This window comes from Mchenga conophoros, linkage group LG2, assembly GCF_057382185.1.
Source record: "Mchenga conophoros isolate Kocher_MC1m ecotype Shallow Benthic linkage group LG2, M_conophoros_male_GT1.1, whole genome shotgun sequence".
NCBI classification, from domain to species: domain Eukaryota; kingdom Metazoa; phylum Chordata; class Actinopteri; order Cichliformes; family Cichlidae; genus Mchenga; species Mchenga conophoros.
In genome coordinates, this window is record NC_140527.1 from 10,938,384 (window position 1) to 10,993,370 (window position 54,987).

Genomic DNA, 54,987 nt, shown 5'->3' on the forward strand with positions numbered 1-54,987 from the left:
CGCGCTTGTTTCTGCTCCTCTCATTAAAGTTTATTCAAACTTTAATAAATCTATCATATCTTCTGAATATCCCCTGTATTTGGAGTTACGAGGGGTCAGATAGGCTATATAAGTGAAAAGCGGCAGGTTTGGACCCCCACCATACTTCCTGTGTGATCGTGCAAAGCAGCTGATGCTGAGCAGGTCAGGCGGGTTTGTCTCGTTATTATTTTAGTGATTCTCTGTGACTCACGCCTTGGCCGTCTCTCCTCTCTCAGATCTTCATAAAGAAAGCCGAGTAAAGCTCCGCCCCCTCGAAGTTACCTCAGCGGCGTTCAGACGAGCTGACCGGAAGCTCCTCTGCTCCCGTCCTGCCTCGTCCCGCTCACCAGATCCCCACCGCGGTGCCACAGCGCCGCCGCCTGGCAGGACCTCGGCGCTGCAGGACTGAACAGATCAGAGACTGAGACACAGCGACAGGTGGGCTCACCTGTCTCCACCCAGAGGAGTGATGTCATTACTCCTCATCCTGTATTTATGTGTACATACAGTAAGCTCAATGTTGAAACACTGGTAATCACGGAGGCTGTGGCAAGAGCGGCGAGCCACCTCTGATGATTGATCTGCTGCTTTGGGACTTCCTGTCTGCAGACGGGACCTTCCTGCCCCGCCCACAGTACCCGTGTATGTGCATCCACTCGCTGCGTGTGGTGATGTGTGTGCTCCAGGCGTTTCCCCTCCTTCAATTTGCCTTAACAAAGAGCAGAGTCACTTCAAACAGGCCCCGCCTCCCAACATGTAGCGTCCACAAATACCCAGAATCCTCTGCTGCAGCCTCGGACCTTCTTCCCATTATCGTGGTTTCAAACTACTGACGAAGACGCCGACGAGTTTCTGTTCATGACCACATCTTTAAGTTACCGAGGCCTTCACACTGACTGCTCTGTGTCCTGATTACTCTGATTACTCTGCAGTACACCACTGTACCCTGAGGCATTCCTCAGTACCATGTAGTACTCTGATTACTCTGCTGTACTCCACTGTGCTCTGAGGTATTCCTCAGTACCATGCAGTACTCTGATTACTGTGTAATACTCTGATTACTCTGACATACTCCAGTGTACTCTGAGGTATTCCTCTGTGTTTTGCAGTACTCTGATTACTCTGCAATACTCCATTGTATTCTGAGAGTCTTTGGTACTCTGTGGTTCCTCATTAGTACTCTGAAATACGCCACTGTATCCTGAGATATTCCACATCACTTTGACTGTTATTCAGTACTCTAATTACATTAAAATAGTCTAGAGTACTCAAAAATATTCCACAGTACTCTGAATTCCTCAGAAGACTGTAAAATGCTTTGAGGTATTCCACAGTCTCCTGAGGTACCATGGAGTACTTTGAGGGTTTGTTTTTTTTTAATACTTTGAGGTAAACTCCACAGTACTTTGAAGTACTCAACAGTCCCCTGATTACCCTGCATTGGTCTTACTCTGCAGTACTCTTAAATACTTCGCAGTACTGTGAGGTATTCCACAGTACTATGCAGTACTACTACAGTGTGCCTCAGAACACTGGGGTAATCAGGGTACTGCAGAGAGTATTGAAAAATAATCAGAGAACCGTCCCTCAGAGGGACTCTGAGATATTATGGACTAATCTGAGATACTTTGCAGTACTCTGATGTATTTTGTAGTACTCTGATGTACTCTGTTGTACCACTTGGGTACTTTTCCTTCTTGTGTCTTCTCCACAGGTCGATTTTTAGTTTTTCTGAGCAGACGCCGTCGTCCTTCGGCTCTTTGTCTCGCGCTGAGCGACGGTGTCAGTGTCGTCTTACAGGAGAGAAGTTTGTGATAAATTGTTCCCTCGTTTGCAGATTTTAATCTGTTCCCCGAACAGCTGCCTTAAAGTGACGTAATTCATGACATTATCATTGTTTCTTTTGTGCGTCTAACTTTGGACCGACTGAATTTAATTGACTTCATGTTGGATCGACTGATTTATGAGCACATTTGTCAGATTTAGGGGCCACATTACCTCTCTGAAAGACCGAGAGCGAAATGAACATCCTGTCAAAGTTTATTAAAACTCCAGAATCACTTTTAAGGACTTACGTTCTTGGGTTTTCGAGGTGGATAATGGCCAGGGCTCTGATTAATCTCCTGGGTTCTGGACATTTTGAGGTCTTGAACTGGACTAAAGTGAAGAGCGAGGGGCCGTCCGGAGGCTCTCTCCTTCTCTAGTGGTTCTGTGGTTTAACAATGAGTAAATATGTGGTGTTCTAAGTGCTGTCATCTGCCTTTAAAACACAAATGTAGGACAAAAGAGTGTTTTAGTGTGTTGTTCCTTCTGTAACATTTAATGCTGTTTTAACTTAATTTCACCCGTTATTTCTGCACTTCTGGGAGCTTTAAACCATGTTATGAAGTGCGAGTGTGGCTCGAAGGTTATTGCTTTGATGCCTGTCACGCTGCGGTTATACTGGGCAGCTTCCAGTGGATGTGTTGAAGTGCACTGCCTTTGCACTCAGTGCAGTCGCTCATAAGAAACAACAAAACATACCCAGTAATTCTAATTTGTTTCCATTATTATTGTATGCTTGTATGTCTTCAAATACACACAACAACAGTGAAGTGAAGCTGAAACATGAAACCGTATTTTATTCACAGTAAAACACAGAAAACGCGGTAACACGTCTCTAAAAAGGGCCACATTTCCCTCTGTGCAGCATCTCCTCTTCTTTGAACAACAGTCTGTAAACATCTGGGCACTGAGGAGAGCGGCTGCTGGAATTTTTCAAGAGGAATAGCATCACATTCCTCTCTGATTCTAGCTGCTCACACAGTACAAATTGGCTTGCTAATATGCAGAAACACCACAGGATGTAGCTTTGACGTCTATAATCTGCTCACAGAAATCCACAGGAACAGGCTAAGTGAAGTAAAGGAGGTAAATGAACCACGGGAACAGTTTATCGAGACTCTCCTGCATTAAGATGTCTCTCTTTCCTGTACAAACTGTCACTAGTTCAGATTTTCAGATGTGAAGTCAGCTGATCAGTGATATTAGGCTAAATTAACTCTAGCTTCAGGAAACATCCCAGGATTTTATTTTTTTTTATTTTCTTTGAAAGATGCACTGGAATGCATTGCTATCATCTTGTATGTGTCTTTTGTATCCTTTAGATAAACTCTATTTAAATGAGCTTAAACTTCTATCCAATCTGTGAATTGTAATAAAGACAGAAATTTAAGTGGTTTCCTCGTGTCTTTTAATTTCAGCATCTCTTCTAATGCAGGAAAGTCTTTCTTTTTCCAGATTCCACCCCCCGTGAGGTTTGTTAAAACTGAGCAAAAAGCTTCCTAAATAATTAATGTTTGCTCGTTTTTGTCATTTTCTGATCAGATTAATGCATTCATACTGACGTTTCTGTAATGAGGTGAATTGACAGGCTTTATGAATGAAGAGGAATTCACATTCAAAAAATTTACTTCACACTGTCACGAAAACTAAACTTCACTTTGACATAGAGACATGAAAAAAGGAGAAGGTATGGAGGAACGTTTTGTGAAAATATTTACAGAATATATTAAAAAGGTCTTGGCTACTCTTTTCAGATGAAAGCTGACATTTTCCAGGGGTGTATCTGACATCATCTGGCTTCTCATGATGGAAAATTCATTGTATGTTTGTACGTTCAAGTGTGAGTCAAATAAGGAAACTGTAGGATTAATTAGGAAAATAAATCAGTGCATCATCTGCATGTAAACTGACATTTTCCAAGGAACTGAGCATTCTGAGCAGATTCAGTAAAAAACACAGGTCCTTATTCTGAGCCTTTTGGTACACCAGTATTTATTGTAAAGGTGAAGAAACAGATTCACAGACCAGAATGTGAAGCACAAACTGCTCGTCATCATCATCAATGTGAATTTCAGTCAGGGTGATAACTCGATCATCGTGCTGTGGTTCTGCTCTTAAATGAACTGATTGATAAATGGGATGAAGAGTAACTTCGTCAGCAGAGCTGTTTCCATCGAAACTATCCAACAACAGAAAATTTCTGCTCTGCACCGTTGTATCTGTACTACAACAGGACAAAAAAGCATACATACATATGACACAGGAGTGCTGTTATGAGGTTAAGTGTTAAAAAGCATCTTTTTCTACTTTATTTACTTTTACACTTCAGTCATAAAATAGAGTGAAAATAGGGTTTTTCATCACTTTTGAACATTTTAATACTGCAGTAATTATAAATGATTCTATGAATGAAATTAATGACATTTGGTTGTTCCAAATGTCAGTAAGGACTTGAGGTATGCGCATATTTGGCTGTAGAGTTGTCAGGTGGGTGATGTGGAAGAGGCGAGTAGTTTTCTGGAAACTTCGTTTCATCACAAAAATGATGAAATGGCAGCATCACTCATTGTTTTTTGCAGGAGCTGCTTCATCACACAGACTCTATGATCTTCATTTCAGGTGGAGAACTGAATGTTTGTCTATAGTCTTGTAGGTAAGGTCTTTACCTTACAATATGATGTGCTTTGGATTTTTTATGAGCCTAATCTAAATCAAACTGAATTGATTTGAATTTAAAAGTGTGTTTATGTCCAACTCAATCTGAAAAAAGTCAGGTGACAAGAAGTGCTGAAGACTAAAGAAATTCATCCATCCATCCATTTTCATCCGCTTTGTCCGGGGCCGGGCTCCCTCTCCCCAGCCACCTCCTCCAGCTTATCCGGGGGAATACCAAGGCGTTCCCAGGCCAGCCGAGAGATATAATCTCTCCAGCGTGTCCTGGGTCTGCCCCGGGGCCTCCTCCCGGTGGGACATGCCTAGAACACCTCACCCAGGAGGCGCCCAGGGGGCATCCTTGTCAGATGCCCGAACCACCTCAGCTGGCTCCTTTCGATGTGGAGCAGCAGCTGCTCTACTCTGAGCCCCTCCCGGATGGCCGAACTTCTCACCCTATCTCTAAGGGAGAGGCCAGCCACCCTTCGGAGGAAGCTCATTTCTGCCGCTTGTATCCGCAATCTCGTTCTTTCGGTCACTACCCACAGCTCGTGGCCATAGGTGAGGGTAGGGACGTAGATCGACCGGTAAATTGAGAGCTTCGCTTTTACACTCAGCTCCCTCTTCACCACGACGGACCGGTGCAGCGTCCGCATTACTGCAGCTGCAGCCCCAATCCGTCTGTCGATCTCCGGCTCCCTTCTCCCATCACTCGCGAACAAGACCCCGAGATACTTGAACTCCTCCACTTGGGGCAGGAACTCATCCCCGACCCGGAGTGGGCACTCCACCCTTTTCCGGCTGAGAACCATGGCCTCAGATTTGGAGGTGCTGATCCTCATTCCCGCTGCTTCACACTCTAAAACCGCATTGTTCCTCCTGTATCCGAGGTTCGACTAACGGACGAACTCTCCTTTCCAGCACCCTGGCATAGACTTTCCCAGGGAGGCTGAGGAGTGTGATCCCCCTGTAGTTGGAACACACCCTCCGGTCCCCTTTCTTGAAGATGGGGACCACCACCCCGGTCTGCCAGTCCACAGGTACTGCCCCTGATCTCCACGCAACATTGCAGAGGCGTGTCAACCAGGACAGCCCTACAACGTCCAGAGCCTTCAGGAACTCGGGGCGGACCTCATCAACACCAGGGGCTCTGCCACCAAGGAGTTGTTTAACTGCCTCAGTGACCTCGCCCCCGGAAATTGGCGGGTCATTCCCCTCATCCCCAGACTCTGCTTCCTCCTCAGAAGACGTGTCAGTGGGATTAAGGAGGTCCTCGAAGTATTCCTTCCACCGCCTGACAATTTTCTCAGTCGACGTCAGCAGCGCTCCGCCAGCACTATACACAGTGCAGGTAGAGCACCGCTTTCCCCTCCTGAGACGTCTGACGGTTTGCCAGAATCTCTTCGAGGCAGCCCGAAAGTCTTTTTCCATGGCCTCTCCGAACTCCTCCCACACCCGAGTTTTTGCTTCAGCCACTGCCCGAGCCGCATTCCGCTTGGCCTGTCGATACCTGTCGGCTGCCTCCGGAGTCCCACAGGCTAACCAAGCCCGATAGGACTCCTTCTTTCAGCCTGGTGGCTCCCTTCACCTCTGGTGTCCACCATTTGGTTCGGGGATTACCACCACGGCAGGCACCAACCACCTTGCGGCCGCAGCTCAATGCAGCAGCTTCGGCAATGGAGACGCTGAACATGGTCCATTCGGACTCAATGTCCCCAGTCTCCCTCGGAATGCTGTTGAAGCTCTGCCGGAGGTGTGCGTTGAAGATCTCGCGGACTGGGGCCTCTGCTAGACGTTCCCAGCACACCCTCACTACGCGTTTAGGTGCACCAGGTCTGTCCAGCGTCTTCCCCCGCCACCTGATCCAACTCACCACCAGGTGGTGATCAGTTGACAGCTCAGCCCCTCTCTTTACCCGAGTGTCCAGAACATATGGTCGCAGGTCTGCTGATACGATTACAAAATCGATCATCGACCTACGGCCTAGAGCATCCTGGTGCCACGTGCACTTATGGACACTCTTATGTTCGAACAGGGTGTACGTTATGGCCAAACTGTGATTAGCACAGAAGTCCAATAACAGAGCACCGCTCGGGTTCAGATCAGGGAGGCCGTTCCTCCCAATCACGCCCCTCCAGGTCTCGCTGTCGTTACCCACGTGAGCATTGAAGTCTCCCAGCAGGACAACAGAGTCTCCAGGTGGAGCACCCTCCAGCACCCCCCCCCCTAGGGACTCTAAGAAGGCTGGGTACTCTGAACTGCCACTCGGCGCATAAGCGCAGATGACAGTCAGGACCCGTTCCCCGACCCTAAGGCGCAGGGAACAAACCCTCTCGTCCACCGGGAAAAACCCCAACGTACCGGCAGCAAGCCGAGGGGATATTAGGATACCCACCCCAGCCCGCCGCCTCTCACCAGGGGCAACTCCAGACTGAGACAGAGTCCAGCCCCTCTCCAGGAGACTGGTTCCAGAGCCCAAGCCATGTGTAGAGGTGAGCCCGACTATATCTAGCCGGTACCTCTCAACCTCACGCACTAACTCGGGCTCCTTCCCCACCAGAGAGGTGACATTCCATGTCCCTATTGCCAGTCTTGGCAGCCGGGGGTCAGTCCGCCAGGGCCTCCGCTCCTGGCCGCCACCCGGCACACAATGCACCCGACCCCTATGGCGCCTCCTGCGGGTGGTGGGCCTGCGGGAGGATGGGCCCATGTCTCCTCTTCGGGCTGTGCCCGGCCGGGCCCCATGGACTAAGGCCCGGCCACCAGACGTTCGCCCTCGGGCACCCTCCCCGGGCCTGGCTCCAGGGCGGGGCCCCGGTAACCCTATCCCGGGCAGGGTAAACTGTTCCCTCGATGTCCTTTTCATAAGGGTCTTATGAAGACACTAAAGAAATTAACTCTTTTAATTACGATCACTTTAAAAGTCACAAATAATTCAGCAGGTGGATGGGTACCTTTAACAACCAGCTCTGGAAGAGAACTGAGTTTTGGTTTAGAAGGGTAACGGCACCGGCACGGTGGTTAGCACTGTTGCCGCACAGCAAGAAGGTCCTGAGTTCAATTCCAACATCAGGCCGGTGCCTTTCTGTGTGGAGTTTGCATGTTCTCCCCATGTTTGCGTGGGTTCTCTCCGGGTACTCCGGTTTCCTCCCACCGTCCAAAGACATGCAGCTTGTGGGGATAGGTTAATTGAATAATCCAAATTGTCACTAGGTGTGAATGTGTGAATGAAAGTGAGTGCGAATGGTTGTCTGTCCCTGTGTGTTGGCCCTGCGACAGACTGGTGACCTGTCCAGGGTGTACCCCGCCTCTCGCCCTATGACAGCTGGGATAGGCTCCAGCGCCCCCCGCGACCCTGAAAAGGATAAGCGGAAGCGAATGGATGGATGGGTAACGGCACCATGTGGTGTGGCGGTCACATGCAGGAAGATCACATGATTCTTAGAGCTCTGCTCTGACACAGAGTCAAGCATCAGAACATTTTCTTCGATGATAAAGCATCACTATCTGTGGCTCCATAGTGTAGGGATTAACACCTTCAGCTAATACACAGAAGATCCCTTTTCAAGTCCAGGAGGTCACCCAAATCTCTGGGGACAGCTGGAAGGTCATCTGATCTGAAAACCTGACAAAATCAAGCATGCCGATCTATTTGCTGTGGCGACCCCTGGTGAATAAGGGAACAGCCCAAAGAAGCTTTATAAAGAATCAGTCTTATGTGATTTATGTTTATTCAGTCGCTGCTAATTAGGGCACAATAACATCCAGTTAAAATCCTGGAGTTTCACTCAGCAATACTGGAGCTCAGACCTGTTGGATGGTCTGTTTATTCAATTTACCACAAAGCAGCCATATTAGATGATTGCATTAAAAATATTCTAAAAGGCTCAAACAGTACAAACACAGTCCACGGGTCCAGTTCAGAGACTCCAATTAGCTGACTCACTACTGGAGCCTTAGGTAGATGTTAGAGGATCTTGATTGATTGATTGATATACCTTTATTAGTCCCACAAGGGGAAATTTCATAAGGCTGCCGACCTATTGCACACAATGGCGGCGCCATCTTACCCTCCGACCATACATACATTTCACAAAACATCACATGGGGAAGACAGGTCAGAGAGGTATAACAATTGAAAATGCACCACATGAGGAAAGATAAGGAGAAAAAAATAACTCCCCCCAGACTGAGCTCCAACAGGGAGATCAGTTTGAGAACAGAAAAAGACACCTCTGCACATAAGAGCACATGAAAAAAAACCTCTTAATACACCAAAGAAACACATGACAAGCAACAGGGGTGGATAAAGGGTGAGAGACAGCCAATGTAGACAGTCCATCCGGGCCTGCAGCCTGTGCGCTGGTCTCCTTGATCCACCATCAGCATCGGAAGGGAATAAGCGTCGAAGGCGTTTGGAAAGGGAGAGGGGATGAGTTAGAGCTGGGCGATAGAACGATAACGATATGTATCGCGATATAACTTTTACTCGATAGAGAAATTAAGCTATCGCGATAGACCTCGCCGCTCTTGTCCTCTAAAAGGTCAGCCAATCCAAACTAAGTAGCGCAGAGCCGAACCAATCACAGCCGCAGCGTCACGTCGCGTGACTTGTTACGTACAGCACAAGTGCCAAGCCGCACGTGTGTTTGTTTGGGAAGCAGCCAGCGGGTAATGGAGCCAGCGCGTAATGGAGGAAATGAGAGTGCCGACTAGAAAAATCAACCGAGCGTGACCGAAGAGAAAACAGATGATGGTTCCAATGCCGGAGAGATTGTCGAACGGAAGAGCCATAGAAGCTCCGTAGTGTGAAGGTATTTCGGCTATTTCAAGTCTGACAAAAAACAGAGTAGCGTGCACTGTAAATTGTGCCGAAAGCAAGTCTGGAAATACAATAAACTGGTGCATGCGTCACACTGTGCGCCACGTTATTGTTTCGGTGAAATGAATTTCTACAATACTGTTACTGTTAATTCTACTCTCTGCAGTGTTTAAATGCTTACATATACACACAGTTACTGTCCGTCCACACATACGACTCGGTTCTGCTTCTATGCCCCAGCTTTGTTTACTTTTTCCCACCGAGGCTTCTAGACTTCTGATTGGCCAACATTTCTGCACGGTTAGGAATCTAGCGCCACCTGCTGCTTTGGCATGTTCCTAGCAGCGTTTTTCTTCATTTCTGCCTTTATGTGTGGACGGGATTATTTTTTAAAACGAAAACGGAAAATCTCCGTTTTCAAAAATACCCGTGTACGTGTGGACGTAGCCTCAGTGTCTGACTGGAAGCGCTAATTCGTCATTCGGCTTTTGTCAGACTAAAGTAACTGTTAAAACTGTTTGAAAAGCTCAGCTATACAACAAGGAGAGATTGAGAATTTCCTTTTAGTTCTCAGTTTATTTGATATTGACAAAGTTTTGTCTGTTATTCTGTAAAACAAACTAAGATTTATTTTTAGAATTAATATTTTGTTTCTAAGTGGAATTGACAATTTAGTCTGTTTCGTTTGTTCTATTTTGAAACTTAAACGCTTTAGCGGCTGCCTTTTGTGTAGTTTGCAATATTTGCCTTTATTTATCTGAAAAAGTCTCATGTTCCTTAAGTACATCTACCCTGTTGAACTTATTATGGGAAATAAATATTTAAATAAAAACAAGCTGCTGATTATTTCACATTTTACTTGTGAGCAACGGCACATTTAAATCTTACAAATATAGTTATTTGGCTTATATCGTGATAGATATCGTTATCGCCTGAAATGAAAAAAACATATCGTGATATGAAAAAATCTCATATCGCCCAGCTCTAGGATGAGTGTGTGCATATCAGTGTATATGTATGTGTGTGTGTGTCCAGAGTTCAGCTGAGACAGTGTCCTTCGCCCTGCCAGGCTAAGTATACAGTCTTCCAGCCAACCCAGGTGGCCTTGCATGGAATGGGAAGGAACAGTCTAAACACAGTCGTTATCCGGGTGTTTTTTGTTCAGCTCCAGCCTTGCGACCGCAGCTGGCGCCGAGAGGGTATCCGCATTAAGTGATGGTGCTTTTTACTTTAGTGCGAACAACTCATATGAATTTCAAAGCTGTTCTAACAGTCCAACACTGGTCTCTCAATCTCCCGTTGGAGAGCCGTGAGCTTTCTATGGTGTTATCCAAACTTAGGTTCCGTGATGTTGTCATTCTTTTTGCTCAAAGAGCAGGTTCTGAGAACTCACGACCGCAGTGCACTTCCCCAAGATGTGATCGAATTTGCGCTCAAAGGTGTTATTTGAGCTAGCCCCTCCAGATGTAATCCAGTTTTTCACTCAGAGGTCTTGTTCTGAGTATTCACGGCAGCTGTGCGTTCTCCAAGATCTTCTCCTTGCTGCACTCAATGAGCCCATTTTGAGAAACTCACGCCTCGTCCCATCATTTCAATCCCAGCGGGCAGCCTTGTGGGGTTTGAAATTAGTCCAGCTCTTCAGGTGTGCATGTTTACTGTGTGCACAAAAACAGTTGAAAATTCATTTTTGTTTCTCATTAAAGTAAAGGTAACTTTTTTTTTTATCTCATATTTGTGTACCAAATGTGTATTTCAGGTGCTGTTAGATTAGAAATACATGTAATAAATACTTTTTACAATACATTTGACCTTTGTTTCTGCTCTGAATAAAACTGTTCCCCAGAGACTGTATGATTTGGTTACAGTTAGCATAAATTTTAAAAAAAGTCATAATTAAACTAAGTTATTAAATAAATAGCTTTGGAAATTCAGAATGTTTTATCCAATAAAGCAAATATGCGAAATAATGACCGGTTTCATGTCTTTAATAGGTTAGAACCGAATTAAATCAGTTTATGAATCAAAATCTACAAAAATCAGTTTCAATCTCATCCCGAATTCTTAAGCCTTTTCATAAGCATGACTGCAGCCAATGAGGGCACACTTCCCCTGGCAGCTCAGCCAATCATCGCTGTCCACGAGGTGCAGCTCCATATGGGCGGGTCGAGCGAGAGTTTCTGTTGACCAATCAGCTCCTGACAGTTGACAGGAAACGTCAAAGTTACGCGCTGGATAACCAATCGGCGACGGGGGAAGGCGGTTAGTGCCCTCCAGGACTCCACGTGATCCTCCTCAGTAGTTCCCAGGCGGCGCACGGGTGAGCTTGAGGTGAGCGAAAACGCCAATAAATGAGAATTTTAAAGGGTAGCTCAGCCGAATACAACTGTTTTCTGACAGGTGGTGTTCCGTTCACGTCGCCCGGGCTGTAGTTATTTACATGCTGTCGGTTTCTATCCGTTAAATCTCCTCTCCGCGGCTCCTGCGGGCAGTTAGCACCGGGCTGATGGCTAATTAACCGCAGGTGAACCCAGCTAGCCGTTAGCCCGCTGCCGTGGCCTCCGTTAGCGGTTAATAAACCTTAAACCCGAGTCTTGTCCCGGTGATCTGGTTTGATTAACATGCATTACAGTCGGGTTTTTTCTCACAGCGAAACTAAAATTGGTCCGACTGCTTCATTCAAAGTCGGGTGTTCCGTAAGGTGCTATGCTAACATTGGGCTAAGCAGGGATCTGGAGGAGGTGGGCGGTGTTTTTTAGGGTCTTTGAAGGGTTTAGGATCAGCTGTTAAACTGTCCAGAGAAGGCTTTAGGATCCGGGTAGCAAAGCCTGCAGGAGGCTGGCAAAAAAAAATGGGTGTATGAAAACAAAGTTAATCATAAGCTACGCGCTTTCATGACTGACCTCCATTCACCTGTCCGCTGTCACAGGTGTGTTAGCATCATTAGAGGTAGACACTGCAGATTCAGTGACCATTGTGGTCGAACTTGGCAGACTATCACGGTGAAAAAGTGGATGGAAATGAGCTGATCCTAGGCGGTATTAAGCACAGGTTTTTACCAGTATGACTTAGAATTACCAGTAGGGGGCGACTCCTCTCATTTTAAAGAGCTCGATACTGAGTTAAGCATGATGTTTGGTGTCATTTACACGTTTGCAAACGAAAGGTTGCTGGTTAATTTCCCGTTACCTGTGGGGTAACTGAGTAGCCAAAAGTATATTTTTTATGGTCAGAAAGAACCCTAGGAAGTTGGGGGGGACTATGGGCGGTGCTCCTTCATCATTGACAGCTTACTGTCATATCCACCCCTCTCAGATCACACCTGGGTTCAAAAAACCAAAACGGTGATGCTGTAAAGCTCAGTCTTATGTTAAAGTTGAATTGCTCCATGATTGTGAAATGATCACGATCACATTGATCAGGATTAACATCTGGATTGTTTTAAGACATTTCTTCATTAACTAAACATTTGATGCTTACCGAGCTATAATTATTTTCTCTGCTTTTTTCAGGTGTATATGTAAAGTAAGATCAGAATGTTAATATTAAAAAGGGAAACACTGGGCTGTCTGGTATAAGTTAGTAGCTGTTTTTCATTGTAACATCTGGCTCAAAGGGCCGCTGTCCGTAGCGTTTACTCCAGGATGTCTGCAGGTGGCGATATAGGCATGTTAATCTGCAGAAATCTTTGACTTTTACTTCCTGTAGATCAACATCACTGTAAGGGCAGCTGCAAAGACATCAGAGTCTCTCTGTAGATTTTTTTTTTCTTTAAACAAGACTGTGAAAAAATGAAAGGGTACAAGAATTGTCTGAGTAGTTAGTCTGTCTTAAGTTAGCAAGAACAAAGCGAACTGGCCCGAGATCTGTTAGGCGCATAATCTGCGATGGTTTCTGTTCCCACATTTAAAAGTATCATATGCATGCTTGCTTACTGAAGGAATATATGATCATCTCATCATCTCGCTTAGATTACAGGGGCAATCTTTGGTGAGAATATGAGGGCTTACACGCAGTGACTCTTTAATTGATAAAATTACCTGACAAATAAAAACCTTATCACTGATCCTTAACAGAACATAAATAATTCCATTCTCTTCTGCATATCCACTTCGTAGTGGGGCTTCTGCCTATCCCAGTGGTGTACACCCTGCACAGTGTGTCACAGGGGGGAAAAAAAATCATAAATTAGAAACAAATTGAGCCAAAACAACTTGACCACGTTTAAATTCAGACACGGCAGTAACAGGATTTGGGATTTTAATCTTATTTCTGCTCTCTGGTTTTCAAAACGCATCATAACGTTAATTCAAACTGTTTTTTGAAGTCACGACCACAGACTGAGTGAGTTGGGCTTGTTCTTGATTTATTCAGTTTTTCGGGTTCATTGTTCAGCCTAAATGCTAACCAGTCCATCCGGTTTGGGTACAATTTAACTGACACATGCTGTTTAACTGTACACAACCTGAACACCTGCATCAGTCTTGAGCTCCACCGTTTGTTCTGTTAGAGCAGCTTTGCATGATTCACAGTTCCTTATTTATGTGACACCGGGCCTCAGTGCAACTGAGATGACTGAATGCAGATGTCGCCATCTAATAACATCACAAAAACCCAAGAGTAGAAAAAGCTGACACATTTCTGTAATTCGTGGCATTATTGATGAATTATTAGAAACTGGTAGGTGTGAGGAGCAGCAGATGTCCTTCAGCTCTGAGATCAGATTAAGTTACTAATGTCAACTGGAGCCTTCAGTCTGGGTGGATAACAGCCACTTCAGCTGGTTTCACTCAGCTGATTAGGATTGTAAGCTGCTGTTTTATCAGCCAATCAGAGGCCACCTAAGAGCTTATTACTGCCCACAGGCAGCTGGAAAACTGCAGTGTGAGTTTGTGAACTCACCAGTGAAGTTCAGCATTGTTTGTGCAGCAGGGAACCGAAAGAAAGGCTTAAAGTAAAATTGTTGTCCTTTTATTTTGGAAAGTAAGGTGTATGCATATCCATTTTACACATTTAAGTGACAGCCTGGCAGATGACCCTCCCGTGCACAGAAACAAAACTAACCTGACTAGGATTAAGGACAGAAATGTTTTAAAGTTCGGGCTCCTTCAGACCCCACAAAACGCCTTTGATGCTAAGCTAACGACTAGTGCTGGCACGTATGCTAATCTGTCTGAAAGGCTAATCTGATTAGCTGACAGTCTGCTGAGTGAGATGTGCTTAACTTCAGGATCCACTTTTCTTGCCTTTCTTAATCTTAATACACTTCCTGTCATGTGACCAGATTGTTTTGTTTTTACTTGGCACCAATCAGACTGATCGGTAATTTGATTACCTTTTAGAATCAGCTCAGATGAGACAAATCTGCTGGAATAAATATTAATAGAGACACTTGAGGTCAGAAGGTTTTGCACTTCCTGTCATGTGGGGATCTGGATCATGAATCTTATCCTCCTCAGATTTAACGGAGGATGATGAATGATGGAGAACTTTGTCTTTAGATTAGTCAGCCAGTCTAAATTTTCTTTCTCATTTAAATACATCACCAGTCTTATCACTACTTGAGACTGCTCCGCCTGTGGCTGCACCTGCACTGCACCACTTCATTAATATCTATCAGATGCAAAATCAACTCCAGATCCATCATTCCCTGGTTTCCTCCAGATTTAGGTTCTCTGTTTGGGTGTCTGCACACATTCTTCTTCTGCAAATATTTGAATTACAGAGTATGTATGTATGTATACACAGAGTGTATATGTAGTGTGATTATATTTGTAGCTTTAAGAAGGCAGGCTACAGCTTCTGCTGACTGATTTCAGTGAGCTTAGTTTAGGAGACCAAGCTCGGCCGTCAGTGATTTTATCAGACGTTCCGAGTATTGGTTTTACTTTTTTCCAGTGTAAGTGGCGATGTCCCTGATTATCTTTATCACTTTCTTGTCAGGCTAAAATTCTTTTACTGTCATTAGTGGCAAGCATCAATGTAAGAACAACTGTAAACCCAAGTAGCAGTTGGGGTTGCTGAGCCCTGATGAGACAAATCTTTTTGCCAGATTTTTACCTGCTGATGTTGTAAAGTCTTAATTTTTGTTGTTTGATGTGGTTCAGGAACACAGAACCTTTTTGGGCCTGATTATTCTGATGGTCACTGAACACAGCAGCTTAACGTTAGTTGTGTAATCACGGCATTGCTGCACTGAAAGACGACAGGAAGTCAGTCATGACACACCATCTCATGTTAAATAACCCGTAAAACAGCTAAGGTAGTGTGTGTGCGTGTGCATTTCTGCTTGTACCGGGGTGCTGCTGTAATCCCTCGGGGTGTAATCTCATTGGGGTTAAAAGGAGCCGAGGAGCACGTCCTGTGGGCGCTCTGTGGTTGGTCACCATGGTGATAGATGAAACACAGGTTGGCAGTCTGTTAATGATGGGGGAACACGACTGTGTCGATTTTTGTTGTTGTTTATAAAATTTAAAATAAAAACAATAAAATGAGAGAAATCTCTGTATAACTAAGATCACTGGTTTTTGGCCCAGCCCTGCTTGCTCTCCAGATGTGACGGGTTTTCTGCTCCTCTCTGTGCAGACTATGAATCAGCGGGTCGGTTTGTTTGTTCTCCTGGCGGCGGGCCTCCTCTGCCTCAGTTTAGGCCCCGTCTCTCGGGCTGACGATCTGGTCGAAGACGGTCTGGATGGCGACGATGCCGACGTGGAGGACGAAATGGACCTGAGCTTGGCTGAGGACGAGGATCTGGAGGACGACGTGCAAGATGAAGCTCCACCTGCTCCTAAAACCCCTCCCAGTCCACAGGTAAGACAGCTTTATTTATTTTTATTTTATTATTAATTTAAAAAAATAGTTTTTTTGGAATTCTTGTTAATGATAAATTTGCAGATGGTGGAAAATCTTTTTTTTTTTTTTTTTTTTTTTTTTTAGTTTCATAAAGTCGTTAAAGTTTATTTTCAGTAGAAGCTGTAGTTACATGGGTCTGCACACTAGGGGGCACCAAACTAAATCAGCCAGAAACCATCTCCAGGTCCAGATTTTCCATCAGTTCCTAAAGTCAAATATGATGCATCAGTGACGTCTTCGTTTTTATTTACCGACGTGTTAAAAAGGTTTTTAAAAAGTTACTTGTTTCTTGTTTTTCTGAAAGCTTTTCAAATTGTTTGTCTAAGTTTTTGGTTGTATGAATAAAGTTAACTCTATTGAAGTTTTTACCTGTGAGGATTATAACTGTTGTGCTCTCAGCATTTATTTTGGCTCATTCTGAGGTTTTGAATGTTTAACCCAGAAGTGTCTGTTACCCATTAACCAATCAGGTCAGGAAGTGGGTCTGATGAGAGAGTAGTGATCTGCCCTGCTGATCTACTGACCTGCATTCTCTCTACAGACACAGACCGGACTAAGAGTCGGACCTCAGAATAATTCAGTCTAATGATTTAACGGGTGAATTTTCCTGGAGTCGGCAGGTTTTAGACAGAAACCTGCTCGTGAATCATTTCCACAGTTTTGATCATGTTTGCTTCACTTCCAGTCTGACTGGTTATTCAGAGTGGAGCTGAGGTAAAGTGAACACACCTGAAAGGCTTTGAGCTCAATCTGAGATAGGAAGACGAGGACGAACCAAACAAATGTGTTGGTTAACCTGCACATGAGGATGTTATAACTTACTTTCATTTCTTCACTCAGGTGACCTACAAAGCTCCTGAGCCGAAGGGGGAACACTTCATTGCAGAGTCTTTTGATAAGGGGACACTGGATGGGTGAGCACCACACACGCATGAATCATAACCTTCCCTTACATGTTTTCTTTTTCTTACTTTAAAGCTTATTACACGTGCTAGCATCACACTAATGCATGCCAACTGGTCAGTTAAGGATTTAAGGACACCCCCTCACTGGCGCAGAACCAGCTTGCTGTAACCTAGTGATGGTTTGTTTGTAACGTTAGCTGATTTAAACCTATCAGATCAGCCCAGAGTTTAGAACAATTAGCTGAAGTTATTCTCCCAGCAGTTATCAAGACAATCGATTAGTGAAACAGTCATATGGTTTAATTTGATCATCAGTTTCATCAAAGAAAAGCCTCGGTGTTTGATCTGTGAAAAATGCTGCCGAGGAGTCAGTGCACACGTGTACATCTACCTGTAAACCTCAGAGCTCCGGCGGAGTCGTAACCCTCTGTGTGCTGTTTCAGGTGGATTCTGTCCAACGCCAAGAAGGATGACGCAGACGAAGAGATCGCAAAGTACGACGGTGAGTGCACATCTGTAACCTCATTGTGTACATGATGACGTGCATGAGCAGTTTTTTACATTAGATATTACATCAGCTGAGCCTGGGATGTCCTAAAAAGGCCACTGTACCGAAGATTACCGCCTTGTTTTAGTGTTTGTCTCTGATGATGATGATGATGACGATGTTAACAGGTAAATGGGCTGTGGAGGAGATGAAGGACAGTAAGCTGCCTGGCGACAAAGGTCTGGTCCTGAAGTCTCGAGCCAAACATCATGCCATCTCAGCCCACCTGCTGCGACCTTTCACCTTTGAAACCATGCCCCTTGTCATCCAGTAAGGACAGCTTTGATGTCTGATTCACATTTGAAACTCTGATTGGTAGATGGGTGTGAACACCCAGGTGTTCTCAGTCTGAAAGGTACTGATCAGCAGTGTGATCTGTCTGTGTTCAGGTATGAGGTGAACTTCCAGTCGGGTATCGACTGCGGTGGCGCCTACGTAAAGCTGCTGACTGAGACGCCCGACCTCGACCTGGTCAGTGCGATTCCCACACACGTTAATTCAGTTTATTAATGATGCCGCTTCCAAAAGAAAAGCAGGACAGTGACTTAAAAAGGTTTTAAATGTTGTTCGACTCGTGATCTAACTCACTAACTCATCTTCCTGTCATGAGCCAAAGAGGCAAATCTATGATATTTCTATGAAATGTTCTTATTGATCACTCTAATAAGTGACTGATAAAAACACCTGCAGGCTACGAGGCAGGTAAGCACTGTAACATGTCCGTGTGCGTCTGCAGGACCAGTTTGTGGATAAAACTCCGTACACTATCATGTTTGGACCCGACAAATGTGGAGAAGACTACAAGCTGCACTTCATCTTCAGGCACAAAAACCCCAAAACCGGAGAGTACGAAGAGAAACACGCTAAGAAACCCGACGCCGACCTGAGGACATACTTCACCGACAAGAAGACTCACCTGTACACGCTGGGTGAGACGCACAGGCTGCAAACGTGTTTATTTCTGCTGTAAATGTTAACAAGGGATTCTGTGGACCCTGGCCTCTGCTGGACGTTAGAGGAACTGCAGACTTTGATTATTATTTTTTCTTTGAGTGCCTAACTTGTCTCTGTTGCCCCCAACAGTGGTGAACTCTGACAACAGCTTTGAGGTGTTGGTGGATCAGACGGTCGTGAACAGCGGCAACCTGCTGACGGACATGACCCCCGCTGTGAACCCCACCGCTGAGATCGAGGACCCTGATGACCACAAACCTGAGGACTGGGATGAGAGGGCCAAGATCCAGGACCCGGACTCCGTCAAACCCGAGGACTGGTCAGTACAAGGGTTTCATTTTTAGTTTGCTCAAACTTTCATCCAGGCGTTTGACCTAAAGAAAACAAACTGAGCCATGGCTGCACGACTGGAACTGAAGTAAACCTGTTTGCAGTAAAAGCGTCACGGGGTCAGTCTCGATTTATAAGTGGACAGTCCGATCTAGTTCAGAACGAGGAATACCGGCTAAAGATGGCAGAGAGACACAGCTGATTATGTTGCTCAGTTATTTCTGAGATCGTTTACTTTTCCTGAATTGAAGATCTTAAAATTTTAAGTAAGTTTTAAAAAGGGGAAAAATTATTTATTTACAATTTATTTAAAAGGGGGAAAATAAAGTAAATCCTCCGTAAGTGTGAAAAGTGTTAAAATCTGGAGATTGTGCTGCTTCTTACCGTACACTTCAGTAACAGATTCAGAATGTATTAAAAACACAATCCATGTCTATTTAAAAATCAAAGGCTTACTTCATGTTTCCCTTTAAGTACAGTGACCTCACAGCAGCTATATTATTGGTCAGATGATGTCATTAAAAATGCTCCAAAGGCACAAAAACCGTGCAGAGGTTCAGTTCAGACTCCAATTAGCTGAGGGGAACCCTAGGAGGCAGCTCCTGTGTCACAGTCCACCTGTCATTGGGACTGACTCACTGCTGGAGCCTCTGCTGGATGTTAGAGGAACTGCAGGTTTGGTGCTTCCATGTTTGCCACTCTGTGACAGCAGACTTGGGTTGTTGTGTGTTTGCAGGGATGAAGACGCTCCGGCTCAGATTCCAGATGAATCTGCAGTGAAACCCGACGGCTGGCTGGACGATGAGCCCGAGTATATCGGAGACCCTGACGCCATCAAACCTGAAGACTGGTGAGTTACACCTGCCTGTCGGCCCGGAGCAGGTGGAAGGAAAGAAATGTCTAAAGCAAACAGAGTACAGATTTTCTTTTCACTGTGAACAGCTTTCCTGACAAAGCCCGTGGATTAATCCACTGCTGAAAATAGTCCCAGTAAAACCTGTATTCCAGTATAAAGAAGATAACAGAGTACTCTTCGTGCCTGTCAGGGATGAGGACATGGATGGAGAGTGGGAGGCCCCTCAGATCCCTAACCCCGCCTGTGAGACCGCCCCCGGCTGCGGCACCTGGAAACGGCCAATGATTGACAACCCCAACTACAAGGGCAAATGGAAGCCCCCCATGATTGATAACCCCAACTATCAGGTGAGTCTGACTTCAGTGTGAGGTGATCATTAGATGGAGGGGTGGAGTCTTTTGGAGGCTCTCCTCACCTCCGACCCTTCGTGTTTTCAGGGCGTCTGGAAGCCGAGGAAGATCCCCAACCCGGCGTACTTTGAGGACCTTCACCCCTACAAGATGTCACCGTTCAGCGCCCTGGGGCTTGAACTCTGGTCCATGACCCCTGACATCTTCTTTGACAACTTCTTCATCACCAATGACCGCAACGCTGCCGAACGCTGGGCATCTGATAGCTGGGGGCTGAAGAAGGCAGCAGAGGGCGCCGCTGAGGTTGGTCCATGTTATTAGATCAGATTAAATTCAGTCTTCTGGGATAAATCAGATCTGTGATTTGTTTTGGGAGTTTTTTTTCCTTTTTTAAAATCAAGTGTGTGCCATGATTAAAGTTTAAAAAGTGAAGTGACACAGTCACCGCCTCATGTTTCAAATGCTCAGGGTGACCTCACACACCTCAGCGCAGCTTCACGGTGGAGCATCAAACACGTTAAAATTTTATTTTTGAGCAACAGAATTGAAAGAAAATTACGTTTCCTTACTAATGTTTCACAAATCAATTGAATATTAAGGACAAAATCCTTTTCCCATAATTTTATTCTGAAAGGTTAACTTGAATATATTTTTCAGTATGAAGTGAAATGTATCAAGTCTGCTTTTGTGTTAATTTGATGATTATGGCTCATGAGGAGATTTGATTCATTTTAGGAAATATTCTGATCACTTGAGAAACCGGATTACTGAGTTTCATGAGCTCTTAGCCAAAGTCATCAAAAATAAAAGGATCCCTCTAAATGTCTCCGAGCTAGTGGATATCCTTTAATAGACATGCGTTTCATACTTATTAGCGTGACTGGGAGAGATTTGGTGTTCAACTCTGATATTGTTACTGATCATTTAAGGAAAAATGTGTGAAGTGGATTTATTGAAGTCTGGGTTAACGGGAGCCCCGTGATGTTTCCTCATGTGTGTGTTTTGTTTTGTTTTTAAATCCCCCCCCCCCCTCTCCTTTGTGGTCGTGCAGCCTGGGCTGGCAGCTCAGATGCTAAGTGCTGCAGAGGAGCGTCCGTGGCTCTGGGTCGTCTACGTGCTCACCGTGGCTCTGCCGCTCATCCTTATCTTTGTCTTCTGCTGCACTGGAAAGGTAAAACACACACACAGACACACACAGGGTCTGCGCCTCTGCAGCATCAAACTGAAGTTTCCTCATTTGAAAGTCGAGTTTCTGTCTTGTTTGAAGTAAAAGTGAAGCTGTTGCCTCTTCAGAGCACGGAGAGTTCGACATTTTCCCCCACTGAGTGTTACTGTGTTACTCATTCATTTACATTCTGCTGGTAGTAACAATGCATGACTTTATGTTTATGCCTCAGTCAGCTGAGAAGCTCCTATTAACTGTCAGACTTTCTGTAGTGAAAATATGAAACTTGATATTTAAAAGTTAAAATTCAGCAGTTCAAAGAGCCACAGTTCGATGCTGCAAACCCAGCCTTGTGGGGCACAAGCGTGCATACTCCTGGTGCCGTTCTCAGGCCCGGATCAATGGAAGTCTGTGCCAAATCAACCACACAGATCCATCTGCTATGGTGACCCTGTCAGGAATAAGAGGGCAGCTCAGTGTAATGCTGTCGTGGAGGATTTCCTCACAGGTGGACTCTTGTGATTGGTGGAAATGAATCAATATAAACTGTTGTTATAATTCAAGCTGTATTTTTAACTGTTATTGATAATTGTTTTAAGGTTTTAATTGGACATGAGAAAATCTGTCCGTCCTGCAGTCTGATCCTCAGGGCATCCTCTCTTGCCTGTTGTCAAACCCACACGTTGTAAACCCAGAGGTTTCATTTAATGGTTTAAGTTGTATCGCACTGATTAATGTCCACAGAGGTCGTCAGGATCAGCTCAGGGTCACTTGAGTCTCACCAGCTTGCAGAAAGAGTTTAATGACGCTGGATGCCCTAACCGCGCTGCCACCACCTCCTCCGGCCCGGTGACTGATACTGCTGCTAGCATAGCTTCATGTCATGTTGTTGTGTTTGTGCTGCTTGTGTGCGTCTGTGGTGCTGCAGTGCAGTCTTTGTGTGTTTCATTAAACCTTGTCACTCATTGGTTGTAATTCTGACACTGATTATAACTGAGAATTCATGATTGGTTTGTTGGTGTTCTGAATATTGGAAAATCAGGTGAAATCCTTTGCAGCAGACCTGCTGGTGGCACAACTCTGTTCTCCTATTGGCCAACACATTCTGAAAATGCTCGTCTGAAAGGGCGCCCTTTATCAAACGTAGGCGAAAATCGTGAGTGAAAGGCAGTGATGTGTTTGTGAATGATGGATCTGAGAAGGCGGTGCTGCTGTTTAACTTGCACTACATGGACCAAAGTCCCAGGCCACCTTCACGTCACACCTGCAGCAGCTGCTCAGCCGTGGAAACCGAAGCTCCCGGCAACACACTGTCTGTGCTGATGTTAATGCCAGAGGAGGTTTGGACTGCCTGGCTAGGTGCTGCAGGACTAGGACTGAGAACGTTTGAGTTCAAAGGTTAAGAGGTGTGACCCAGTACTTTGGCCTATAAATCCTGTTTCCTATGAACATGTCACATATCTGGCCGTCTCAGCTGTTTCCACTGTGGCATGCTGGCTTGTTCATGGAGAAGGCAGTTTGGTAATAACAGTAAATTACTGTTGCGGGTGTGAACTGCAGTGTGACTTGACTGCAAAAGTAAAACCGTCCATTCATAAATGTGACGGTGCCTTTATGTATTTGTATCAGTCTTTGTTTGTTTAGTATGAGCATCCACCACAGGAGCGCTTTGAACTGACTCGTTTCCTTCTGCAGAAGAAGAGTTCGGCGTCGCCGGCAGAGTACAAGAAGACCGACGAACCTCAGCCTGATGTGAAGGAGGAGGAGGAGGAAGAGGAGGAGGAAGCCGAGGAGGCTCCGAAGGCTGAGAAGAGCAGCCCAGGTTACTGAGATCTTCAAATTGAATCTGTTTGTTTCTTTTGAGTTTGCAGCTGTTTCTTAATCTGATTCATCTTTGCTTTTCAGACACAGAAAAGAGTGAAGATGAAGAACCTGCAGAGGAAGAGGAGGATGAAGAAAAAGAGAACACAGCTGATGAGGTGAGGCAAAGTTTCATCACAGCAGATTCAATCGTGACTTTTCAGCTCCTTTAACTTTTGAAAAGATGTAAAAATTAATAAATAAATGAAGGTTCATTTTGTATTTTTAGTCATTTATATTTTACAAGAAAAATAAGTTTTTTGTTTTTCTAAATGTCTTCACACCGGTCTTTAAAGCTTGTTGCAAAGATAAACTTTAATTTCATTTTATTTTCTCAGATTTGTTTTGAAGGAGTCTGAAACATAAAATGTAGAAAACTTGAAAAAGCTTCAATTCAGTAAAAATGTGGGAATAGCTCAGTCTGCAGAGTGCTGTAAATGTGCTGCAGGTGTAACATCTGCTGCTTTCCAGGAGAGTTGAAACCCCTGACCAGCCTCAGCAGATGGCTGCCCCTCACGGAGTCTGGTGACTTCATATTCTGACGTGTCTTCATATTAAAAGGGAGTTTTTTCTTCCTATTGCTACCAAGTGCTTGCTCAGATGGGGTCCTCTGATTTTTGGCTTTGCTCTGCATAGTCATAGGGCAAGGATGTCAGACTGGTTTTACATTGTGGACGCCATACAACCCACTTTGACGTAGGGCTGTCCGATATAATGATATATACAGTGGGGCAAAAAAGTATTTAGTCAGCCACCGATTGTGCAAGTTCCCCCACTTAAAATGATGACAGAGGTCAGTAATTTGCACCAGAGGTACACTTCAACTGTGAGAGACAGAATGTGGAAAAAAAAATCCATGAATCCACATGGTAGGATTTGTAAAGAATTTATTCGTAAATCAGGGTGGAAAATAAGTATTTGGTCACCTCAAACAAGGAAAATCTCTGGCTCTCACAGACCTGTAACGTCTTCTGTAAGAAGCTTTTCTGTCCCCCACTCGTTACCTGTATGAATGGCACCTGTTTGAACTCATCATCTGTATAAAAGACACCTGTCCACAGCCTCAAACAGTCAGACTCCAAACTCCACCATGGCCAAGACCAAAGAGCTTTCGAAGGACACCAGGAAAAGTATTGTAGACCTGCACCAGACTGGGAAGAGTGAATCTACAATAGGCAAGCAGCTTGGTGTGAAAAAAATCAACTGTGGGAGCAATCATCAGAAAATGGAAGACATACAAGACCACTGATAATCTCCCTCGATCTGGGGCTCCACGCAAGATCTCATCCCGTGGGGTCAAAATGATCATGAGAACGGTGAGCAAAGATCCCAGAACCACACGGGGGGACCTGGTGAATGACCTGCAGAGAGCTGGGACCAAAGTAACAAAGGTCACCATCAGTAACACACTACAACGGCAGGGAATCAAATCCCGCAGTGCCAGACGTGTTCCGCTGCTGAAGCCAGTGCATGTCCAGGCCCGTCTGAAGTTTGCCAGAGAGCACATGGATGATACAGCAGAGGATTGGGAGAATGTCATGTGGTCAGATGAAACCAAAGTAGAACTTTTTGGTATAAACTCAACTCGTCGTGTTTGGAGGACGAAGAATACTGAGTTGCATCCCAAGAACACCATACCTACTGTGAAGCATGGGGGTGGAAACATCATGCTATGGGGCTGTTTTTCTGCCAAGGGGACAGGACGACTGATCCGTGTTAAGGACAGAATGAATGGGGCCATGTATCGTGAGATTTTGAGCCAAAACCTCCTTCCATCAGTGAGAACTTTGAAGATGAAACGAGGCTGGGTCTCCCAACATGACAATGATCCAAAACACACCGCCCGGGCAACAAAGGAGTGGCTCCGTAAAAAGCATTTGAAAGTCCTGGAGTGGCCTAGCCAGTCTCCAGACCTCAACCCCATAGAAAATCTGTGGCGGGAGTTGAAAGTCCGTGTTGCTCGGCGACAGCCCCAAAACATCACTGCTCTCGAGAAGATCTGCATGGAGGAATGGGCCAAAATACCAGCTACTGTGTGTGCAAACCTGGTAAAGACCTATAGTAAACGTTTGACCTCTGTTATTGCCAACAAAGGTTATGTTACAAAGTATTGAGTTGCATTTTTGTTATTGACCAAATACTTATTTTCCACCCTGATTTACGAATAAATTCTTTACAAATCCTACCATGTGGATTCATGGATTTTTTTTTTTTTTCACATTCTGTCTCTCACAGTTGAAGTGTACCTCTGGTGCAAATTACTGACCTCTGTCATCATTTTAGGTGGGGGAACTTGCACAATCGGTGGCTGACTAAATACTTTTTTGCCCCACTGTATATATATTGGATGGCGATGTGAAAATGTCTATCGTTTCATATTACACTATTGTTTGTTTCATGGTGTGGCAAAATAAACTGCTTACTGCAATATTTGTTTCATGGTTTTGAGGGTCACTGTATTGGCTATATTAATTTCATAAAGTTCTCTTATATTTAAAATAACCACACTACGGACAGACAAGCAACTGTTTTTACCTGTTGTCTTTAGCAACAATAACGATAAACCCAACGTGTGGCTCCACTGTCCGTTTGTTTATTTTCCACATAAACTTTTCACAATAAAGCTCAATATCCTGTTGAGATTTGTCCAAATAAACCTAAATGATGACAAACAGAAAGACCAGTCAAAGCAAATCCAGGACCTTATTCCTAAACGAGGGGCTACCCCTGTAGCATGGACATGGTTTGGTTATGAAAAGTCTGACACTGACCAGAAACCGTATAATGCAGTCCAGTCCCCACCACAGACTCAAACACAACAAACCTCTTCTACCACCTACACAAGAATCATGTGACGGTGTGTGGAGAGAGTTTACGGGTGAGATGCAAAAAAGTGCCGTCAGGTGCACAAAATAAACCTTAGACTCAAACGTTAGAACAGGCTTTACACGACGCCCAGCTGAAAACATTTTACGCACAAGTTGATTTGCTGCTGTAGTAAATAAATTATTTACATTTTAAATGGTGTGTAAAAAATTTTTTTTAATAAAGGGGTTCTTGTTAACAGAAAATAGCCTTTTTCTATTTTAACCTGTAGATTTTGGGGGAAAAAAACCCTGAATTTTCTACAGTAGATTGTAAACACAGCTTTTCTGTCATGTCATTGATCATCTATTACGTAATTACTTTGCTGTAGTATGAATGGTCATGGGGGGTGGAGAGAGGTCTTTATCAGTAGGTGAAGCTGCAAAACATTTAAAACCCTCATTTTTCCAAAGCTGCGCATTGCGTAGGACTGGAGTCTTTCCTGGGCTGACTGTGGCCCACAGGCCGTATGTTTGACACCCCTGTTGTAGGGTTTTTACAGTATAAAACGCCTTGAAGTGACGGTTGTTGTGATTTGGCGCTGTATGAATAAAACTGAATCGAATTTTCCGTCTGAGGCTGTGCAGTCTGTTTCAGATGATTTGATTTGAGCGAGTAACATCGAGCTTCTTCTCTGACTTAAACTGACTCGTCATCTTGCCTTCGTTTCCTCTGCAGAAGCTCGAGGACGATGTTCTGCGGAGATCTCCAAGGAGCAGGAAGCCCAGGAAGGAGTGAAATCTGACTGCAGCCCTGACCTCAACAGCTCACCCCCTTCATCCCCACTCCCCTTCCTCCTCCTCCTCATTCTTCTTCCCGTCCACTCTGAGGCGATGAGGCCTGAATGGAACCAGTGGAAGCAGCAACGGAAAACTAATCAAGACCTCCAACATGGACACCTGATGATGATGATAATAATGATTATGTGTATGAACAGTACCGAGTTAGATTCAAAGGATTTTTGTTTTTCAAAGAGATTTACTAAAACTTGCTGCGTCATTCCTTCACAACACCTGAACACTCGAACCTGCAGGACCAACATCCTGTCCACCGCCATTGCCACCCTCAGAGCCCGCTTGACGCTGTTTTTGTTGAGCTTCCAGCAGTCTCTAGCCTTCCAGCAGCCAAAACATAAGTCAGGTCAAACAGTCTCCAGGTAACCAGGGTGTTAAACAGCCAATGAGAACACTCTAAATCGGTCCCTGGACGGGCTTAGCCCAGCATCATCCTGCTTGAGCCACCGTGATCCTGCTTTGTGTCGTGGCAGTCTGGGTGAAAGCACCTGCTGACATGACACCAACAGTCAGGATGACTTTAAAATCTTTTGACCAACCGGAAGTCTTCCTCATTCCTTAAAGAGCTTATAAACAGTTGGCTAATCCAATATGTCGTCATCTAGCTAACACAATGTAACTTGCTAGCTAGACTAACCGTTACCAACAGTCAGTGAGTAAGCATCGAAAAAGCCCAATTAGCTTACCAACATGCTGCTAATTAGCTTTGGGATCAGCTTGCCATCATTGCTCGGGTTTTGTTTTTAAATTTGATCCACCAGGCTGCTAATGAATGCTACAAGAAACTTAGCAACCGTACCCGTGTTAGCAAACTTATAAGCTAACAGCTTGTTTATTACAGTAAATCAGCCTGTTGGTGGTTATCCTACTAACAACCACAGTTTCCTGCTGGCTAATCGGTCGAGCTGGGGATGTTATTCAGAAACTACTAGGCTGTTTCTTCACCCTCCTCAAACCTGGTGTTAGCTAGGTGCTAGTAAAGCTAGTGAACTGTGTGGCGCTATAACACAGTCAGCCCACCAATGCTTACAGCAGCTAGCTGCTAACAGCTTGTGGAGTTCATTGATTAGCTATCAGTCATGCTAACGTCTGAAATAATAAACTGGTAACACCTTTTCTTCCATTTTTCGTCTTTGTTTTTCTTATGTAAATGTTAGCATATGTTAGCTCGTCTATTTTTTTTTTTTAAAGGTCAAAGGTCACGTACGTGCAACAGTCAGCTGATCTCGGGTATGATCGTTGTGTGAATGAAGGTTCAGCTCATACACACACAAAAAATCTTTAAAATTAAGTTGTTTTTTTTTGTTTTTTTGTTATAACAGTGGCGCTCTCTGAACATTTGGACAACACAAAAACACTACCACAATGAGGTACTTAACACCTCAGCTGTCCACCTGTAGAGTCAACCCGCCTGGTGGTCGTTTTCAGGGTGTGGAGCATAGGCGTGGCTCAAAGGTCAGGTGGTGTGAGTAAGTGGATCTTGTGAGCTGAAGCAGTTGCCATGTGTGAACACAGGTGGGGCCAAATTCAGAACCAATACCCCTGGAAGATAATCACGTGACCTCAGCATCAGGCTGGGAAAATGCCTGGTGGCCGTCCAACCAACAGTTTTAAGTCCTGCCGTGTAGCGCAAAAAAGTTATTTATTCATAGAGTGAGACTTATTTTTCATCTGTCTGCGATAACTTACCAAAAAACAACCATCGTTCTTAAACTGGTAAAACCAGTGATCAGCATATAGACTGGTCGTGTAACGCGCTGTTACAGTGTCCCGTCTGCAGCCCTCTGGTGGGCCACAAAATCAGTAAATTTAAAAGTTGTTTTTCATTTTCTAACTTGATTCTCTTTTGAGCCTGAAGTCATCTTATATGAAGCAGGTGTCAGAGGTAATGCTGTTGGTAGAAAATCAAACTTCATAAAGAAGGAGAAACTCCATCTTTGGTTTGTGTGATTATCAGAGTTTGGGTGGATCAATGGGAATCACAGAACAACCCGGATTTATTTTCTCACTAATAATGCTTCAAATCAAATCATTTGCTGTAATTTTTGACTATTCTGATTATAAATCGTTATTGTTCATTCAGTCAAATCTGAATTTTACAGACTTTAACCTTCACTCTTTTTATATTTTCCTTTCCACTGCCAAAATAAAAGTGCCTGGCAGGTAACAATGATTTCAAATATCTGTGAAACTTATTGATGCTCTCAAACCCTTGATCACCTGTTTATGTGCTAATCTTCCTGCAGGACCTTTTGTTTTTCTTTTGTTTTTTTTCCCGTCTGAGGTGAAACTGAAGCGATCAGCAGGTGGAAAATGATTCCAGTGTGAATCCTGAGCCTGATCCTTTTTTCAGTCGGGACAGGCTGCTTGTGATTGCCTGGTGGTTTATGGCAAGTGTTGAAAGTTTGTGTCAGGCGACCATCTCCTCTTCCTCGTAGGATGATTTTGCTGGCTCTGCTGCTTGTAGTGGCCGTGAAGATGCTGTTGTTTAGGCACGATGGCGTTGTTCACGGCGTTGTTGAAGCTGCCTCGCTAACAGACTGTAGACTGAACACTGTACCTGCGGGGGAGACTCTGCCTCTGTAACTCTGCTTTTTATTTTGTTCTGTGTTTGTACTAACGGTTGGCCCGGCCGCCGTCCCCACATCCACGCTGAGTGGACCTGCTGACAGGAAGCTCCAGCTTTCAATGGAAATACTGTGATAATGGAGCCTGCTCTGTGTTTATGTGTGTGCGGACACGTGGTCAACACTCGATTTGATTAATAAAAACATCAAATGGAAACAGAAGCAGAGGCAGCAGCGTGGTTATTTACTATTGTGCTTTTCTTCTTTTAGCTCATAAATAAACATGCCATCTCTAACAGTATTTTTATCTATTTGAAATTAACTTTTTCCCCTCAAATTAACTTTCCCCCCCACTTTTTTTCATGTAAACTTAGCCCCATTTTTTCTTATGAATCTAACATTTGTCTTCTCTTAAAGCAGCCAATCATAAAGTCAGTTTGTGTCAAACTGAGGCTGAACTGCAGGGCAGTCCTGGTATGAGATGAAGGATTATTATGAACCGTAAATCATGCAAAGCTACTCTTGAATAACGCTAATTCTCGTTTCCACGGCTGCGAGCTGGGGGATACCACTTCATGAAGCTGATAGAATCACATCATGTGCAAAAAAGCAGAGATTAGATCCTATGACCACTGAACCAGACACCCTCTACAAGTATACTTACCCCTGCGTGCCATTTCTCACGGGGGCTATATATCTATATTATTCTTTCTAATTTATAGTTTAATGTATTTTTGTATGTCCAACCTTGGTTTTTTCTATTTTTTGGTTTCTTTTTCTATGTTAATTTCTATGTAACTCTTGCATAGTATTAATTAATGTATTTATTTTTGTATTTTTCCTAATCTATGATTTATTAATTAATTAATTAATTAATTTTTTTCTGAGGGGGGAGGCAGGAATACTGGCCCCAGTAGTGTCCTTCAGGGGCCGCTAATGACCCCAAATAATCTTTATTGTGGCGGTCAAACTGCTGATGAGTGTTTAACCTGCTGCCAGTAAAATTAGCTGCCAGTGGTTTTCATAATTAAAAATTTTTTTATTCATGTTAAATTAATATTCAAAAAGTGAATTTATTTGAGTTTATTTGTTTTGGGTTTCTTTTTGTTTGTTTTTTTGTGGTACAATAACCCAATAACCCTCCCTTGAACAGATTTACCGATCGTACACTCTGTGCGCGTGTGTGTTTGTTATGTATTGTTCTACAGTCATTGATTTAAACACTCAGTCTCATCTTCTGATTGGCTGTTTCTACTGTCCGTCACCGGAAAAGGCGGGGACATTCCTGTAACGCAGATGAAGGAGGGGAAAAAGAGAAAGTTTTCAAGATGGCGGCGGTGTAACTTGTTCTTTGGAAAACAATAGAAGAGGCGCAGAGGGACTCTTATCCCACTGTTTCCCAGGAATTCGCTCCCAAACAGTTCATCTCGGACGTGGGCTCAGCCGAGGGAAAGATTATCCTTGGGTGTAACTCTGGGGAGATAGTTTTAAAGTATGATGGTTCATTTAAACGTTTCAGGCTAGCTATCTTGCTAGCTAGCCGAACCCCAAACAGCGTTAGTAGCTAGCGGCTAACGGCTAGCGGGAGGATCAGCTGTTCGGAGGACAGATGCTGGGACAGATGCTGTAGGAGAGCGGACAGCAGCACTCTCACAGTAAGTGACTTTAACTCTAACTGTGCTTCAGATGTCCTGAAAGTCTGGCAGTTTGTTTTCAAGCGCGTGAAGTTTTATTTCCATTAGCTGACAAGTTGTTAGCCAGCCAGCTAATCCCATGCTACCCGAGCTAACCTCCATCAGCCGAGGAGAATAAAGTTTGAGGGGCGTTGTGGAGCCGTTAGGAGGCTGTCGGGAGCGGAGCACCGCCGGTAACGGGCAGGTGGACGAGGAGACGGAGGCTAGCTCCAGACCAGGTTCTGCTTAACTCATTTTCTGGGGGTGGGGTGGGAGGATTTTAGGCTCCTACTTTGATTTAGAGTGGAGGAATGCGCTAGCCGAAGTTAGCCCAGCGGGAGTGAGTTTGAAGGCAGCAGCCTGTCTCTCAGACTGGGGTATAAATGATCAGGAGCAAAGGGCAGGGGCAGCTCGGGGAGTAAAGGGAGGACCAGATAGGCTCTAGCAGGACTCCGGTAGCTTTACACAGCTAATTAAACGAGCTGTTGTACACAAGACCAGGTAGACGAGGAGGCTGGATGGTGCTGCCCCCAAAAACCTGACCTCTCCTCTCCGGCAGTGAGTGTGACTGAAGGCCGTTAGCAGCACAAAGGCCGCCTCCATGGAGCCAGCACCGGAGTCTTTGTAAAGAGTGAGGGGGGGTGTAGACGCCAGATTCAGCAATATATGGACGAAACCTGAGCCGGGAGTTTACTGCAAGGCTTTATTGATGATGGCGGATTTTGTTACACCGCGACGCAGCGAGGTGATGGAGCGGCTCCGCCGGAGGATCGAGCAGTTCCGGCAGCATCACAACAACTGCGAGGAGCGCTACTTGGCCGCGATGATGGAGCGGCAGGAGATGGACCGGCAACAGACCTACGCCCTGCACCAGCGCTGCCTGCAGTCCAAAGCCAAGCGGTCCAACAAGCACCGGCAGCACCAGCCCAGCGGCGATCAGGCCGGGCAGAGAGCGCCCGGAGGCGGAGGAGGAACCGGCGGGGAGCACGGGGAGAGCGGGGTGACGACGGGGGAGCAGAGCAGGAGCAGCACCCTGGTGAGTGAGCACACCCACAGGTTTCATAAAAATCAACATAAGCAGCTGGAGGGTCCAAACAAGAGACAACAGCACTGATACTGAAGAGTCTTTATTCATCCACCAGTGTCATTCCACACGTTTTTATAAGCATAGTTAGCCAGGGACTGCATCACTTCCTGACATGTTCATTAGATCCCTGCAAACATTATTTTAATTGGTGTTTAACACCAAAAACGCAGTTAAGTCCAACTCTTTTTAGTAAGATTTTTTTAAAAGAACTTGTTTCCAACATTTAATGAATGAATGATTCACTGTATTTTTTCTTTTAGAAACCTTGTTTTTTGTTACATCATGAAATCTGCCAATCAGCAGTACATAAAACAAGGACATTTATTGTGAAATGAAGTAACTGGAAGAAGCCTACAGGTGTGAAACAAATTCTTTTGGGATAACAGCTGCTTCTTCATGATGGGTGGGTGTGGCTGAAAGACAGTATACCCAGCTGATCAGTTTATTGATTAAGGCGCTGAGAATGAGCCAGTGTTTCAAGCCTCACCCCCTCTGAAATCACTCACTAGGTGTAATACCCCAGTTAATCAGTCTGTTCTAATCACCGCCATTGATAAATTCCAAATCAATAACATGAGACCACGACAAAGCTGCTGATCAGTGAAGCCGCTTGCACTCGAGTGTTTGTGTGTGTGTTGTGGCGTTGCTGTGTGGTCATGTGACGTGTTTCCCCTAAGTTTGCCTGTGGTCGCTTTGACAAACTTCTCTGTTCAGTGCCTCTGAAAATCCAGGCACCTCTCAGCTCTGACCTTTGACCATTTGCATTTTCTGCAGTAATTTCGAGCTGAATTAAAAATGCCTGTGGATGATGGAATAAATTTGTTCTTCTGAAAGATTTTTGAAGGGTTTAGATCAGATGAGCTTCCTGAGAACAAACAGCAGTGTAGTTTTTGTTTTCCTGTCAGTCAGCCATTTTCTGGTTAGATGAAATGAAGAGGAGGTTTTAGTCACTTAGAAGTTTCCTGCAGCTGATCGCTTACATGCAGGATCAATAAGGTGTGACGCTGCGGTAGAGGCTCGGGGTGTGTGTTCTCATATTTCGTCATACATTAATGTGAGGCGGGCCGAAAGCCCTGAGAGGTGACTCAGTGTGAGCAGAACCCCCCCCCCCCCCCCCCCCCCCCCAACTGCTGACTCATCACAGAGGAAACTCCTGCTGTTAGGAAATGCCTCGCTCAGCAAAGGCTGGGAGGAGGCGGGGCTACAACTGGCTCCCCCTGATGTCACCGAGTGTGCGTGTAGAAGTTTTGAGTGAAACTGAGTGTTTTCACAACACATTGGCTGATAAGAGTCTGAGTCAGAGAGGAACTGATGTTTCAGTGTAATCGCATCCTCTGAGCGTTTTTCTGTCCGTCAGTTAACGAGCAGGAGCAGTACCTGAAAGTGTTCTGTGCTCGAAGCCTTTCCTGTGGGTTCTGAGCATCGTATTCTAATTGGCTGTCACACAAACATTTAGTTGTCCTTCCCTCCTTCCTTCCTGTGTCATGTATGTGGTGTCAGAGAACATACAGTAATTGCATGTCATGTTGCTCTTTGTCATATTTAAACCAAACAATAAAACTGTGTTTATCACACAGTGATATCACCCATTTAAAAAAAGTACATTTTTCACCACTCCTGATTTAACAAAAAAAAAAAAAAAAAAAAAAAAAATTGTCAAGCATTTTTTGCCCAAAAAAGCAATTCATCTGCAATAATAACAATAATAATAACAATAATGGTAATAATGATGATGATGGAGCAGAAGCTGTAGGGCTGTCACATTGTCAGTGATCTAAAAGTAGAAAGCGAGCTGTGGATGGTTTCACCTAGAGTATGTTGGCCAGCCTGATATCAGACGTCGGGCTGGTTCCTGAACAGCTGACTGTGGACAAACCAAACTCCAGTGAACCTGTTTAAAGTGGTTACTCTGTGAAGTCAGGATTTCTCCCCTTAAAACACTTGCAGGCCGACAGAAATGGGGCCCATAGTCCGGAATTTTGTGGCAAAGGCTGAGTCAAAAAATTCCAGGATGAATCACCCCGTAAATATTTGGAAACAGTCATTTTCTCTCAGAAAAAATGCACAGAGTGGCCATGACCGTCCCAAGAGTTTCAGCAGTGTCACTGTTAGTTACGAAGGTCAGAGGGTGGGACGTAGATTTGTGTTTAAAAGAAGCAGTTTGAGTCTGTGCCCAGGAGCACAATGATGACTTTCTGTTATTTGTAATGTCAGCATGTGTTGTTATATCACTCCGTTACCTGACAGTTGAGGCTGTCTCATTGAAAGGACTCTCGTTAGTCTCACTCCAGGTCTGTAACCATAGCAACATGGGTGGAGTGGGACCTGTATTTCAGGTTTTAAAGGCGTTCACGTGGTCATCTTATTAGCATCAGAAACATAAAAACTTGTACACCTGCGGTACGACAGGTGCTTTGTTTGGTCAGCTGATCAGAGCAGAGTAACTGTAAATGAGGCAAAATGTGTCATTCAGAAGTTCAGGTATCAGTTTAGTAGATTTCAGTTTTGTTTTGTTTTACACTTTGATTGGTATGATGTCAGAGAGGGCATACGCTCTCACCCACCTGCCAAACGGAAGAAGTTTTCCCAAAGGGGGAGGGGCTAAAGCATCTTATTTTGGACTAATGAGCTTCACAGAGGCTCGTGTTAGACAAAGAAGGATTATTATGAACTGAGGGTCATGCAGAGTTACTCAGAAGAATCTAAGAATAAAAACCATTAACTGAAAATGGTTGCCTTTAAAAAAAAAAAAAAAATGTTAAGCCTGTCTGACTCGGACACCAGTGAAGGCATCATGAGTTTTATAAACAGAGGGAGTGTGTGGGCGAACGTGACTAAAGGAAACTGAAACTTATCTGTGTTCAGATTCTGATGCACACACATGCCGCTAGGGCTGCTCGATTATGGCAAAAATGATAATCACGATTATTTTCACTGAAATTGAGATCACGATTATTTGACGATATTTATTTAACCCTTTAAGACCTACTATAGAACCAAGTCCACCAGAGCTTATATTATTTTTTTACATGCTGTAGTGCCATTTGTGGGAGCATTTCAAGTTGCTATACATCAATACAACTGTTATAGCCCATATTTTAATAATATGTATGCATTAAGTCCATAGTAATTACATAAATTGCAAAAAAGTGCAATAAACTACAAAAAAAATTGAAAATCGCTTTTGTTTTGTTTACATATATTTCTACTTGGAGAAATTTAAGAGGTTTATCCCTCAAAACTTTAAATACAATAAAGTTGCAAAAAATAGTTTCCCACCACAGGAAATTTATTTTGAGTGTCTTCATAGTTTTATTTTGGAGATACAGCAATTTTTATATACTGCAGGAAAAACAAAAAACAATCCTATGATGCAAATTTGCAAAGAAAACAGCATGTGCATCATTTCACTGTGGGAAGTGTTACGAACAGCTGATAGGAACGGCAAAGCGTGTTTCTGGAATATTATGTTTTTGTTCCTGCAAGTGCTTTTTATGCAATTTTTGCAAAGCTATATGTGGAACGAAACCGTGACCGAGGACAAGCTGATGGCATCAGATGTAAGTACAACTCCTCCGGTTTCATATGCAAAACAAATTATTGCGCTAGCTTACACGGTTCAGGTTCTACAGGGATTTAACAATAGTTACGCAAAACGGAGCTTACTGCTCTGACCGGCTTTAAAGGGTTAACAATGACTTTAAAAAAATAATATAAAATAGTGTGCAACACCACTGAAGTTTTTTTTTTTTTTTAACTCTCTTTTCAACCAACGGCAGTCACTCTCCAAATAACTTCTGCTTAGCTTTCCGAGCTTCCCTCGGGTCCTCTTAATCAGCGGTCTCCAACCTTTTTTGCGCCACGGACCGGTTTATGCCCGACAATATTTTCACGGACCGGCCTTTAAGGTGTCGCGGATAAATGAGAGAGGGGCTAATAATCGGCTCAGTCATTTTTAATGATCGTTGAAAGCCCAGATCGTAATCGTGATTAAAATTAGATTAATTGAGCAGCCCTACATGCCGCCACACACCTCAAATGCCATGACCAACCGAGAGTGTTGGCATGCCCACTAGGGCTGCCACAAACGATTGTTTTGATAGTCGACTAGTCACCGATTATTTTTGCGATTAGTTGACTAATCAGATCATGCATTCATTGGACGTAAAACGTACAGCTTATTGCACCAGCATGCATCTGCTCTTATATAACTATCATTAGCTTACAGCTTTAAGTGTTTAAGGTGCTAACTAAAAATAAAGACGTGATGATAGTTTCTTAAATTTTAATCAAATTTGCAGATTGTTTCGGTGGAGTTTAATAAACTCGTTGCTATCTAAAATATAACAGGACAACGGAGTATATTCTGGAGCATCTCACACTTCTGATAATCAGTTGTCTGCTTGACGTTTATTCAGCTGTGTAAAAACTATAACTTTAATCTCAGCCAAACCGATTTACTCAGGAACAAATAAAATACTAAAAAAATCCAAAAAATAACATTTATAAGTTATCTAAGTGATTTGTATATGTTTAACCTGAGTAGCGAAAGGCGGCGGTGGGTTTGAAAACGATTTGCCGGGAGTCCGGTGTTCCCACCGGCTCTAGTGAGCCTTGCCCCCGGCTAGCTAACGAGCTAGTGGGTAACAGACGTCTCCGAAAACGTTGGAGCGCTTTTGAAAATATGTGGTGTCTTGATAAACTGAACAGATGTTTGAAGTTTACACAGATGCATTCTCGCCTGAAAATATGTTAAACATTTATTTTGTGACCCAGAAAGAATAAAAAGAGTAATATTAAAACTAACTAGCTGCCGCCATTGTTGGAAACTGAGCTGGGCTGCGCTATGAATTCTGGGACACAGCTGCTTCTTTTTCTTCGGGGTTTAACAGCAGCTGGCATCCTTGTACATGCAGTGCTGCCATCTTCTGTTTCAATCCGTTATTACACTCATAAATCCTACTACTTATTCCTGCGTCTTTTGTGATCTTACAAAGCTTCAAACGACGCCTCGACTATTAAATCAGTCGTCGACGATTTTGATAGTCGACGTAATCGTGACTAGTCGACTAATCGTGGCAGCCCTAATGCCCACACAGGTGAATGTGAGGCCTTCAGACTGTTTTCAGAGCTTCCGGGAGAAGCGTCAGGGTCGCGGGAGGAGCTGAGGAGTCAGAGATAAGCTGCTCTGAATGTTTGGATGCTGCCACTTTGGCTTCACTCTGGCTAATCAGGAAATTCTCAGCATTTTTTGGCGAGGACGTGTTTTTGGGGGGGTTTTTTTGAAAAGGAAGGCCAAAGCTGCTCATCTGAAAGCAAAGGCTGGACCAGTGGGTGCAGAGCAGGCTAAACCCTGCCTCTTTTACATCTGTGAAGTTTTGATCCAGGACTTGTTGTAGGAAGAAAATCCCCTTTAAAAGCAGTGTGATCTTTTTTTTTTTTTTTTTTTTTTTTTTTTTTAAATAAATCTGTTAGGGACGCTACTGTTGTTTGACTTTCCAGAGCAGGAGGCACTTTGGAGCTTGTGTCCACCTGCCTGCTTGTCATCACGGGTACCTCAGGTGTTCAGAGCGTTTGGCAATCGCGTAGTGTGAGGATCAGCTGACGTGCTGCGATCGGGCGAGTCGAGCTGCTGACAGAACGCAGCCGTCAGACCTGCCGACTGCCCTTTATATCCTTATGTAAGCCGGCCTGCCGGTGATTTTAGCAGCACCTGTCTCTCTGCTGCACACCCCCTGCAGCTCAGCTGCGCGTGTGCCTACTGATGGTGATGATACCAAAGTGAGAAAGAATTCAAATTACACAAAAAACAGAAGCAGTTGAACAGGGTATCAGTTTCTAATGCACCACAAAGTATCAATTTGACAATTGACAATTATTTATGTTATATCCTGTTTTTGTGCAACAAAGGTTTTGGTAACTTGGTCATTCCCAAATCACCCCTGCCCTCCTCTTTCAGCCTTGTGTTGGAATATTTTATTTAAAGCCTTTTGTTGATTTAGGTTTTATTTTCCCAAACAAAGTGGCACTTTTTTTTTTTTTTAAACTTGATTTGTCAGCCGGTCAGAATTCAGACCCTGTGTAACATGCTGGGTCTGGGTCAGACAAAATGTAGTAATGTATTTTTTACAGATATAAATAATCCTTGTTTTGTAAATTATGTTTTGTTTGTTTTTTAAACTCAGAGGTTCACTTTGAGGTTTGAACCGTCTGGGGTTTTGCTTTGAGTAACTCTTGATGCTTCTTTTTGTCGTTCCAACTGCAGGAGACTCTAAAGAGGAAGCTGGAGAGCCTCAGTCCCCCTGACCTGCGAGGACAAGTCAACAGTTATGAAAGCTTCCCGTCGAGCCAGAAAGGCTGCCAGGACAACAGCGCTACCGCCGGTTCCCCGCTTGACTCCAAGCCAGATATCAGCAACTCTAACGGGCCCATGTGCGAGTCGGGAGACGGTGGCAGAGAGCCGGGTCCAGACTTCCATCCGAAAGAGATGAAGCAGGAGCCAGACGACATCCTCCCCATCATGCCACCCCCGGTTGGCAACAACAGCCTGTTCCCTGAACTGAACGAACAGGAGTGGACAGAGCTGATGGAGGAGCTGAACTTCCCTGTGGACTACGAAGACATCCAGGAGATCCTCAACGATGGCTTTGAGGACCGCAAAGACCCTCTGGAACTGGCAGCCACTCAGGTTGGTGGTGGTGCTGTCGGGGGAGGGGCAGGAGGGGGGGGACAGTCTTCCCAGGGTTTACTTCCTCCAGATTTGGTGAGCGTGAAGGCGGAGTTTTCCCCACCCTCTGCCGTCTTCGAGCAGGATTCTCGCACTGGCTCCCCCCAAGTCAGATCCACGCCTTCCGGGACTGCTCCTCCTCATCCCACTAGCTCCCCTGTCGCCTCCTCCTCTGCCTCTTCCCCAGCTCTTTCCACCTCCCAGCCTGCTCCTCCCAGGCAAATCCAGCCTCCACCCAACCACCTCCTCCCTCAGGGGCCCAAAGACTTGTCCCCTGCCCAGCAGCTCCAGGAACTGGCTGTCCGGCAGCAGAGAGTCCAGCACCTCCACAGACATATGCAGCAGCAGCAGCCAGGAGCCAAGTTCCCCACCCACCCCACCCACCCCTCTCCATGGTCCCAGATGCCCAATACCTCTCAAAGCTCACAAGCGAGTGCATTTGGTATGGACAAATCCACAAATAACTCCCTTTACTCACAGGATTTCAATCCCAATGCCCAGAAGCAGCTGGTGATATCCAGTCAGCCCAACAAGGCCTCTCCAAAGGCGGGTGCCAGCAGCTTCATGCCGGGCTCCGCCGGACACCCCAACATGCTGGGTCACCCGACTTCAGGGCCACCTCTCAGCCACGCGCCGGCAGCAGGTGCTCAGGCCCCGGCCGTCATGCTGAACTACAACAACACCAAACCTCTGTCGCACTATGAGGCGGGGCCCGGACCACCGCGACCCACTAACCAGAACCAGAAGGTGGGCCTGCTTTCACTCATCCAGCAGCAGTGCCGCAAAGAGAAGCCCTACCGGCCTCATATGCCACACCCACAGGTGAGAAGCACCCACGAGACACAGCCATCACACGTGATCCGAACTTGATTTAGAGCCAACAGTGACAGAAAAACTTAAATCCCCCCCATATTCCTCATTGGAATGGGGGGGCGGTAAAATCGGGCAGCAGCCTTTTGTTCAGCTTGTTAGTGTTTGTTTGGGTCGAGCAGCTGGTTGCTAACCCTCCCATGGGAGCGGGGGGGGTGGACGGACAGAGGGAGGGAGGCCATGACAAAGCAGCCTTTCATACTTTATACCCCCACCCTCCCCCCCTCTGTCCTTGTCTGTGTATTTAAATTTAGCCGCTCCTGCCTGTACTTTTCCTCTCAGCAGACAGGACACACTGTTCCTGCGATGCTGTCTGTCTGCATTTTGTTCAAAGATGAACATTCCCAGCTAATTTCAATGATACGTCTTCCTGAATGGAATAACCTTTCCTGTAGCTCCCCCCTCAGGGTGCACCGTGCATTCTCAGCCATCATGAGCCTGTAGTTCCCTCCTCAGCCTCAAGGGGGCACTAGCAGGCCTTCAGGTAAATTCTGTGCAGTGAAAAATGAACAATTAGTAGTGTTGTCAAAAACTAAAATTACATTTATAGTTAGTGAGGATTTCAGAACCACTACCCTCTGATCATCACATTTGAAAGCTGTCCCACTTAATCTGTAAATGTTGTTTTAACCAAGATGAAGTTTATTTTAATTTATTTTGCTTTTATTTCATTCTTGAAAGTAAAATGTGCTGTTCAAGGACAGCTGGTCAGGAAAGAACATCATTTAAGACAAGTTCCATAATTTCAGATATAAAGATTGTTTTCAAGAGGACTTTAGGACACACCTAAATGATCCCAGCATAGAATCAGACGAATGAACACACAATATTAATCAACTGAAAAATATCCGTATAACTTCACCACTTTAAAGATCTGAAATCAGGAGCTTTACAAAGAAAAACAGTTGTCTGTTTTCATACAGACAAGACCGGTAAGTTTCTGAATGGAAGGATCACTCAACAAGTGGTTGAAGTTATTAAACGAGAACGCTGCAGCAGGTAACCTATGAGATGCTCTGGTTAAACTTTTTGCTCGACAGCAGCTCTGCGCTGGAGTCATGAAGAACTGCCTGACGCTGTTACCAAAGTCACATGAAGCTTTTTTAGAGCAGAGAAAAAAAAGTGTCGCTTCTTCTTCAGTAACAAAACACAAAACTTCATCTGCAGGATCAGAACGGCTACCCCGCTCCTCCACACGGCCCGGGGCCCACAAACGCCATGACGGCCAAGCCTGGAAACAACGCCATGCCGAGTAACCACGGTAACGCGTACATGACCAGTAAAGAGGCAGCAGCGAGGAAACAACAGCAACAACATCATCAGCAGCAGATCCTGGAGCAACAGAAACAGCAGCAGTACATTCAGAGGCAGCAGCAGATTTTAGCCGAACAGGTAAGACTCATCTGCAGGTGATTCCAACATTTCCAACCTGCTTGAACACTGAGAGGGTCAGTTTATTCCGTTATTGTCATTGCACTGCTCACCTTCAGTGGCCACGTGATAATGAGTTACACCTCGCATCTGTCCTAAATCTGAAGCCCACACAGTAACCCTCTCCATGTGTCTGTGCAGGAGAAGCAGCGGCAGCGACACCTGACCCGACCTCCTCCACAGTACCAGGACCAGTCGGGAACAACGGCCAGTCAGAACCCTTACCCACAGCAGCCGGCCAACCAGTTTACAGGTACGCCTACAGGAAGTGTTCACACAATGCATTTCTCAGGTCTCTCAGGCATGAATACCTCTGTGACAGAGCTGCAACTCAAAAAATCTGCCCACTGCTTCTTCACATGTGGAATGAGCTCATTACTGCCCCATGTGGTTGTTCAGGGAGAATACACAGAAGACAAAAAAGTGATTATTTTTTTGAAAGAAAAAGGTGGAAAAAGATGAAACGCTCCTGAGCAGGATCACAGCCTTTCCTGGGACTTTTTTTTTTATTACTTTGCTTTATTTATTTCATAATGAATGCTTTGTGATTCAGTTCAGAATCACAAAATCAAAGGCCACAAAATATAAGAAGAAGCAGACACCTTCCAATGCAGAATTATTAAGTACCAAAAAAGCACTTAAGTAATCATAACAGGAAGTAGGAGTTATTTGAATGTGTGTTCTGCATCTTTTTGGTATGGGATTGGTATGGGACTTTTTGGTTTGGTATCCTTCCTCATCCGCGGGAGGAAGGAGGATCAAAGTGCCGACACTTGGGTATAAGTTGTGCGTGTGCTTCGAAAGATCGGACCATGAAATGTTTTGAAAACATGCTTCTTCTTTTTTTTCAAGAATAATTTCAAGGTTCAAAATGCAGAGTTGATCATTGACCAATGGGAAAATTCCAGTTAAAAAAACACAGAACAAACAAATTCGGCATCAAACATAAACCATAACCAGTTAAAGACCGTAAGATTGCAGCTCGGGCGGCTGAAGCTTCCAATATGATAGAGTTTATGGAGACGCACAGCTCAGAGGTTCGTTCTGTTTTCCGGCCTTAGGATAAAGCCCGTTAAAAATGGTATGATCTGTTACTGTAGAAAGTCGTAGCACACAAAAGATTAAATATTAAAATGACATCTAAAACGTTCAGGGAGCCAACAGAGAAGCCAGAATCAGGACCTTGTAAAACCAGCAGAGTTTTTATCAAAGTTCAGGATTTCGTGACCGTCTGGTCTCCAAAGTGACGAGTTTCCTCATGGAAACAAAAACACAGCCTGCGTTCTTACAGGTTTCACCTTCATTCATATTTAACATGAGACCACAGATTTATGGTGAATATCTTTAAAAATGTGTTTGTTCTAAAAGTTTCCGAGCGGCTGTGTTTTATACCTGGACAAGTGAAACCAGAGTGAGTTTGGTTTCTGTGGGTTCAGGCTGACTGTGTAAATGCCGCTCATTTGAATGGGAAATGAAAGTAGCTGAACAGATCAGCGGTTCAGCTCCAGCAGGGTTAGAGTTACGGGGACAAACAAAATCCTTTTTATGTTTTCTATTACGAGATCTCAGGGATTAAATGTGCGACTAAGGAGCTTCACTGGGGCGACGCACTTATGTGACCCACTCTGAAAAAAGATTTTGACGCACGTTTTCCTGATTGTTGTTTTCTTCTGTTCTTCTGGTTTTGTTTAGCTTCCTCTCAGCCAATGGGCAGTGTCAGCTCCATGGGAGGCCCCGCCCCCGGGTCCCGTATGTTCCCTCAGAACCAGGGCATGATGAGCATGAACATGGGTCAGGGTGGTGGTCCAGCAGGTGGCGTAGCCCCGCCCCCGACAGTGAGTCAGGCTGACATTAGTCAGGGGGGTGGAGCCGGCGTGGACGTCCTCTACAACACCATGAGCATGCACCCCAACCACCTGGCCCAGCAAACCAGTCTGCAGCGCCAGACGTCTCTGAACACCACCATGAGCGCTCCGTACGGGCACAACCTCCTGCCTCAGCAGCAGCACCTGAAGACGCCGCCCAATGCAGCTATGTTGAAGCAGCCTCATGTGGCCGGAGCTGCCCGTCTCCCAGCCTCCATGCAGGGCAACATGGGGGGCGGCATGCCGGGCGGTCAGAGCACCGCCTGGCAGCAGCAGCTCGTCAACCAGCCGCCTTCCAGTAATGCAGGCCTGTCCTTCAGCGGCCCCCCCAATGCCTTCCACATGCCGCCGCAGCAGCAGCCTTGCATTCCCAAGATGCCATCCGGCTCCGCCCCCTTTGGCGGCAACCCAGGTGGACGTCCGATGGGTGGTCTGAATCCCGGACAACAAATGATGCAGACAAACATGGCAGCGCCCCAGCAGAGGGCACTGCCCAACCCCCAAAGACAGGGCCAGCCAATGACCAATCAGCAGCAGGGCCCCCAGAACCAGGCCGTACTCCCCAACCTGGCAGCGTTCGGACAGCCGCAAGGCAACGGTCGCCAGGGACTACAGTGTAACCAAGGATACCAGGTGAGCCAAACAGTGAGTCAGCAGCAGCATCAGGTGTCATTCGGATACAACGTGGCGTCGGGGAGTTTCCCCGCGGAGAGCGACCTGGTGGACTCGCTGCTGAAAGGACAGAACACGCAGGAGTGGATGGCCGACCTGGACGAACTGCTCGCCAACCACCACTAGTCTCACGCACGCACGCACACACACGAAGCCTGCAGAGTGAGCCGCCGACCACTTCCTGCTGCCACCACGTGTTGGCGTTAGTCGCAGAAGGCTGGCGACCGCGTCACGTTCTCACGCTGTCAGAGAGAAGCCTGTCAGCACCGCACACACACAGACTGGCCGTTGAATCATTGCAGCACGATGAAGAAACACAGTGTTCAGAGCTCCTGTAAGCGGCCACATTCCTGCTCGGAGGCGCTGCAATTCAGCTGAGTCAGCTGATCCGTGCAGCTGAGCTCCTCCGGGGTTTCCCACAGATCAGACTGAATTCACGGGTGGGAACACCACACTTTCTTCATTAGATCAATAAATATTTAAATAATAGAGTAAGAAAACCAGCTGCCTTTCCAGGAAGTTCCTCATCCCACTGTTCGGACTGCAGCTGGCTGTCCTCTTGCTCTGAAGCCGCGGTGACCTCGCTAAACCTGCTTCAGGTTCAAGGTGGAATGACCTCCCAGCTCACCGCAGCTTCAGAACATCTGCCCACATCAGCGGTGATCCGCAGGCATCCATATGAGATGAGGTGATGGAGTCTCTGGAAAGCAGCTGAGCGAGTCTGTGGGAAACACGACAGGAACGGCTGGGGCAGTGACTGACCTTTCAAAATAAGAGTGATGGGATAGTCCACTATGAAACTGATCGTATTGTCGTTTTGAGTGAAAATTGTCGTTTAACATCTCCACGCGGTCCTCGAAGGCTCCGTTCAGATAAGCAGATTAACGAAGCGCTCGGTGTGTAAAAACACTCCTGGTAGAAAAGTCCTCAAAAAAAACATTTAAAAAAAATTACTGTTGCAGTCCTGACATGAGCTTCCATTCTGGACTTGGATGCACTATACAAATAAAACCAGTTTTAAAATGCAGATTGGGGTTTTTATGGAGTAAAAAAAAAAAAAAGTGGACTTTTACATGAATATTAAGAATTGGTTCTAAAACGATTGCCACCTTCTTTTAAGCTGCTGTTGTCCCTGCAGGATGGCACTAATCAGCTTTTGTCCTCAAACTTTCTAAATTTATGGAATGAAATGAGCACACAGCAGGCGTGTTTGGGCCTAATCTGGGCTAACTTTGGCACAACAGAGACAGATGCTGATTTTCAGAGTCAGGTGTGGGCCAAACATTGGCTGCTGTGTGGTGTTCGACCTTTTATTGCACATTTGGAGGACATTACGTGATAAACATCAGAGCATATCTGCTAATGAACGGGACAAGAACTAACTGGCGCTTCGAGAGCAGCCAGACGAGATTCAGGTCAAAGCCTGAAAAACCCACCACCTGATACTGGATCAGCTGTCTTTAAAGGAAATGAAATCAGAGCGTTGAAGCTCGGTTTAATTTTTCCCCGTATAAAGACTGAAAGTGTTTGTGATCCTTTGCCTGAAGGTTTCCTGATTGTTGTGAAGTAGCCTGAACTGATTAAACTGGTTTCTGAGACTTTCTGTTCTCTTCCACCAGGAGTGTAAATCTAAACATCTGCACACGAGTCAACGGTAAACACAAACAAACTGTGTGCACGCACAAAAACAGCAGTAAGATTACTACTGAACCTCCAGTCCCTGCCTTCGACCGCCACGTTAGCATTAAGTCACATTAAAGGACCATCCCTCTGTTTTTTTGTTTGGTTTTTTTTTTAGGGGGGGGGGTTCAGCTGGTTGTCTGTTTTGTTTTTTTTATTTTTAGGACTGAATCAACATGTGTTTGTTTCTGGTTTTACAGCTTGAGCCGGGTGATTTTCATACTGTAGGGAAATTATTTTCTCCATAAACATTTAAATAACTTAACAATAGCGCATTCTTTGTTTAGGTAAATGAGATGCTGGTATATCGAGCCTTTTTTCCCCCTATGAAATGTCATGTTTTAAATTTGAGGCCAGCTGGTTGTTGGAGGCTCACAGATATTCCAGCAGATTTCATAAATCGAGGGGAAAAAAACAGAGAAATGGTCCTTTAAAAACATAACAAGCCGCCGGGAAATGAGCAGCAGGAATCGGAAAGTTTCTGTCGCGGAGTCCAGTACTTGAACCTCCAGGTGAATACGCAGAGTCCAAACAAACAGGCGCACTGAACCGCGATGCCTTTAAGTCACTCATAATGTTATTCTGTGATTCAGCCTGGTGAGAACCTGCAGAGAAATCATCCATCACCACCTCTAAAGCTGCGTTTCTGAGCGGAAAAACATGGAAAACACAGGAAACTTGTGCCCTTTAATGAGGACATTTTGCCCTGTGTGTGGTCTGACAGACAGTGGTCTGAAGGCTGATAGAGTAAAATGCCCTGCCAGTCTGAAGAATTTCAGTCCTTTTATTTAAGGCAGAATTCAAGTAAAAATAGTTTTCACCCTCGTCTTACACCTGCTTCATATGTACAAGAAAATTTGGCCTCGGGATTTAGATCCCACTGTTCTCACCTGGATGTGATTTAACATAGAAATATAAAGTAAATAAAAATAAAATCGAAACATTTCCATGTGACAGTTTGACGCTTTGTTTTAAGCTAGAAATTTAATGTGAACTAAACATCCCTGCAGTCGTTGGGCTCGGTCAGGTTGCTCAGACTCCGTGCTGGGGACGCGGCGTTGGCGTTCCTGTCATTCAGAGACTTCAAACTGCGTCATCTGCATTTGATGAATCTTCCGTTGTGTCCACACAGTTGTCACCGCCGGCGTTAATCAGAATGAACCATTCTGACGGTTCTCTGCAAGGTGGAACTCCGGCCGGGTCGCCACGTTGAAAGTGGAGCGGTGACCCGGTCGTCCTATCTACTGTACTGTTGTCCATGTTTGCGTGTCCTCGCGGCAGCGCTGTTCCTGTTTTTGTCGCCGATCGGTCGCTCGGGGATGGTTTCGTGTTTCCATTCAAATCGCTGCCAATCCCTGGGCCCGCCTTCGACTTCCAGCCTCGCTCGGTCTCCCGGGGTTTTCTGGGTTAAATGTTGTAAACAGGCTCTGTGTAAATGTCTATAAATATATTTTTTGTATGTATGCCTTTCCTAATGATCTGGAGAAGATAGATGTTATTTTTATATATTGCAGCGGATGTTTTGTAAGTATTTTATACTTTTGATATGGTTCTCTGTAAAACAAGAGTATTATGTAAATATAGTTCTTTAGAAAGCTGCTGCCTGTGTGTTTCTGTCTGTGTGAATTCTCTAGACCTGATTCAACACATTCACTAAATGAGACGACCTGAGTTTTCTGTGGAGGTTTTCCGTCCTCCATCATGGAAATGAAATGAAGCTCTTTCTAGTTCATGAAGCTGTTTCGCCTCTTGTTCAAGGTCACGTGGATCAAGGTGTGAGTGGGGACTCTTCCAAGGTGCGATCTCATGACTGTGTTATAGGTGGTTGTTAATGGTGTCATAGGCCACCACCTCGTCGCACTGCTCATCAGACCCAGCACCATCCTCAGTCACTGCGATGAGCAGTGACAAATGCTCGCACCTTCTCATACATTGCTGTGCAAAAGTCTTGAGTCAAGTCTTGGTTATTAGTTGCTTTTTCACTCATTTTCAGTCCAATCCTTGTACCTGACCATTTTCAGAGAAGTTTCTTGTTTTGTAAACTCTTTGAATTATTCAAGCATAAAAGGACTCCATACTCAAGGGTGAACCGGTGTTGTCTGCTCATAACAGACATCATAACAAATAATACATTTTAAATTGTATTTTTAGGCTCCGTATTAGCTGCCTCTGATGTGACCCTAGTATACAAAGTTTTCTAGAGTCAGACTTTCAGCCCCCAGCCATGTCACGCATGCAGCACCTTGCAGTTAACAGGTTATGCTGCTGCAAACACTTTAATTTTCACTTTTTCATACCTCAGTTCAGCTGAGTTCACACTACAGCGTTACCTGTAGCAGCATGTTGGAAGCAATTTAACTGGATGACTTTGTTGTCAAACCACAGTTTTTAATATAAGACACCAGTTTTGGGTTGGACCCTTTCGTTATCGAATCTGAGGCAGAAGAGAGGAGCAGCTGCACACAGCGTTTCAGTCTCTTAACTGTATAAAGCCAGTGGAATTTACTTTAAGCTGTTAAAGTATTACAGGCAGAAAGCAATCACACAGACACACAATCAGCAGGTACACAAACCCCAGAGTGGTGGCAGCCATCCTATTCAAGCCATGTTTACAGTGATATTAATCCTGTTAACTGTTACTTTTCATTACAGTTAATGATTCAATTAATTGGGCAAAGCAGAAGCTACTTTAGAAGCTTTAGAAAAGTTTATAACTTTCTTCCTCTCACCTAAAGGTAAATCTAACAATAAAACAGAGTTTACAATCCAATAAATCGCTGATTTACATTCCTTTGTAACAATATTAAAACTAAACACGGGCTGCTGCTGGGTTATTGACAGGTAACATCCTCCTGACTTGCTCTCTGCAGCTCTGCTGTACTCTAAATAAACAATGAAGTCCAATTTGACCAGAACAGGAAGCTAATAAAGTACATCAACTCCTGGGCTTGTAACAGTCTCCTCTGAAAATGTGCTGTAAGGACAGATGATTCATCTACTGCAGACTTACAGGTATAAACAAACCTGAACCTTTCTGATTCAATCGCTTCTAGTGAGCGGTCTCTTGGAGGAAACAAAAACTGGTTATTATTAGAAAAGAGCCTGAGGGAACTGTCGGGAAACTACAGTCCTATCAGGCGTTTCCGTCTGGCCCCACAGGTTTACTCCCTCTCCCTGTTACCTGTGCTCGGGTAGTTGTTCTCGACAGAAAGTAGTGACGTTTTACTTTAGTGAACAGGTGAGTGTTGTTACATTACTGTTCAGTTTGTGGTTTACAAGAGAGGAGGAGGACTCATTTTGGGCTTAACTCCAGCTCACAGCTTTCCCCTATTTGGAGGTGAACCGATTCCATCAGGCTGACCTTGCCACAGTCTGTTCCCCCTGTCCAAATCATGGACAAACAGGTGAACAGCCAATCAAACTGCCAGGTGGCACTTGTTACATACCCACCACAGGTATCTGTCTGAAGACGGGTTAAAATCATCTTGTACTAAATAACTAGGGCTGGGAAGCATAAACTCCGTGGCTGGTGTTTCACTGGTATATTAGTCTTGTTGGTTTGTGGCCTGACTGGACACATGGCTGGGCGAGTCTTGTGGTGTGGCAGAGTGTAACTGTTGAATGTATGAAAAGCAGGAGTTGCAAAGTTTAACTAAAATAGTGTTATGAAAATTTATCTTGGTAGTTGGGTCTGGTAGCTCTGTAGACCATTAACTGCTGTGACTTACTGTGAGCTTTGTAGCTACGTTCCCTCTTTGTTGGCGTCTTGGAAATTTTGGTTGATGTAGGCATTGTTGTTTTGGTATGTTACTGATGCTCATACTGGCATTTTAGCAAAGCAGTGTACAGGGAGTGCAGAATTATTAGGCAAGTTGTATTTTTGAGGAATAATTTTATTATTGAACAACAACCATGTTCTCAATGAACCCAAAAAACTCATTAATATCAAAGCTGAATGTTTTTGGAAGTAGTTTTTAGTTTTAGCTATTTTAGGGGGATATCTGTGTGTGCAGGTGACTATTACTGTGCATAATTATTAGGCAACTTAACAAAAAACAAATATATACCCATTTCAATTATTTATTTTTACCAGTGAAACCAATATAACATCTCCACATTCACAAATCTACATTTCTGACATTCAAAAACAAAACAAAAACAAATCAGCGACCAATATAGCCACCTTTCTTTGCAAGGACACTCAAAAGCCTGCCATCCATGGATTCTGTCAGTGTTTTGATCTGTTCACCATCAACATTGCGTGCAGCAGCAACCACAGCCTCCCAGACACTGTTCAGAGAGGTGTACTGTTTTCCCTCCTTGTAAATCTCACATTTGATGATGGACCACAGGTTCTCAATGGGGTTCAGATCAGGTGAACAAGGAGGCCATGTCATTAGTTTTTCTTCTTTTATACCCTTTCTTGCCAGCCACGCTGTGGAGTACTTGGATGCGTGTGATGGAGCATTGTCCTGCATGAAAATCATGTTTTTCTTGAAGGATGCAGACTTCTTCCTGTACCACTGCTTGAAGAAGGTGTCTTCCAGAAACTGGCAGTAGGACTGGGAGTTGAGCTTGACTCCATCCTCAACCCGAAAAGGCCCCACAAGCTCATCTTTGATGATACCAGCCCAAACCAGTACTCCACCTCCACCTTGCTGGCGTCTGAGTCGGACTGGAGCTCTCTGCCCTTTACCAATCCAGCCACGGGCCCATCCATCTGGCCCATCAAGACTCACTCTCATTTCATCAGTCCATAAAACCTTAGAAAAATCAGTCTTGAGATATTTCTTGGCCCAGTCTTGACGTTTCAGCTTGTGTGTCTTGTTCAGTGGTGGTCGTCTTTCAGCCTTTCTTACCTTGGCCATGTCTCTGAGTATTGCACACCTTGTGCTTTTGGGCACTCCAGTGATGTTGCAGCTCTGAAATATGGCCAAACTGGTGGCAAGTGGCATCTTGGCAGCTGCACGCTTGACTTTTCTCAGTTCATGGGCAGTTATTTTGCGCCTTGGTTTTTCCACACGCTTCTTGCGACCCTGTTGACTATTTTGAATGAAACGCTTGATTGTTCGATGATCACGCTTCAGAAGCTTTGCAATTTTGAGACTGCTGCATCCCTCTGCAAGATATCTCACTATTTTTGACTTTTCTGAGCCTGTCAAGTCCTTCTTTTGACCCATTTTGCCAAAGGAAAGGACGTTGCCTAATAATTATGAACACCTGATATAGGGTGTTGATGTCATTAGACCACACCCCTTCTCATTACAGAGATGCACATCACCTAATATGCTTAATTGGTAGTAGGCTTTCGAGCCTATACAGCTTGGAGTAAGACAACATGCATGAAGATGATGCTGTGGACAAAATACTCATTTGCCTAATAATTCTGCACTCCCTGTATGTGGGTGTGTAGCGGCACATTATTTGGTGTTGGGCACTTTTGATGAGATCTGGTGCTCATTTAGGCACAGTAGATTTTCACTTGCTGTTCTTAGGTTATTGTTTTGTTTTTTCCTGTTGAACCCATTTGCAAGGATAGACTTACTATCCTGCAGCTGACATGGCTTGATCCCTTCTGTATATCAGCTATGCTATCAGAAACCTCCTGTACTAAAAACTGGTTTGCCATGCATTAACATAACTGCCAACATTCACTTTTACATTCCACTTAATTTGTGGTGGTAAGAAAACTGGCTTTAGTGAGGGTGCGGCTGTTGGCTTGTTTGTGGGCCAGGTTGTATGGTAGCAGTTTTGACGTTGCCTTGTGTTGCTTTTTTGTTTTCAGAATAATTTGCAAATGTGAAGGTGGAACATTGATTTTTATTTGTTTATTTATTTGTTTATTTATAAGGAACCCCATTAGCTTCCACAACAGTGGTTGCTAGTCTTCCTGGGGCCCAAACCATCAAATACCACCAAATAAAATGTTACACAATGAGTTGGATGCAAAAATGTCCACATAATTTGGCTCTTACATCCACAATAAGGTTTTACAATTCTGAAAATGTAAACATGTAAATATTAAAAAATTATAAAAAAAAACACTCAAACAAAATACACAATTTCCATTACAAGTGACATTACCCTCTACAATTTTTACAAATAAATTAAAAACTGCCTAAATAGGCTTTTAGGTGATTTTTAAAATGATGAATAGAAGCCAATTCTCTAATTGCATAAGGCAACTTATTCCACTGAAAAGATGCTCTAAATATAACAGAGTTTTTCAAAAAGTTACTTTTAACTCGAGGAGTTACTAAATTGTGGTTAGTTGAGAATCGTGTGGCATGATTATGTATTTCATCTGGATATAAAAATACAAGTAAGCCATAGTATAATTTAGCTTGTACAGAAAGCCAAGAAAGTTTACCCTGCATTTTATCAATACTTGTATAATATGAACACCTTAACACTAATCTGGCCGCCCTATTTTGGACTAACTGAAGTCTGTTCAGATCTGTCTTATTAGCTGCTGACCAAATGATTGAGCGGTACTCTAGATGAGATAATACTAGTGCATTAATGACATCTTTCATAATTGAAGAAGTAATATAAAAAGAGCATTTCCTAGCTATAGCTATGCCCTGTCCCATTAATAACAGAGTTGATGTGCTGAGACCATGAAAGGTGGTGGTTTATGGTAACACCAAGTAATTTAATCTAGGTGACCTGTTCTAATACCGATTCAGCTATGGAAAGATTTAGTTGTGGGCTGTTGACTAAGCGTACTCTACTTCCTATTAACATGGATTTGGATTTAGACACGTTTAAAATCATGTTGTTTTTACTTATCCAATCAAACACGTTCAGCAAATCTAGTTGTAATACGCTTGTCAATTCAGAGTAGCTACTGGCTGAATAAAACATGGTGGAGTCATCAGCATACATTACAAGATGAGATTTCTCCAGGACATACGGCAAATCATTTGTAAAGACTGAATAGAGAAGTGGACCGAGGCAGCTGCCTTGGGGTAGACCACAGTTCATTTCACAGCCCTCTGAGAAATAACCATTATAATAAACCTTTTGCCTTCTTCCAGACAAATAACTTTCCATCCAGCACAAAGCAGCTGGTGAAAATCCATAACATTTTAGTTTATCTATCAAAAGATCATGATTTATCAAATCAAATGCAGCACTAAAATCCAAAAATACCACCCCGGCCAAATTCCCATTATCTAGATATTTATACCAGTTATCTGTCATGTGAATAAGAGCTGAACTGGTGGAATAACCAGGTTTGTAGGCATGTTGAAGCTGAGTGAGTAACTGATTTTCTGTTAGGTAATGTTGAATTTGTTCATAGACAATCCTCTCCACAATTTTACTTAGAATGGGGAGTAGACTAATAGGTCTGCTATTGACACCATTAAAAATGTCATTCTTGTTTTTAGGAATGGGCAAGGCAAGTTTATTTGTATAGCACAATTCAACAACAAGGTGATTCAAAGTGCTTTACAGACACATTAGAAACAAAAACAAATAAAAAGCATGATTTAAAATTGATTAAAACAAGCAAACAAACTAACTAATTAACAAACAAACAAACAAAACAGCATATAAAATCAAAACAGATAAAATCAGAACAGTAGATAAAATCAGTAGTTAAAATGTAAGTTTTGAAATTTAAGCTTAAAGTGTGGATTTGGTGCTTTATTCAAATGCAGCTGAGAACAGGTGAGTCTTCAACCTGGATTTAAATAAACTGAGTGTTTCAGCTGATCTGAGGCTCTCTGGGAGTTTGTTCCAGATATAAGGAGCATAAAAGCTGAATGCAGCTTCTCCGTGTCTGGTTCTGACTCTGGGAACTGATAAAAGACTGGATCCAGATGACCTGAGGGATCTGGAAGGTTCATATTGGGTCAGGAGGTCACTGATGTATTTTGGTCCTAAACCATTCAGAGCTTTATAGGCCAGCATCAGAACTTTAAAGTCTATCCTCTGACGGACAGGCAGCCAGTGTAAAGACCTCAGAGCTGGGCTGATGTGGTCCACTTTTTTGGTCTTAGTGAGGACTCGAGCAGCAGAGTTCTGAATGAGCTGTAGTTGTCTGACTGATTTTTTAGGTAGACCTGTAAAGATGCTGTTACAGTAATCAAGCCTACTGAAGATGAATGCATGGACTAGTTTTTCCAGGTCCTGTTAAGACATCAGATCTTTTATCCTTGCTATATTCTTGAGGTGATAGTAAGCTGATTTTGTTATTGTCTTAATGTGTTTTTCTAAGTTTAGGTCTGCATCCATCACTACACCCAAATTTCTCGCCTGGTTTGTGGTTTTTAGGTGTATAGATTGAAGTTCTCTGGTGAGCTGTAATCGTTTTTCTTTGGCACCAAAGACTATTACCTCAGTTTTGTTTTTGTTTAGCTGGAGAAAATTGTGGAACAACCAGTCATTAATTTCCTCAATGCATTTACCAAGAGCCCTTTTGAAAAAACTTGTTGGCAGGACATCTAAACAGCAAGAGGAGGAGTTCAGTTGACCTAAGATGTCCTCCAGGTCTTTGCTGTTAATAGGGTGAAACTGTTTCATGGTGTTTAAACAGTGTTTCGGTGGACACAGTACATATCCTGAATCTGCTGTTGATGTACCAATTGCTTGTCTAATCTTTTGGATTTTTTCTGTGAAGAATTTGGCAAAGTCATTGCAGGCCATGGTCGAATGAAGTTCAGCTGCCACTGACACAGGAGGGTTTGTTAGCCTGTCAACTGTGGAAAATAAGACCCGAGCATTATGGCTGTTTTTAGTGATGATGTCAGAGAAGTAGGACCTCCTTGCATTCCTCAGTTGTAAATTATAATTGTGAAGTTTCTCTTTATAGATGTCATAATGAACCTGGAGGTTTGTTTTTCTCCATCTGCGCTCAGCTTTCCTACACTCTCTTTTTTCATTTTTCACCAGTGTGGAGTTTCTCCATGGAGACTTTTTCCTTCCAGAGATAACCTTCACCTTAATGGGAGCAATAGTGTCCATAACATTTAACATTTTAACATTGAAGCTATTGACGAGCTCATTGACTGAACCTTTGGACAGGTCAGGTGTTAATGGGAAGACCTGGTTAAAAATTGCACTACTGTGTTCAGTTATACACCGTTTTGTGATCACTGCTGTTGATATATTTATGTGGGCTGAGATTTTACTTTCAAAGAAAACACAGTAATGATCAGACAGGCCCACATCAGACACAGTAACCTTTGAAATGCTCAGGCCTTTGGAGATCAGTAGGTCAAGAGTGTGTCCTCTATTATGTGTGGCCTCTGTTACATGCTGAGTCAGCCCAAAGTTGCCCAGAGTGTTACTCAGGTCTTTAGTCCCTTTGTCCTGAGGGTTGTCCACATGAATGTTAAAATCCCCAGCAATAATTACACAGTCAAAATCAACACAGATCACAGACAGCAGTTCACTGAGGTCATTAAAAAAGTCTGTGCAGTATTTGGGAGGCCTGTAAACATTAAGAAACACAACTTTGGATGGGGCCTTCAGCTGTAAAGCCACATATTCAAAAGACTGAAAACTTCCAGGAGATAGCTGCTTACATTGAAATGATTCATTAAATAAGACAGCAACCCCTCCTCCTCCAGCCATAATCCTCGCAGCCCTGACCCTTCACACATCAGACTG

The 54,987-nt window shown here is 44.3% G+C and overlaps 3 protein-coding genes and 1 non-coding gene across 6 annotated transcripts in view; all 4 read left to right on the forward strand.

Annotated features, from left to right (window-relative positions):
- The window catches only part of mgat4b (alpha-1,3-mannosyl-glycoprotein 4-beta-N-acetylglucosaminyltransferase B), a 117,897-nt gene extending 114,657 nt beyond the window's left edge, over positions 1-3,240 (forward strand). Inside the window, exon 15 of the mRNA XM_085286244.1 lies at positions 258-3,240. Coding sequence (XP_085142370.1) covers positions 258-281 — 24 coding nt within the window. The 3' untranslated portion in view covers positions 282-3,240. The remainder of the gene's footprint in view (positions 1-257) is intronic.
- An 8,265-nt stretch (positions 3,241-11,505) lies between these two features.
- canx (calnexin) lies at positions 11,506-29,583 on the forward strand. Its single transcript, XM_085286257.1, has 15 exons — positions 11,506-11,647; positions 15,902-16,126; positions 17,009-17,082; positions 17,517-17,575; positions 17,749-17,890; positions 18,010-18,091; positions 18,357-18,549; positions 18,704-18,893; positions 19,641-19,754; positions 19,951-20,107; positions 20,198-20,413; positions 21,162-21,281; positions 22,971-23,097; positions 23,181-23,254; positions 26,679-29,583. The coding sequence occupies exons 2-15, from the start codon at positions 15,905-15,907 to the stop codon at positions 26,736-26,738; spliced, it is 1,830 nt and encodes a 609-aa protein (XP_085142383.1). The 5' UTR covers positions 11,506-11,647; positions 15,902-15,904; the 3' UTR covers positions 26,739-29,583.
- Positions 29,584-30,361: 778 nt separating this feature from the next.
- maml1 (mastermind-like transcriptional coactivator 1) lies at positions 30,362-46,968 on the forward strand. Of its 3 annotated transcripts, none has more exons than XM_085286281.1 (6): positions 30,363-31,016; positions 31,594-32,070; positions 38,387-39,670; positions 40,886-41,110; positions 41,291-41,402; positions 42,842-46,968. In XM_085286281.1, exons 2-6 carry the CDS (start codon positions 31,744-31,746, stop codon positions 43,810-43,812), a joined length of 2,919 nt encoding a protein of 972 aa, XP_085142407.1. In that variant the 5' UTR covers positions 30,363-31,016; positions 31,594-31,743; the 3' UTR covers positions 43,813-46,968. The 3 variants fall into 3 exon arrangements, with proteins under 3 accessions (XP_085142399.1, XP_085142407.1, XP_085142417.1); XM_085286291.1 differs by having other exon boundaries at positions 31,776-32,070; XM_085286273.1 differs by having other exon boundaries at positions 30,362-32,070.
- Positions 32,921-32,997, forward strand: LOC146581726 (small nucleolar RNA SNORD36). Its single transcript, XR_014888941.1, has one exon. It is a non-coding gene; the product is annotated as a small nucleolar RNA SNORD36 (small nucleolar RNA).
- Positions 46,969-54,987: the final 8,019 nt, after the last annotated feature.

Excerpts from the sequence above, each read along its gene's own strand:
- canx (XM_085286257.1), top strand. The coding sequence starts at position 15,905 with ATGAATCAGCGGGTCGGTTTGTTTGTTCTCCTGGCGGCGGGCCTCCTC. Across the intron at positions 18,550-18,703 it reads GACTCACCTGTACACGCTGG|TGGTGAACTCTGACAACAGC; the intron begins GTGAGACGCACA and ends TGCCCCCAACAG. Across the intron at positions 20,108-20,197 it reads TTGATAACCCCAACTATCAG|GGCGTCTGGAAGCCGAGGAA; the intron begins GTGAGTCTGACT and ends TCGTGTTTTCAG.
- maml1 (XM_085286273.1), top strand. The coding sequence starts at position 31,744 with ATGATGGCGGATTTTGTTACACCGCGACGCAGCGAGGTGATGGAGCGG. Across the intron at positions 41,111-41,290 it reads AGCAGATTTTAGCCGAACAG|GAGAAGCAGCGGCAGCGACA; the intron begins GTAAGACTCATC and ends GTGTCTGTGCAG. Across the intron at positions 41,403-42,841 it reads GCCGGCCAACCAGTTTACAG|CTTCCTCTCAGCCAATGGGC; the intron begins GTACGCCTACAG and ends GGTTTTGTTTAG.